At 41.0% G+C, this 72089-nt stretch overlaps 1 protein-coding gene across 1 annotated transcript; it reads right to left on the bottom strand.

Annotated features, from left to right (window-relative positions):
* Positions 1–25352: 25352 nt before the first annotated feature.
* twist2 lies at positions 25353–28109 on the bottom strand. The gene is made up of 2 exons (XM_030124426.1): positions 27326–28109; positions 25353–25659 (listed from the first exon to the last, which is right to left on the bottom strand). The coding sequence occupies exon 1, from the start codon at positions 27859–27861 to the stop codon at positions 27358–27360; it is 504 nt and encodes a 167-aa protein (XP_029980286.1). The 5' UTR covers positions 27862–28109; the 3' UTR covers positions 25353–25659; positions 27326–27357.
* Between the last annotated feature and the right edge of the window lie 43980 nt (positions 28110–72089).

Below are 72089 nucleotides of genomic sequence, written 5' to 3'. Positions count from 1 at the left end.
GAGCACGGGGGCAGCAGGGACAGCAGGGGACACAATGGACTCGATTGTGTCAAAGATTACTTTGGGGTTTTACTTGTTTGTAGCAATAAGTTTGTGGAAATAGCTGAATCTTGCCTCCTTAATCATTTTATTTAAGGAGGTTATGAGATCCTTAAGATGTAACCTGTGTACTTCCAACTGGGTTGATTTCCAAAGACGCTCAGTTTTGCGACAAATTGTCCTTAAGTTTAAAATGTTTTCATTCATCCAAGGACAAGACCACTCGTGAGTGACATTAGTTTTCAGGGGAGCCACCTGGTCAAGAATAGAGCTGCAGTGTGTCGCAAAGGACTGTATAAACTCATCAACATCGGAACACTCATTAAAAAGACAAGGGTTAAACAGGGCACGGAAATGCTGGGCTGTGGACTCTGTAATAATCCTCCTCTTGGCCTTTCTAGGTGCAGGCTTGGGCTCAAGAGGCACACACAAATCAAAAAAACACACCACAATGATCACATCCTCAACACACACATTTGTGACGTGTAAGCCCAACGAGAATACAAGGTCCAGGGTATGCCCTTCCCTGTGGGTGGGGCCAGATACATGTTGCTTAAGGTTAAAAGTGTCAGTCATAGCTAAAAGTTCCATTGCTGGGCTGGATGAGTCATTGTCGATGTGCAGATTAAAATCCCCAAGAATTAAAACCTTCTCCAGTTTTATTATTGATGCTAAGAAATCACTAAAATTGTTTAAAAAGGCACCAGCGGGGCCACGGGGACGGTAGATTAAAAAACAATAAAACACATTGGAGGAGCCAATCTTGATCATTTGTGACTCAAATGAGGGAAAGTCATTGGTGCTCATCCTTCTGCATGTGTACTTGTCCTGGTACACTGCAGCAAGGCCACCACCCCGGCGACGGGGGCAGGGCTGACCAACAGCAGAGCAGCCAGGAGGGCACAGCTCATTTAAACGAATGAACTCCCCATCCCTCTGCCACGTCTCTGTCAGGAATAATGCATCCAAGTTCCTCTTAGTATATTTATGTTTATGTTTACGCATTTGGCAGACGCTTTTTTCCAAAGCGACTTACAGGGGAAAACCAATTAAATCACTCAATCAATCAAAATTTTATTTATATAGCGCCAGATCACAAAAAAAAGTTATCTCTTGACATTTTATATATAGAGTTGGTCAAAACCAGACTCTAAGTCAATTTACAGAAACCCAACAGAATCCTCCAGGAGCAAACACTTGTGACTGGTGACAGTGGTGAGGAAAAACTTCCCTTTAACAGGCAGAAACCTCGAGCAGACCCAGACTCCTGGAGGATGGCCATCTGCCTTGACCAGTTGGGGTTAAAGAGAGAGGGTAGAGAAAGGGAAAAAGAGAGAGCGATAGCGATAGAGACTGGGGGAGAGGGGGAGAAGGGGGGAGTAGGGGGAGACACATGGAGGCGGTTGAGGATAAGTGAGTGGAGATGATGAGGGCAGGGAAGAGGCCGGACCACCGCAGCAGGTCCAGAGATAATCCTGGAAGAATCTGTGGTTATCCTGGGAAAAACCTTATTAGAATATTTAAAATGGAATGTTTGAAAGTGCTAGGACAGGAGGTGCTCTCGGAAGAGCTGGGTCCTCAGGAGCTTCTTGAAGATAGGCAGGGATGACTCTGTTCTTGTAGCACTTGGTAGAGCGTTCCACCAACGTGGAACGACCCATGAAAAGAGCCTGGATTGTCTTGTACAAGATCTGGGGACCACCAGACTACGTTCCCCAGACGAGCGGAGTGGTCGTGGGGCGACATAAGCTTTTATTAGTGCACCTAAGTAGGTAGGAGCAGACCCACTGAGAATTTTGTAGGCAAGGATTAAAGATTTGAATTTGATGCGGGCAGCTATGGGTAGCCAGTGTAACTCAACGAGTAAGGGGGTGACATGTGCCCTTTTAGGCTGATTGAAGACCAGACGCGCTGCTGCATTCTGGACCATCTGTAGTGGTTTGACAACACAAGCTGGGAGGCCCGTTAGAAGAGCATTGCTGTAGTCAAGACGGGAGATAACCATAGTCTGCACCAGGAGCTGGGTGGCCTGTTCGGTTAGGTATGGCCTGATCTTTCTTAGGTTGAACAGAGTGAAATGTCATGATCGGGTGACAGAGGCAACGTGATCCGTGAAGGTCAACTGATTATCAATCATGACTCCCAAGTTACGTACTACACTGGTAGGAGCCAGAGGTATGGAGTCAATAGTGATGGAGATGTCCTGCTGTATGGTTGGCTTAGCTGGGAAGACCAGCAGTTCAGTTTTGGACAGGTTCAGCTGAAGGTGATGGGCTTTCATCCATGCAGATATGTCAGAGAGACAATCTGAGATCCGCGCTGAGACTGTGGAGTCATCAGGTGGGAATGACAGATAGAGCTGGGTATCATCAGCATAGCAATGATATGAGAAGCCGTGTGAGTGGATGATCTGACCGAGTGAGGTGGTGTATATGGCAAAAAGGAGGGGGCCCAACACAGAGCCTTGGGGAACCCCCGTGGTGAGGCGGTGAACTGCTGATGTGTGCCCTAGCCAGGACACACTGAAGGACCGACCAGTAAGGTAAGATTGAAACCAGGAGTGTGCGTGGCCTGTGATGCCCATGTTCCAGAGTATGGATAACAGGATATCATGATTGACAGTGTCAAATGCTGCTGATAAGTCCAGTAGAATGAGTACTGAAGACTTGGCTGCTGCTCTAGCCTCTTTCAAGGCTTCTGTCACAGACAACAGAGCCGTTTCAGTGGAGTGGCCGATTTTGAAGCCAGATTGGTTGATGTCAAGGAGGTTATTTTGGGAGAGGAATTCTGTGACCTGTTTGAAAACCGCCCTTTCGATGGTCTTAGAAAGGTATGGGAGGAGTGAGACTGGTCGATAATTCTCCACTTGAGTGGGGGTGAGGGAAGGTTTTTTGAGTAGTGGTGTTACCTGCGCTTGTTTAAATACTGTAGGAAATGTTCCTGATGTCAGTGAAGCATTAATCACATGTGTGATTGGTGCTGTGATAGTAGGGGCAACAGACTGTAAGAGGTTGGATGGAATAGGGTCCAACAGGCATGTTGTAGGACGGCTAGAGGAAAGGAGTTTAGACACCTCATTCTCTGTGAGGGGAGTAAATGAGGGGAATGACGCAGTTGGGTTTTTGTCAGTTGAGTTAGTAGTACCCATAGTCAGGGGAGAGGAAGCAGTGTGTGATGATGATGATGTTGAAGAAGGAGGCGTGCAGTCTATGGGTGGATCAGTGAACTGACTGCTGATAATAGACACTTTATTTGTGAAAAATGAAGCAAAATTGTCTGCTGTCAGATTAGTAGTGGGCGGTGGAGGCGGAGGGTTGAGTAGTGGTTTAAAGGTTGAGAATAGTTTCTTGGTGTCGGTGGCAGAATGAATTTTGTTATTATAGTAAGCCTTCTTCGCAGCAGTGACACTGGATGAGAAGGATACCAATAGTGACTGGAATGTGATCAGGTCAGAAGAGCTTTTTTTTTGTGCCATTTTCTCTCTGCAGCTCTGAGGTTGGTACGCAGCGACCGGAGGTTATCATTGAGCCATGGGTGGGACTGGGAGGATCGAGTGGGTCTAGTAGATAGAGGGCAAAGATTATCCAGACAGGAGCTAAGTGTAGAGCACAGAGACTCAGTGGCATCATTAACCTCTAAGGAGGAAAAAGTGCTGGGGGGAGGGAGAGCAGAGGCTACGACAGTGGAGAAGTGGGTGGGGGACAAATTGCGGAGGTTGCGGCGGAAAGAAACCATGGGGGAGTGAGCAGAGTGTTTTTCAGGGAGAGACACACTGAACTGAATGAAATAATGGTCAGACAGGTGTAAAGGTGTGACTGTGAGGGCATCTGTGATGCAGTTTCTGGTGAAAATGAGATCGAACTCTTTACCAGCTTTGTGGGTTGGAGGACTGCAAACCCACTGTAGCTCAAAAGAGAGTATTAGTGACATGAAATCTGAGAAGCTGGGATTGTCTAAGTGGATGTTCATGTCACCGAGGACTAGCATGGGGCAGTCATGCTCTGGGATGGAGGAAAGCAGAGTGTCAAGCTCATCAGGAAAATCACCCAGTTGCCCTGGTGGACGATAAATGACAATTATGTAAAGTTTGACTGGTGCTGTCACTAGGATGGCATGGTATTCAAAGGAGTTGTATTTGACTGAAGGTAGTAGTTGATTGTATTTCCATTTGTTGGAAATTAACAGACCCACGCCACCTCCTCGTCCAGACGGACGAGAGGTGTGAGAGAATGTGTGGCTGATAGAAAGTGCAGCTGGGGCTGCATTGTTTTCAGGCGTAATCCAGGTTTCAGTGAGAGCCAGGATGTCCAGTGTGTGATGGTTGGCATAGGCAGCAATAAAAACTGCTTTGTTCACTGCAGACTGGCAATTCCATAACCCTACAGAGAAGGATGCACCAATGACTGAGGTGTATATTAATGGGCGGAGATTAGTGATATTACGATGCCTTTTAGCAGTGTGAAACCCCATACGCGAACCGAAAATAACAGGAATGGGATGGTGACCAGTAGAGAGATTGTTCCTCAGAGGTGAGCTGGTGTGAGTGAGGGGTGTAACTGTCATTAGTGAGGGCCTAGGAGAGGAGGAGAGAACAGCTGGGGTGGTATTCAGACTGACTACAGACTGTACAGGAGACTCTGAACGTGGTGATGTTTGATGTGACCAGCAGGGGGAGCAGGTGACTGCAGCAGAAGACGGGGAGCGTAGTCACATAGGTGTGGGAGTGGTTTTAGTCTGGACAGCGTGTTGAATGTTTTGAGCCAGGACGCTGCTGCCTAGTCTAGAGGGGTGGACGCCATCGGACTTGTAAAAGGAGGAGCGGTTCCAGAACAGATTAAAGTTATCAATAAAACTGAAGCCGTTCAGAGCAGAGGCGGACTGGAGCCAAGTGTTCAGGCTGAGGAGTCGGCTGAAACGGCCCACACCACGGGCAAAGGAGGGGAGGGGCCCAGAAATGAAAACAGCCTTCTCAGATCCTCTCAGTTTATCAACAAGGTTTTTAAAATGAACCTTTGTCACTTCGGACTGTTGAAGAGAAGTGTCATTGAATCCCACATGATCTATGATATGGATAATGGTGGACGGCAGTGAGACCAGCAGCTGTGGCAGTTCATGGAGAATGGAGGTGACGGTTGAACCGGGGAAACACTTGGTTATGGCATTAAAGAATCGGACGTTACGGATGATGGAGTCCCCAAGGATAGCTATGGTCGGAGGGAAAAGTGGTTGAGGAGACAGTGTTGAGGGTGAACGGTTACTGGTCTCTCCAGGTGGACATTCTACGGGTGGACTGTCGGGAGTGATGGCGAACAGCTTCTCGGAGAAGGTGGCGCTGGGCAGAGGAGTGGGGACCCTGGATCGGAGGCTTCACAGGGGGACCGGCGTCACAACCGGCGCCAGTAACCAGCTCAGTGGCAGCCACGGTGTCAGCAGAAGCCGGTTCCCGGACAGAGCCAGGTGGAATGGGGAGCACACTAGCCACGGTGGGGGGAGCCGGAGCGTCCTCCACTGACAGGATGCCGAAGCGGTTTGATGTGCTGATGCTCGGCGGTGATGAGACTTTGCTTATGTTCTTTTTGCGGCCACGAATCACCACTTCAGACCAGGGGGTTGAACACGGGGGACGAAGACAGGCAGAGGATGGATCCCATAACACTGTATCATCACAAGGGACTTTGGGCTTCTCTGCGCTTTTCAGAAAGAGACTGGACAGTGTGGGAAGGCGGCTGGAGAAACCAGAGAGCTGGGCATTTTTCTCTGCTAGTTCTGTGGAGAGGCACAGTATTTCCTCTTTAAGATTCGTGATCTTAAAGAGGAAAGGCCAAGCCAACAAAGGCCTGGCAAAGGCCTTTGTTGGCTTGGACAAGTGGACTATCTCCGGGTGATGTGGATGACGCCATGGAGTTAGCAGTGAGATACCAGGGGCAGAGCACAGGAAGTGGTCGGTGACAGCCACAGGTAAGGCTCCACTTACATTACTTACCTGCCTTGATGGCAGTTTGGGTCGATGGAGACTACTTACATGCCTTGATGGCGGTTTGGGGTGATGGCGAATACTTACCTGCCTTGATGGCGGTTTGGGTCAATGGCGAACACTCACCTGCCTTGATGGCTGTTTGGGTCAATGGCGAATACTTACCTGCCTTGCGAATACTTACCTACCTTGTCTGGTCACTTGTGGTTTACAGTCGTCTTCTGGTCCCAACTCTACCTGCAACATGCAGACTAAAAATGGGACAAAGCAGCAAAGTCCTGTATGGGTTTTACTTTAGTGATGCATGGGTTTTTGTTTTTGTTTTTTTTTGCTCACTGTGTGTGCGTGAGTGACAGAGACAGAGCGGAGCTAAATGACAGCGTCAGACACGTGTAAGCATCCAGGTAAAGACTGGAGAGCTTATCACCATGAAAAGGCCCTCCAAGCCCTTAACTGCGCAGTTTAGAAGAGGAGAAAAAAGGAGGATGAAAACTAATCCAATTACAGAGGTATGTAACCTGTTATAATGTTAAAAAATGTTTGATGTTACTAGCTACAGCTAGCTGAATTGAAATGAAGCAAAGTTGGCTAATAATGGAACTGTAGATGATTAAGATATGAGATATCTGCTAAGGTGTCTGGTTTACTGCTGCTGAACTGGGTTATTTATATTTATAAGTGGTTTATATATGTTTCTATATGGTTTATATGTTTGTATACAGTTTACTGCTGGTTAGCTGGTTTATATACATTTGTATGCAGTTTACTGCTGGTTAGCTGGTTTATATATGTTTGTATGCGGTTTACTGCTGGTTGGCCGGTTTATATATGTTTCTATCTGGTTTACTGCTGGCTGCTTTGTGCATCTCCTCTCACGCTTTGCACATCTTTGCATTGTTTACTGTTGGTTAGCTGGTTTATATATGTTTGTATGCGGTTCACTACTGGTTAGCTGGTTTATATACGTTTCTATGTGGTTTACTGCTGGTTGGCCAGTTTATATATGTTTCTATCTGGTTTACTGCTGGCTGCTTTGTGCATCTCCTCTCACACTTTACACATCTTTGCATTGTTTTCACGTAAGTGATGTTGTGTGTGGATTGCACCCCCCCCAACCAGCTATTGGGAATTTATACATTGTACTGTACATGTGTTTGTGTCTCTGCTCAGTCAATGAGCTGCCCTAACCCAACCCACAACTGAAGTGTCCAGGGTAACCCATATCCGCACCTCACTAATTTCTTTGAATAGGATGGTGAAGAAGGTAAAATATATGAAATAACTAAAACTAATACTAACACTGAATTAAAATTAAGCATTTAGAAAAAACAATAACTAATAAAAAACTAGCAAACATGCTCTAAAAACTAATTAAAACTAACTGAATTAGAGAAAAAAAGTCAAAACTAATTAAAACTAAACTAGAATTAAAAATCCAACACTATTATAACCTTGGTAGCGAGTCATTCAAGCTCTGACCTCTGTACTGATAGGAGCAACTGAATACGATTCGGTTCTTACCGTTGTGGCCAACCATATGGTGAGAAATGTACCATGATTCTCCCTCTTGGTTGGCTTCCTCAGAGCTTAGCTTGGTGACTGAACCAGCGTCAACCAGCTTCTGGATCTCTAGGCTGTAAGCTTTGGCTCGCTCAGGATCTTTAGCCAGTTGTCGTGTTGTGCTTCATAGACTTGGCATGACGGCTTCCTTGGTGGCATGGAGCAGGGGCATTTCACCTTTGCGCAGCAGAGGTGTGGCATAGTGAAGTACCCCTGCTACTTCCACACGGATTGTTTTCTCCTCCAGCAAGGCAATAGCTGCTTGATCCTCCCTTATAACAACTCTCTCAGGCCTATATTGAAGCGTGTCTAACTGCCAAAACCTCTCAACATGCTTGAGCAGTTCTGACGTTTATGGGGACACCGACGTCATCAAACACTGCTGTGGCCAGAAAGGCTGCTGGTGGAACCTCACCGGGCCCTGCAGGATCCAACCCAGTCTAGTCTGAACAGCAGCGGGTCTACCTTGGGGACCAAATCTGACTGGTTCGATAGCAGCAATCAGGTGGGGGTGATCAGAACCGATAAACACTAGAGGTCGGAGATTGTGAAAGGGCTTAATTGGCAGGCCAGTTAGGTGCTTGTACCTCTTCTGGAGTCAATCCATTGGGTAGGACTGATCAGCTAGACCAAGGTGAGCTGGGGTAAAGGCTTTAGACATTAAGAAGCTGGTCTTTGGCTGATCTACTGGGGAGATGTGGAAGGCCACTGTAGAGCCATGGAGGGTCTGAACATCTTGCCTGATGGTTCACAGGGGCAGGTCCTCACGTGCTCCTTGGAGACCGAGTTCTTGGGCAGCTGCCGACAGGAGCGTAGTTCTTTCAGATCCATCATCCAGGATGGCATAGGTGGTGATTGTCAGATTTCCATGACGGAGGAGTACTCTGATGATCTTTACTAACACCCGACTGCCCTCTGGTGGTTGGTCTACATAAAGGACCTCAGAGGCGGAGCTCACCAAGCAGCTCTCCTCCGTGGTCATTCGTCTGGCTGGCCTCTCGTTGACCTCCTGCAGGACCAGCAGATGTTTCCTATGGCACTGGCCACAGAGCGTCTTTAAATCACACTGGGCTGCTTGGTGAGGCCTTGCCAGTGCCAGCACCTTTTGTTGGCCTTAATCCATTTTGCAAGTTCGTCTTTGGACAGTTTCGTGACTTCTGTACACTTTCTGAGGAAATGTTTCTCATTCTCACAGAAGGGACAATAGGACTTGGTTCTCACTTTGGGCCCACCCACTGGTGCATTGTGTTTCTAAGGGTCTTTCGATCCCTGTAGGACAGTGACAGAGCGTTGTCCCTGGCAGCCCTCTGACCTGAACCCTTGCTTTTCTCTTACTCCTTTGGAAGTGGTCTGCCCGTCAAAGTCCTGGCACCAGGATTCATACTGTAGCCACTGTACGAGGTCAGTCAAGGTGGGAACAGTCCCTGGTTTCCTGAATGTGTATCGATGAAAGTCAGCTCGTTGGTCTGGAGGTAGCTTGCTGAGCAGCCTCACTACATGAGATCCACAACGAAGTTCCACATCACCCTCATTACCCAAGGTCTTCAATAGACCGACCAGCAACTGCACTGGGAGGGCAAACCGCTCGAAGGCTGCAGTGTCACCATGGCGATCATCAGGTGAGTCAAGGACACTGGCTATTTTCTTCAGAGCTATTTGGTGTGGCTAACCAAATTTCTCATTGAGTGCTAACATTGTGTCAGTGTAGGGTGTGTAGGAGTTGAGGTAGGAATCTGCGATCAACTTTGCCTCCTCGAACTTCAAGTGGTTGACCAGAATCTGGTACTTGAACAGTTCTGTCCCTTCTACGGGCAGGAGGTTCTCTCAAGGTATCTTCAGATTTGCAAACTCACATGGGTCATGGTGACTGAAGTTGGGTATGGATGGGCGTGGTCCCCTGTAGGGCTGCTCAGTGGTGGGCATGGTTCATAGTGCAGTGGAATAGGGGTCTGCTGGGTGTGTCGCTGCATCCATGTTGTTTGTTGGATGGGGACTGGAAACTGCCCAGGTTGATACTGTGTGTAAGATGCTGCATAAGACGGGGCTCCACGAGGCAGGGGCTGAGAGTACACCAGCTGGTGGTGACATATAGGCTGTTGAGGTGCGTGAGCTGCTGCGTAGGGCACAGCCCTGAGTGGGGAAGACTGAGCCACAGGCTGGTACTGATAGGGAGACTGTGGAGGCATAGAGGCTGTGGCATAGGGCGGAGCTCTCAGGGGTGGAGGTGGTAGTTGATGAGGAGAGCGACTGCTGACCTTTACTGGTGACTGTCTGTGGTGGTGATCTGACAGGGCTTGGCTCTTCATCACCTGTAGCTCCACTATCAGCTGATCTAGTCGCTCCACCATTGGTTGATCTGAAGGCTCTTCATAACCCTCAGTGTCTGGCCATGGAGGGGGGCCAGGCCAGTCCTCTTCATCCTCACTGTGGACAGGTGGGGCGTCACAGTGGTTAACTGACTGTGGTATAACTTGTTGGAGACCAGTGATGTTGCTGGTTAGCCTCCTCATTTCACCCCGAACGTCATGAAGTCTGGCCACATCAGCGTGTATGACCTGCTGTGACTGACGTAGTAATGTGTCCTGCCTTTGTATCTCCCTGATTTCATCTCTCAATGTATGTTCCTGGGGTGCATGGTGGAGTGAAAGTGGTTGTGTCTCACCAGACACACGCTCTGGATACCGCAAGGGGGTCTAGCTGGGTTTCGGAACTGTCTGTCTGCCACTCTCAGTAAAACTGGTCCGTCTCATATAGAGCAGCATCCCGCCTGTGGTGATCAATGTAGGGAGTGTGGGGCAAGGTGAGGGGGGTCATCGTGGCCATTCCTTCTTTGTGAGATGGCCACTCCTCTTGATGCCCATGCCAGTACTTTGCCTGTGCCCTAAGTAGGTGACCTCATAATCATCAAAACAGGTTGGTGGGCGTTTCTGATGCTTAGGCCAAGCTCCATAGTACTGGTCTTCAAATTCCATGTTGTCCAGGGGTAAATGGAGCATCTGGCTCAAAGGACCAAAATATGGGTGAGAGTTACTGATGGACTGTATAGGGCTAGTTCGATGTATGTATGCTTCATTTGCCCCTGGGGCGTCGGTCAGGACACAAGAAGCAGGAGGTTTAAGTACAGTTTAAATAGTTTACTGAATGAGGCTGGGCACAGTACAGACATGGGTTAACTTATACAGCGTGTGCTTTAACACTGACAGAGTGTAAACGTGTGTGTGGTTCTGTAAACATAACAGAGATAAAATGAGTATTAGTATTTCCCAAATACTAGCATCTCACATTACTGCAATAACAGAATTAGAATACTATACAATACTCATGTTATAACAGCATTGATGAACAATATCAAATGAATGCATATCTTAAACGTTACTAAGTGAATAATATCCTCTTTATTCTAATGGCACAGTCACTAATAAGATTAAACAATGACTGCAGTTGTAAACGGCACTGAATGAGTTAACCAAACATCAGAGAACAGACCGCTATTGCCGAACATACAGTAATGTCGGCACCCATAAACTACACATGGTCGGACTGACTAGACTTGTAGAACTACTTGTAGTAAACATGTATCAGTCTCAAACACATTCAGACACTGATTTTATACCACAGAAATAGTTAAAGTACGCTTAAGACACGGGATGAACGAAACCAAAACTAAACTAGTTAGCGGCAGCATATTCAATCAATGTCAATCAAACGGCGACACAGCAATAGCACACAGGTAAACCTCAGCACTCAGACATCATAAAACAAGCACACAGAAGGAACAATACAGAAATATTAATGTACTCACGTTATTCAGAGACGCACACTAACACTTCTATGTGACACGACAAAAAGTTAGAAGATGAGACGACAACGATCTCTGTACGCTTTTGTCATTACTACGTTACCCATAACGCACTGCGCCTTAAAGCGACAGGGAATTATTCCAACATACAGGAAAGGATAATGCTGCGTTCCAGGTAACCCATAACTCGTGTTTTTCCAACCTTCTACCAGTGAAAATGCACTGGAATGGCAGTCAAACCTGTAACTTCCCACACGTGAACTCGTACTAGATCGATGTACTCCCAGTTCCGAGTTCTGACGTCACGTAGCAATGGCAGCCCCCGTGGATGCGGTGTTTATGCAGATTGTTTATTAAAACAAGGTATTGCTCTAACGTTATTTATCTGCAAATGTTCTGCATAATCAGCAGCTACTCTAGCGTTAGCTAGTTTTCAGTCCATTTAGTGCAAGAATAAATTTAAACAGCTTCTCTTGCCTGATGTACCGTGTTTACTCCTCTGTTTCCCTCAAATAACCAAGGGGCAAGCACCTTTGGCGATAGAAATGATTGTAAATGAACATAACGTATGATCCACCATGCTGGTTTGTTTACATATAGCTACCACAATTCCTTGCACTCAGGCAGTTTGGTGTGACTTGCTTGCTACAAAGTCGTGGTTTGAAGTCGTGACTTACGGGCTCAATAAACGGCCTGGAACGCAGCATCAACATAAATAATTGGAACCTTTCTAACACTAATGCTGTAATGAGGTGAAATTAATTTTATAAGCCCCACAGGGTTTTCTGATCTCACCTGCACAATTTGTTTCTTTGCTAATGCTTGATTTGTTGTAGTGTACAAAATAATTTTTTTTAAAAAATTTTATAAATACTGTAAGTCATGCGACTGGATGTGAAAGGTCAACTAGACGGGTCTAGTCTCAGAGGTGTGTATTCGAACCATACGCCACTGTAACATCAGCAGAGCTGATGGATGGTGGATGTGTCAGTCTGAGGACCCAGTGCTTCACTCCCACTGTTTGGAGATGCTCTGATGACTGTTTTACACATCCAGACTGCCCGTCTCCCTTACGCCTACCTTTACTGTCCTCGTCCAATCATAACCCCGGTGACCTGTTGCCCAAGGGTAGGTCAGGAAGAGGGCGGAGCCCTGCTGTTGAACTTTGTCCCCTTCCTGAAGCTCAGCCCATAGCTTCTCCCCACAACAAAGTCCTGAAATGTCACTCAGGATTAAAATCTTTGGAAAACCCCCTTATCTATTTTTCTCCTGGTTTCCCCACAGTGACATTCTGGTCTGTGGCGACTCCCTTTGCCTTCTTGCTCATCTTCAGGCAGCGTCCGCTGTTGTCAGTTCACTCTATCATTATCCGGCCACCCATATGCATAAAAAGGCCTCATCGTCCCAGCTGCGCTCATCACTGCGCTTTTAATTGCATGTTGGATATAACCCTAAATGGCGATGAGGCTTCAGCCAGCTGCTCAGATGACAAATAAAACTTATTACAGAACCAGGTCATTACAATAACTTTTGGATCATCAACACATGCAAAAACATTAGTTAAGGTTGAGGAGCTGTAACCAAACTGATACAAATGTGTATTTAGGAGGATCAGTCCTGAATATAGACCAATGGTCCATGAGACGTCTCAGACTGCAAAATCCTTTAACGAGTTCCTCACACAGGTCATTTTTTTTACCAAAGAATTTCAAACAAATTCACAGTGTAACCCTCCAGTTTCCCTCAAGTTGTGTTTTTTCCAAGTGTGGATTGGGAAACTTTGGAACACAGTTGGGCCTTTGCTGTTCTTTCCATGAGATGAACCGCCACCAGAACCTGTCCCAGTTTGGGATTTGTGATCCGTAGTGTATTTGAAAAGCTGCACAGTGTTTGCTTGTATTGCTACTGTATGTGTTTAGTCTAGTGTTGAGATTGTACAGATGTCAAAATACAACAAAGAGACTTAACGTTGAAGAAAGCAGCTGCAAAAAAACAACACTGAGGCAATTGTAGGTGACCAGAGGTGAAAGATCACTGACTGTAATGTAAACTATGTCTGTGGAGCTCATTCACATAGACATGTAAGACATAAGCAAGGCTATTACAACTAAGAAACTTAAGTTAACAATTAACTGTCACACAAATGATTGCAAAAAAGACTACAATTCTATTGTCTCACTGCACAGCTTCACCAAAGGAAAAACACCAACCATATTTCATTGGACTGCCTTTAGCTTTGAAAACAGCACACCGTCACCACATTTCTGCCGATCATTTTTTTAGACACATAACGTTACTGACCCCAGACCATAACATTGACTCCACAGTGACTTTTATACTATGAGGATATTTCAGTACCTGGAATTTACTTTTCTTTTTCTTTTGCAGTGAAAAAGGTGAATTGGCTTTACCACAAACTGTTTTTACACATAATATCCATAGATCTAGTGGAGGAAACACTGTGGAGTCCTTTGATATCTCTAGCTGGTTAACATTTAATGTTACTTTCAACAAACTGCTGCAGCAGAGTTAATTGTTTCAAACCCTGATGTTAAAGTCAGTTCCATTAAACTTAGCTTTTCTGTTTGTAAATGCAAATTACATGTAAACATGTCATGGTCTTGTGGAAGAGTCACAATGACTTTTTGTCACAGTATTTATTTGTTTTAACTTTTATCTGCGCAAACATAATCATTCTGGTAATAATCACTGATCTTTTTTTTTATCTTTTCACAATAAAGATAACAAAAGATTTTTTTAAATATATTTTCACAATAAAATAGCGGTTGGTCTACTTCAGACACATAAAACATTTAAACAGAAGATTAAAGAGAAATATAAAGGTTTTTGCCCCCAAATGGTTAGGACGTTACCGACAGGAAAAAAGAAATTTGACACATTTCCATTGTTCCTCTGACGGTCTCTGATTGGGAGTGAACGATGAATGAAAACCGAGTTGGGTGATTGAGAGACAACCCCCCGACCCCTGAGTTCATCACTGGTGCTTAAGTGTAAAGGAGGGTGATAGTGTTGACGTGCAACCTCTACAAACACTTGGAGTTGCCCCCATCCCCATAACCCCAGACTAAAGACTATCACACAGTCATTTTGTATCATAGAACTGGTATGCATAGAAAAGACAACGTGACAGAAGTGATTATTTCATGTTTGCTCTAATGTCTCTGAATGTTATGGCAAAATAAGTTGTGAGCATCTGAAAGGCAACTGTGAAAATGTGCTTGTTTGTGAACATGGTAACGGTGACGCTTGAACATATTTGTGTGTTGAGAAGATCTTCCAGCTGCCTGTCGTCTGCTGAGCACAGCTGTAATTACCATTTGGCTATCATCCCTCATGCTATAGTTAGATATGTTCTAACTATGAGGACACAGAGATGGAATAATCGGCATCACTCTTCTTGGACATGTTAATGAAAATCCAATAGCGTGAACACAGATTTATTCAGATTAACTGTTAAAGGTAGGGTAGGAGATGTTTTCCTGGAGCATTTGTTACTATATTGCTTAAAATTCCCTTCAGACCCCGATTGCAACCAATTAATTAAATGCTCTAACACAAAAATTTAAAAAAAAAAATTAAGTTACCTGTGGAATGGACAGGACTGAAAAAACACCATCCAATCCTTTTAACAGGCCCATTGAAATGATTGAATGGTGATATGTTTATCAAATTCAGCTGCCATTTGTCCCTCCCTCCTCTGCACGTACCCCTCTTTGTGCACAAATCACATGTTCTCAGAGGCTTGGAGCACTTGTACAAAAAACGAAGCCAGAGCCAGAGCTTGGCTCACTGTATTACTAAATTACTTACTATACTAAATTAAAATACAGTAGACACGTATACATTAGGAACATTATGGCAAAAAAGGTGCCAACAATGGGTCACAAACAAAAACTGTATTTGAGAATGCGACTGCCAAGAAAAAGGAACATAAAGGGCTGAAAATGATGCCATGGTGGTCCTATTTCTACTTGATAGGTAAGATACCATTATGTCTTTATGATAAATAATTGGTGTAAAATACAGTTTGTCATCTTTTCATGGTCATCAGATATGACCTATTTGGGCATTCAGTGGCTCTGTAGTGAACATGGAAACACCACCATCTTCAACAACATTGATTCACCAGTAAAACCCCTGCAGTTTTAGGAATGACAGTGGTTGGAGACACTTTTTTATATGTTCAGTTAATGATATCTTTGTTGAAAAAGTTACTTTTTCTGCAGCTTTCTCCATTTCTGATATATATTGAACAAAAATATAAATGCACGACTTTTGTTTTTGCTCCCATTTTTCATGAGCTGAACTGAAAGATCTAAAACTTTTTCTGTGTACACACAAGGTTTATTTCTCTCAAATATTGTTCACAAATCTGTCTAAATTTGTGTTAGTGAACACTTCTCCTTTGCTGAGATAATCCATCCACCTCACAGGTGTGGCATATCAAGATGCTGAGTAGACAGCATGATTTTTGCACAGGTGTGCCTTAGGCTGGCCACAGTAAAAAACCACTCTAAAATGTGCAGTTTTATCACACAGCACAACACCACAGATGTCACAAGTTTTGAGGGAATATGCAATTGGCATGCTGACTTCAGGAATCTCCACCAGAGCTTTTGCCTGTGAATTGAATATTCATTTCTCTGCCATAAGCCATCTCCAAAGGTGTTTCAGAGAATTCATGAAGAAGACTGTGCGAGGAAAATGGTGGTCACACCAAATACTGACTGGTTTTCTGACCCCCCTGGACCACCCAATACAGTAAAAGTGCACATTTTAGAGTGGCCTTTTATTGTGGCCAGCCTAAGTCACACCTGTGCAATAATCATGCTGTCTTAATCAGCATCTTGATATGCCACACCTGTGAGGTGGATGGATTATCTCAGCAAAGGACAAAGGAGAAGTGCTCACTAACACAGATTTAGACAAAGTTATGAACAATATTTGAGAGAATAGGCCTTTTGTGTACATGGAAAAAGTTTTAGATCTTTGCGTTCAGCTCATGAAAAATGGGAGAAAAAACAAAAGTCGTGCATTTATATTTTTTTTCAGTGTAATAACCCTCAACTATACTCTGAGCTTTTATGAACATCTACATGATCAGTAAATTAAACGCTGGAAAATACCTGATTTTCACTGAAAACATTCTACAATAAGATATTACAATAAATGGTGATAAATCACTTAAGAAAGGTTAAATATAAAGAATAATTCATTTGGGAACTGCTACAAAAGTAGCACTGGGTCTTACAGGCTAATCTAGAACTAGTCTAAAAACACACTCACTCATCTCCTGAGTTTGGTAGATCCTTGGTAGGTCAGGATTCCAAAGTGCTCGCCCTCCATCAGCATCATACTCCCATTGGATGCAACAGTATTTAGGTGTGAATGAGTGTGAATGTATGTGCCTGTCCTCAAATAAAAAGGATACCGCCCTGAGGCCTAAGGATCTTTCAGCAAAATCTTCTGCACACGATCAAAGTCTGATGGAGCCTGATTAAATAATGAAATGAAGGAAACACTGCGAGGAGCTGCAGAAAAAGGCCAGAACCTCTGCTAATTCCTTTTCATCCAGGCAGCTTTGACAGTTGAGACTGTGCCAGGTCCATCTAAAATGCTCCCTGTCCACAATTCAGTCCCCTTAGAAAACACATCAACATACAGTAGATCGGTCTGGTTAGAGAACATGTGTCTGTTTACGTCCAAGCAAGTCATGATTGTGCAGATTGCTGAATATCTGACTTACCTTTATCAAACAAGCTGTAACAACTTCAAAACATATGTAGACATGAGTGCCTGAGTTAGTATAATGGAAGTATAAGTTTCCACTCACAGTAATGGAACAAATGAGTGAAACAGATTTAAAACCCATAATGTTTTTATTTCATGCATTATTGCATCCGAAGAAAGTTCTTTAATAAAAACTGGGTAACATTTTCACTCACAATAACAGAACAAGTACAACTAAGCAACATCCATCCATCCATCCATCCATCATCTGCCGCTTATCCGGGGACGGGTTGTGGGGGCAACAGTCTAAGTAGGGATGCCCAGACTTCCCTCTCCTCAGACACCTCCTCCAGCTCTTCCGGGGGGACCTCGAGGCATTCCAAGGTCAGCTGAGAGACAGTCTCTCCAACGTGTCCTAGGTCTTCCCGAGGCCTCCTCCTGGCGGGACATGCCCGGAACACCTCCCAAGGAGGCGTCCAGGAGGCATCCGAAACAGATGCCCGAGCCACCTAAGCTGGCTCGATGTGGAGGAGCAGGCGGCTCTACTCCGAGCTCCTCCCTGGTGGCTGAGCTCCTCACCCTATCCCTAAGGTACGCCCACCCACCCTACAGAGGAAACTCATTTCGACCACTTGTATCTGGGATCTTGTCCTTTCGGTCATGACCCAAAGCTCATGACTATAGGTGCAGGTAGGAACGTAGACTGACCGGTAAATCGAGAGCTTCGACTCTCAGCTCAGCTCCTTCTTCACCACAACCGACCGATACAGCGACTGCATCACTGCAGACACTACACCAATCCATATGTCAATCTCACGCTCCATCCTTCCCTCACTTGTGAACAAGATCCCAAGATACTTGAACTCCTCCACTTGGGGCAAAGACTCTAAGCAAAAAACTAAGCAACAATCAACATAAAAAAAATCTGATTTTTTTTTTTAAATTTCCGTATCATGTCCTATTAGTACATGGTTGTTATATGAATAGCTAATGCTAGACATTAGAAGGCAAACACCAAATTTGGAAATCCTGGACTGTCTGTGAATCATTTTTTGATTAATCACTGAAACAATCTATCCATTTTCTGTATCACTTAGTCCTTGTGAGGGTCGGAGGGGTGGAGCCTATTGCAGCTACCAGCGAGTAAAGGCAGGGGTCACCCTGGACATAAACAGACAAAACAACAATTCACTGGACATTATCCACAGCTGCTGTCACAAAAAACAAAGAAAACAAACAGAAGATGGAAATTAAACTGTAAATGAATTAAGCATATATAAACATATGCTAGGCTAATTCTCCTACCAGTGCCTATGACCATGACCATCAATCAGGAGTCGATCTAATGACAGATGTTGATAGAAGAAGAAAAGTTTATGTCAAGTTAGTTTTGTGATTGAAAACACATCTTTAAGGGATGCCAAGTGGTAACAGCACATGATTTAAAAAGACCACGGAAACTAGCTCAGCCAATAAAAGGCCAAAAACATGCTGTTCTCAAAATGAATGTGTGATAGCATTTTAACAATGTCCTCTTGAGCATGAAACTCCAAAAAAAATGTAATTTAAGAACAGTAAAGGTCTTGAATAATTTCTGGAGGCTACATTGTGCTGATAAAGGAGGGCTGAAATATGGAGAGCTTTCTATCAACTGTAAAAATTGTGGATTATTTCTTGTATAACCTACAAGGTGAGCATATTATGCACACTTTATACTTTATGTTATAAAAAGGTCTTTTTTTTTTTTTTTTTTTTTTTACAATTTGTATTAGGTTAGAATTTAAAAGTTGTTCATTTTTGCGTGAATTTTAATATTCCAACCAAGCATCTAAAATCAGCAGGATAAATCAGTAAGTAAAAAATGTGTATTGACACATTTTAGAACATTTGACCCAGCACAAAAAATAATAATAATGCATATTAACCAATGTTGCTGTTAATGATTGACATATGAAAGGTTGCAAAAATCCAAAAATAAGTAATCCAATTGTTTTGTAGTATATTGACATTTTTTGTATCAAAAAACATGCTATGTTTACATTACAAACACGGCATTTGAAAGGTTAAGAAAGGATGACAATTATTGAGTACCTGGTATTTTTCTTTATGGCTCAAGTTGAAGATGTTTTTTAAGTTATAAACAAACCATATGAAAACAAATGACATTGCTACTGTACTGTGCAGATTATGTGCGTTCAGTGGTTATGAAGGGCAGGACTTCTAGGCAAGATACAGGAGGGTTTAATGTGGTATGAACAGTTCAATATAGGCCTCTACAATAACACAACAGATTCATGTGTACAATTGTTGAAGAAATGAATCAAATACATACATACAGGATGTGTAACACATATGGATTAAGAGGGAAAATCCCAGCTGCATGTTCATTCTGCTGTTTGGACCATGTTTAGTTAATGTTAGATGCCAGATGGCATCATATTTACTAGTCTATGGACAAGGTGTTAAAGTTCATCACAGAGGTTGTCTGATCATTGCAGAACCAAAAGTTCTTACAAAATAGCTGTTTATTCAGTGAACTGAACCACTCCCTTAGGACTCCACTGGGGCAGATCCGACTCTGGTTTCACTGAACTGAATCCTGGCCCTGGTCTGGTTCCACCTAAAGACTGGCACGTCATGTCTTCAGCTAGAAAATTATTGGAATTAATGATGGAGTGAGGGCTAGATGATAAATGAAGACAGTAAAAAAAGCCATGAGATCAAAATCAAAATGAAATAAAACATTATCTACTGTTTTGTATCTATGGGGTCAGCAGGTCATGATGGAACAGACAGTATTAATTATAGAGGTAAGTCTCTTTGTGGGTGGGAAATGATTTAGGATTCATTTATTGATTGGTTTGCAAAATTAAAGGTTCAGTGTGTGACATTTACTGACATCTAGTGGTGCAGCTGTAATTTCAAAAAACAAACAAAAACACAAAAAACAGAATAGTTAAGAAAAGTCAGTTTGTTGTAACCTTAATATCAGGCTGAAAATATTTAAAAAGAAATACTGAAGCTGTTCACTATCCATGATCAGTGATCTGAGTCTGAAAATGTCTCTGCAGCTTCAACATGACCTGACAGGAAGTGATTTTCACATCTTAATCTTTCTCAAGACGAATAGGGTGGAATGTGCTGAGTATGCTCTTTTGGTGTTAATGTGTGTGACGGTCAGAATGGAGATGCAGTCCACTGAGCTGATTAACACCAAAGTAGATACAGATGAACTTTATTGATTCCTGGGGGGGGGTTCCCTACCATGATATGGTGTTACTTTTACTATCTTTACCACAAACTGTGACTTTGGAAAGAAAAAAAAAAAACTTGAATTACCTTTAAAATAGACAAACATCACATGTGTAAATGACGATGCAATTCAAATGGGATCAAAACACGATTTATCTTTCACCATTGACCACTGTTCACATCCTCTCTGAAGTTGAGTTCTCAGCAGAAGGAATGAAAAGAGAGGAGCAAAATCCACAAAACAAATGAAAAGAAGTCCATTCTGAGCTACTGTGGAAACATGTTAGACTGTGGAGGAACCTGCACCTCCTGGTGGTATGGAGGTGTGCACCACCCACTTCGAATTCACCAAAGTACTTAGTTTCATTTGTTGTGATTTTACATGAATGTGAATAGAAATGTGACTATTGTTTTCCATTCATTCAGGTAGATACTCTTGAATCCTCCTACACTGTGGAACCCAGATCAGTGGACCTTTTATTGTTTAATGAATCTCCAGTCTGAATATAAAAGCTGATACCACTGCGACCCGGACCCAGATAAGCGGACAAAGATGGAAGGATGGATGAATATGAAAAATAACCACTTAATATAATGCATTTACAAAAACTGAAATAATAAAATTTCAAATCTGGATTAAACTAATTCCTGATACTTGATGTTTGCTCTCATGTACAGGAGGCCCTGAATGACGAGGCCTTGCACAGGTTTGGACATGAAAGTTGAATGAATGAATGAAAGCTTTTTTAGAAATAGTAGACAAGAAGTCTGACATAATAAGTACACTGTTTCCCAAAAAGTTGTAATAAATGATTTTACCTCTTTGCTTCTACGGAGGTGGCTGTGGTTTATCATTGATAAAGTATAACTGGATGTGATCTGTCATGATCCACATCATCCCTGCTCACCCTCCCTCAGCTCACCTGCACCTGTTTCACACCTGCAGCTCATCAGCCATTTATCAAACCCTTATAAACAGCTCAGTCTCTCCACCTGTGTCTGATTGTGGCTTGCACTAAGGAGGGAAACTTCAAGCCTGTTCACCTGCCCCATCAAGTCAGCTTGAGGTTTTGTAAGTGAAGATGCCTGTGTTTCAAGCCTACATTAATGTTTCTGAGAAGGTGACTCCTGAGATCTGGTACTGAGTTTAAAGCTGAAGATTTCTGGTTTTTGAGCCTAAGTTAAAATTCCTGGAGAAGAAGATTTCTGAGTTCTGTTTCAAAGTTTAAGCCCTTTAATAAAGAATGTAAACCTGTTACACTGAGCGTTTGAGTCACACCCCCCCCCCCCCATCACAGAAATCAGTGAACCAGGTCAAAGGTCACTACTGATGTGTAGAAATAGGAATAAAAAGATGAATATGTCTGAAAACATTATGGACAACAGTGTACAAAGTATTTAAAGAGCTGTGCAGACTATAATTTCATAATGAAAGAATCCTTGATGCATAATCAGTATGTTAGATCCCAACTTCACAATGAGAGAAAAAGGGGAAAAAAATCAAACAAAGCGTGAGTGTTGAGGAATGTTTAAGTGTGACTAATGCTTGGCGTCTGACGCATTGTGGGTCTTCTTGGTGGCGGCGTACACAGCTGACTTTAAGCTTTGCCAACAGAGGAAGTTGAGTGAAGCCGACATCAGCCTCCAACGTGGTCTGGGATAACCTTAGGCTTTTTTACTCAACCAGACCAACACAGAATACTGTTAGAGGCACACAAGAGTGTAAACCTTTACTTTATTCCCTTTTTACTGCAAATTAAAGTTTTGTAGCTTTTTCCGTCTGATTTACGGAAACATCTGGATCTCTGGCAGCGCCGGAGCTGTGGCCCCGGGTGGTTCTGCACTGCTCAGCTGTGAGGGCTCGAGATAATGAGCAGGTATCAAACGGGCTCCAACGGATAAACGGGCTGAGGTAGGAAGGGCCGTCCAACAGCATTGCAGACCACCATGACAAAAGGGACGGCACAAGGTGACCCTATTTCATCTATAGCAAGTCATTACCAGAGGTAGAAACAGTCCACATGCTCTTTACTCCAGCACAAGCACTGATATTTGTGCACAACAACAATGGCTTCACTACAGTAAAAGTGAAAAAGTCCAGCTTCTGAAATGTCCATAAGGTATAAAAGTCCAAAACCAGCCCTGAAGGATGTTTCTTGTGACTATTTATGCAAAGGGAAAGAAGGTCATGTCATATTAATATAATGTGAAGACCATTAAACCATCCAATTACATCCAACCAACCAAAAATAATGAACATAAATGCCACAATATTCAACACTCAATATTCTGCGTTTGGTCCGGTTCCATCTGTTACACTGATCTTGTGTCTTTCACTTTGTTTTTGTCTTGGTACATTGCCATGTGTGATATCCACTGATGGATTGACTAAGGGAATGTTATTTCCAAGTGTATTGTTCCATCAATTGAGGATGAAATCAGTCTTGATGTTGTAAAGTTTGCAATGATACAATTAAAAATGATAAATGGTTCCCCTCAAATACATCAAAACTAAGCCTTGAAAATGTAAATACACAAATATTTACACTTCTTACTTTTAGTTATTATGAAGATTTACTTATGAAGCCATTCACCTCATGAGTTGTTAAAATATGCCTAAAGTAGGTGAATTAGATCATATAGGAACACAGACTTCAATCACTATATCCCATCATCACATTTCCACTGATCCACTGATGATTATGAGTCATGTTGGTCCTCTGACTTAAAGTTTAAGGTATAAATCATGCAGGTTTTTACTAAACTGAGTCCTGAAAAATCGCTCCTTGTAATCACCAATCAACACTGACATTTAAACCAGTGACAAACATATTTACGTGTGGATGAGAGGACACAGGAGTACAGTGACCACTGTGGCTTCTATTTATGTTCTGGAATGGAAATATTCCTACAGAGGTGAAGGTTCGTCTGGAAAAAACCCAGTCATGTCTTTCTGTTTTTGTGCACTGTCTCCCACAGATAAGATGTTTGTTCTATTACAGTTTTCCTACCTATTACCTGCAGAATTCATGACCAAAGTGAGACATTTCATCTATTTCAACCAATTTTAAATAATAAATGATACTTGAGTTAAGATGGAAGGCTCCTGGTAGTTTTTCTTGTGCTAATATATATTGGTTGGGCTTTCTGAGGTGTAATGTCAGAGTGAAACGGTGGAGGAGCCACGGCGCCACCGAGCTGAAAACAGCCTCACAATCAGTTGAGCATTTCCACTCGTAGCTCCAGTTAACAATGAGCTCTTTCACTGTTTAGATTCTATCGAACCATGTCTGGGAAAACGACATGTAAACACTTTCATGTTTTAAGAGAAAGAGGGAACCAGTCAAAGGAAACCCAGGCCTGCGTTAATGCCTGTTGTCCTTATCTGGGGCTCCTGCTCATTAAAGAGCCCAAGGCATCGCCATTTCACAGGATTTCTGCTTATTTAAGCCGACAAGCATTTTATATGCCTGAATTTGGCACTGATTCTCTGCTCTGTTAATGAAGCCATATTTTTAATGGTCGTTTTCTTTCCATAACAGAGCAGCAGAGGTGAAAACACAGCTCATTCTCACACCCAGCAGTAAAAAATACGTTTCCTCTCCCTAACGCAGACAGTCAGACATATTGTTTTAACATAAGCACAGGGTCCCTCATATTATCTGATAACATATCAACTTCCAAAGAGTTGGGAAAAAATTATAATAATCAATGTAGTGAAACTTTAGGAACATGTACTGCCCAAAATGTAAAATTATGAATAAATAAAAAGATAGACATGATAGCAGAAGGAAAAAATCCATTTGTGATCCAGCCTATTAAAATTATTCCTATGAATTCCATTAAAATCTCACCCTGTTAGGCCTAGGATCTGAAGAAGAGTAATAAATATTTTAGGTGATTGAGTGAATGAACTGTCTTAAAATAAAAATAACTTTTACCTTGAGATATGTTTTAAAACATTTTACACCTGAAAAGCACAACTGATAAACTGGACTAAATGGGGTTGAACCTCATGACAAGTATCCCAAGATTAAAACAAGACGTAGACAGCTGAAAACTTACTTTTCACTGTTCATACCTGAATTTATAAATAAATAATAATAATTAAAAACAAAACAAAATAAATAAATAAATGGTCACACCTACAAAAGGTCTAGTTCTAATTGTAGTTATTTTTGAAGGTGAGGAGTGAAAATTAATAGAAAAAGTACAAGTATCCTATATATATATATATATATATATATATGTGTGTGTGTATATATATAGATATATATATATATATATATGTTCTCCAGAAAAAAAATGGAACTCCATGATAAAACCAGCAAGATTAGTGTGTGTATATACATATATATATATATATATATATATATATATATATATATATATATATATATATATAAACCTGTAAAAAAAAACAAAAAAAAAACAGTAGGAGTTGATGCTTCTGTTTCAGTTTGCACCAGAAATCCAGAAAAATAACCTGTGTCCTGACCCTGGTCTCAGTGGAATTACAGGCTTTTGAGGAAGGTGCGAAAGTTCATGTCATATGACTAATTTTAGAAAAAAAAAATATGAGTAAATAAATCGCAAAAGTTACTGTGTAAGAGGAATGGATTTGTAAATTACCCATAAATCTGACCTGAGCACTGCTGGTAAAACGCTATACACAATAAATGTTCTAAAAATCAAACTTTAGTTAAAAAATACGTTTTTTAATTAATAAATAAGCCAAAAAATGTACAATGGACGGAGTTTGGAGACTTGATAAACAAAGTCGGTGAAAATAAATCCATGCAGCGAATGAGTCTAAATTGCATTGGTCCCTCTCAGGCTATAGACGTACTTACACATGTATGTACAATATGCATTCATTTAGAACATTTATACTTTTCTATAAAGTCTTTGGAAACAACATATATATATATATATATATATATATATATATATATATATATATATATATATATATATATATATATATTTGTACATTTACATATATCTCCCCTGTAAAGGGTAGAAGATGGCTTTAATACACATATGCACCTTTGGCCTGTACATGGCAGGACTCTCCGTGGGGTTTATTTCCTCTTTCCTCTGCCTCAGACACACAGTCAGTGAAAAAACAGAGCTTGATGAATCTGAATCCACGCGCACACACTCTCCCCGACGGTCTGTGTGAGACGTGGGGTGGCGTGCCTTTGTGTCTCCGTGGCGCCCAGTGATTGAGGTCGGTGGGTTTAGTCCCTTTGGTTCTTCATACTTGGTAGAAGTAAACAGTCTGGAACGGAAAGCGAAGAGGTGAATTAAATGGATGCATTTTACACACACAAATAGAAAATGAGCGGGTTTTAGACATGACGGACGGCGAGTTTGGCCTTTTGAAGTGAAAGGCTTCTGATTTTTCTTTCTTTCTTTCTTTCTTTCTTTCTTTCTTTCTTTCTTTCTCTCTTCACACGTGGGAAGTCATTAATGAATCAATTATTATCCGCTGAGCTGAGTAAAACCATATGGCAACAGAACAGTATTGTATTTGAATGTAGCTCTGGAGAAATGCTGAAAAACACCTGCGTTTTCTTTTCATTTCGCTGCAGTCCTTACAGCAGTGTGGTATTTTTTTCTTATTTAATTCACACACAGGGTCATTATTTATTCCTCGTGCACTGACTGTTTAACGTCTCGAAATGTTGTATTTCTAAATCCGAAAGAGGCGAATGTGAGGCCACAGAAGCGCATTAAAGTCTGTCTTAACACTACTTAGTTATTTTCCTTCCATTCCACGGTGGACAATCAAAAGCTCCTAATTAAAAGGGCTCTTTAGAAGAAGTGAAAATGCAACCTTCAAATTTGTTGTGTTTCTTTAAAGCACGCTACAATAAGACCGGGCCGTCTGTAAATGTCAGAGCCGTGAAAACCAAATCAAAAACAGCTCCTATTCATTTTTAGATGAAGCCTCCGTCTTCAATAGAGTCATTAAAACACCCAAACCAGCTTTTTGTTCCTGTAAGTTTTGTCGTTTGAGTTTTTAATGTGACATATTCACATTGAAGGTCACACAGAGTCCATCACTAAGTTGTTATGTCATTTATGGGAACGATGCCCGAGATAGAAAGAAACAGAAACCTGCAAACACGTGTGTTAATACAGGCTCCAGCTTTGTCATGTCCACCCGAGCTTCCCCCATTCCATTTCTGCGGTGTGCGCACAGGAAACAGCTCTGATGTGGATAGAAATTACACACGCGGTGGCACACACTACACTACACTACACTACAGTACACAACAGACGTACACTGCAGACTTCCACCACTCTACAGCTGTCCTTTGGATGGAATGGAAAGGGTCGAGTGCAACCCTTTTAATTTGTTAGTAAACCTGTGCCTATGTGTGAAACTGTTAAAAGACTATCATTTGTTTTACTATTAGCTGATAGTTTTAATATTACTATTAACTTTAACTACTGTTTGTCCCAATTTCCCTGAAATAAAACCCCTCTTTTCTCTTTTCTTTTCTTTTCTTTACAAATCCAGGTTTACATTAATAAATGGTTAATAATTAAGTTTCGGAGGTTTTAGGCAGGTCCTGTGTGCGTAAGCTGTTGTTCTGGTGGATGTCCTCGTGCCTCTGCGTCTCTGACTGAGGACTCTGATCCTGACGCGTCCGGACACGCGCACAGTCCGGCGCTCAAACACGCGACAGACGCACACGCTTGAGGAACTCGACGCTTCTGTGTGTTTTCATTCCAGACTTTTTGGATTTTCTGTGTAAGCCCAAAGATCCAACTGCTTGAAATAATGTCATCATTATTATCTAAGGGGAAACTCCGCACATTTCCTGTCATTCTGTCGTGTACGTGATGACGTAAACCGCCAGTGTAAGACAAATGTTTGGCTTTAATGACGACTTCTGTGCGTCTGAATCGGTGTGTGTGTGTTTTGTGGTACCCACCGCGTCGGCATCGGAAGTGCATCTCTCCGCTGCTAGTGAGATGCTGACATGGACCACGCGCCCTCCATCCTCCACACGGAGAAGGCGTAACTCAGTCTTTCGTGCGCTACGTAGCTGCAGCTGGACATCTTATTGTCCATCTCGTCGCTCTGCAGCACCTGACAAAGAAAGTCTATGTACCTGGAGGCCAGTTTCAGCGTCTGGATCTTGCTGAGTTTGTCTGACGGCAGCGTGGGAATGATTTTGCGCAGCGATGCAAAGGCCTCGTTGAGGCTCTGCGTCCGCTGCCGCTCCCGGACGTTGGCCAGGACCCGCTGGTTCTGCAGCTCCTCGTAGGACTGGTTGCTGCTTGGGCTCGGCTTTTTGGCCCGTTTGACGCCGGGCCCCGGGCTACCGCTGCTGCTGCTGTTGTCTTCGCTGGACTTTTTACTGACTCTCCTCTTCCTGGAGAAGCGTTTGTGCTGCCGGTCCAGCTCCTCCTCGCTGGTCACCAGACTATCCACAGGGGACACCGGCGAACCGGAGCCCTCTTCCATTTCTTTCTTGAAGAAATGTAGGGACAGGGAGGAAAGAACGCTGTCCACCTTTGAAGCCGTGGTTATAAAATTAAAAAGAAAAAAGGTTAAATATCCGACGGAGGATGAGAGAGTAAAACCAGAAGGATGTCACTGTTGGACCGTTCGGTTCGAAGAGGCTGCGTTCAACCCAGAGCCCGGTGGTTGGCACGATTTTCCTCTGAGAGGAAGTTTTTTCCTGAAGTTTTTTTGGAAACGTTACCCAAGTTTCAGATGCTAAATAGTTTTGGGAGTGTGATGGGAGGGGTTTGTGGAGCGGAGGGGGGAGCCAGATCCGAGCGGGTCCAGTAATGGGCAGGACGGACCCGTCGTCGGAGTCACAGCTGAAACAAGGCCGCGTTTTCCCCAAAAGCAACGGAAACTCATCTGTTTTGGAGAATTTCAGTGTCTCCAGAAGGTTTTTCATTGGATGACACAGTCAAACCACAATTCATTCAATTATTTTTTGCGTTATTTTATCTAATTACGCTTGTGTTCTCGCGTAAAATGCTTTTAAATCCTTTAAATCACATGTGACAGTGGAACTAAATTAGTTCTTAACGTACTTTTGAAGAACTACTGGTGAATATTTTCAATAAAATGGCTGTGATAAAAAAAAAAAAAAAAAACTGCCTGTTGTTAGTCTTCGTAAAAACATTAAATTATGTTATGCAATATATTTTCTTTTTTATGATATCAAATTAAGAAGATAATACCAATGATGTCACATTGATATCAAATTACGAATTAATGAGATTATTTCAGAGAACTGAAAATGTATTTATTTTTATTTATTTACCAGGAGAAAACGACATAATTGTACATTTCCATACATCTTTGCCAGTTTGCTTTAATGAGTTATGTACATTACATGTGATAGTTTTATATACAGTATTATAGTTTAAATGGAAAGTAAACTGTGAATACAGAGTTAAACCTCTATGACTTCCCTATTGATTCGAATTCAAAATATACTTCATTAAAAAATAATTTTACCAAATCATGACTCATGGAGTGTTAACCTGTCACATAACATACTATTATGTAATATGTAGTTTCATCAATGCAATGTCATCTTCTAAGAAATGTTTTAAACTGGTCATTAAATCAGAAAATAATGTTTGAGATGTTTTCTCACGTTACAAGGAAAACACTGTTAAATGAATACTTATTTAATTTCTTTTTGCTGGTATATTATATTCAATTTATTTTGAATATAATATACCCTGGATATCATACCTTTACATGAAAATGAACAAAGTAGGTGCAACCTTCATCGTCATCAAACTGTCTTTAATTTTCAGAATGAGAAAATGTCAAGTCATGTAATGCAGATGTGAGGAGAAAAAATACACTTGTGTTTCTGGTTAATATACCGTATATTGCTTTGAAATTTTAACTTTTTTTGTAAATCAGTAAGTAAACACAAGGACAAACATTGTTGTTGTCTTGTATTTATTTGTCATATTTGAGTCTGAGCCTCTGCTGTAATTAAAACTGAATTCATGGAGTACTGTTTGTAGTCCTGGTCTAGACTGTAAGTCAAATGGACCAAGACACATAAATCTGACATCATGTCATTTCATATAGGTTTAGTCCTGGAATATTTGTCTCAAACTGTTCATTTTCAATGTAGTTTGGCAGTGGTCACAGTTGTAGATGCTTTTTTCATGTTCAACCAATGACAAAGCCATTTCTGCTTCAGTTTTCTCTGTTCTAATATGATAACCTTTGAATTTACTCTGAGCTTTTATTAACAGCTACACAGTCAGTTTAATAAAAGAAAATACCTGCTTTCAATCTTGTCAACCTGCAACATCACAGCTTGATGTCACTAAATATCACACACTGAACTTACAGCTGCAGGGCTGATGGTTTTTAGTTTCATTGGGCAAAAAATTCTGTGATGACCATTCAGTGTATTTAGACATCTACCTTTTTCCATTGTTTTTAAGTCCAAGCACAGATGTTTTCAGACAGGTACAAGGTTACATATGTGATTGACAGCTTTAATCTCCAATCCTTGACCTGGACGTGACTATTGCTTTATTCTGTGTCAAGATGGAAGCGTGAAAAAGAGAAACCACTTTTCCATAACAGCATGAAAAAACATCATGTTTCAGTTTGGACTGAGACAAGAGAACTGCAGAGGGAAGGTGTATTGTCCAATTCTTGTGTTTTTCCCTCAGATTTTGCTCTTGCAGCCCTATGATTAAAAAAATAATAATTTTGTGATAATAATGTGAGTCTATCTCTGTCTCTATAATTGTTATGTGCAAAAGTGTGTCATCAGGAAGCAGGTTTTTTTTTTTTTTTCATTTAAATTGAGGCTTCACATCACTTTAACAACACAGATGTGGAACCAGCCAAAGCATCAAAGCACATGAATCTTACAACAAATCAAATCAAATTTTATTTATATAAAGTCACATCATAACAAAAGTTATCTCATAACACTTTACATTTAGAGCTGGTCCAAACCAGACTCTTAAGCCAATTAACAGACACCCGACAGAATCTTCCAGGAGCAAACACTTGGTGACAGCGGGGAGGGAGAACTTACTTTTAATAAACAGAAACCTCGAGCAGACCCCAATTCTGTAGGATGGTCATCTGTCTTGACCTGTTGGGGTTAAAGAGAGAGGGTTAAAGGAAGAGAGAGAGAGAGAGAGAGAGAGAGAGAGAGAGAGAGAGAGAGAGAGAGAGAGGAGAGAGAGAGAGAGAGGAGAGAGAGAGAGAGAGAGAGAGAGAGAGAGAGAGAGAGAGAGAGAGAGAGAGAGAGAGAGAGAGATGAGAGAGAGAGAGGAGAGAGAGAGAGAGAGAGAGAGAGAGAGAGAGAGAGAGAGACGGGGGGAGGGGGAAGAAGGGGAGAAATAGGGGGAGACACATGGATGCACAGCAAACTGCACTACAGCTGTTGAAAATAGGACCAATGGCCCTGTAGCTTACCGGCCAAATTAAAAGCTTTGGGAAATGTATCCAAATGCCATTTATTATCACCTAGTTCTGTGTATTTATTATATTACAGAAATAGCCCATGTTTTGGTCATATTCCAATCAGAGCTGTAAAAATTCTAATTCCAACTTGATATCATTGATACTGATTTATTGTATCAATCCACTTCCTATCTGTTATAATGGGAAAATTTGTCAAAGTCACACCAAATCCAAAATCAGATCTGGATCGAAATAATTTTAATACCTTGTGTTGACATCATCATAAAGAAGCTGTATACCAAGTTTGAAGTCAATCAGAACTGTAGTTTCGGAGAAGAAGATGATTGAAATTTTTTCCTCATAAGGCCCCATGTTAAATTTTCCGTAAATTCCTGGACCCAGAAGAAGATCCTGATCAGCATGTGGCCATTATGTTTTGGTCATCTCCCCATCAGGGCTGTACTGTAGAAATTTCAACTTGATATCAGTTATATTTACTGAGTTATTGCATCGATCCACTTCCTATCTCTTATAATGGAGAAATTTTTCAAAGTCGCACCAAATCCAGAATCAGATCTGGATCCAAATAATTTCACTAACTTTTGTTGACATCATCATAAAGAAACTGTATACCAAGTTTGAAGTCAATAGGAATTGTAGTTTTGGAGAAGAAGACGATTGAAATTTTTGTAACAGACGAAGGACAACAGATGTCAGACGACGATGACGGACGCCGCATGACGACAATAGCTTATGGCCTGTCAGCCGGTAAGCTAAAAACTAGAACAGCTGTTGCTATATAACTACCAATAACTAGAACAAAGCTCCATAACTGCTAATACTACTACTCTAAATACAAGTGCTAAGAGTGGATATACTACTACTGCAGCTGTTATGTGTGATGTGTGATGACGAGGAAGGCAGGAGAGAGGCAGAATCATAGTAGCAGATCCAAAGACGATCCAGGGAAAACCTGTGAGGCGATAAAACACAGAGACTCTGGGGAAGAAGTCAAGTCAGTAACATGTATTTGGCATAGAAACACATAAAATTATATTAAAATCATAGAGAATAAAACATTAATCAAAAGTAAAGTGTAGAAAGGATAAAAATAAATAAAGAAATTAAAACAAGAATAAGAAACAGTTAAAATAAAAGCTAAAAACAGTTGATTAAAATTAATTCAAACTGTTAACATTGTGAGTTGCAGTGCAGGTATTAGAACTGAAAAAAGAAGAGGAGAGAGGAGGTCAGAGAAAAGGAGGAGCAGAGGGGAGGTCAGTGTATCTTTATGTTGTCATGTTGTGTGTCCTAACATGGATGGACATGCCAGCTGTAAATGGAGCAGGACCAGGTCCTCCAGGAACCCCAGTATACGGCTGCCCTGGTACCAGGACACATGCCGGGTTCCCAGAGGAAACCTGCTCTGCTTTGTGTTTTAGGCTGATCTGGTAATAGATATGGTCACCATGCTTTTAGTCAGTGCCGGAGTTCTTCATTCCTCCACACAGGTCACAGGGTGGTTATATTTTACTACCGTACTTCGCACAACCCTTTTACAGTTTGGGTAGGCGGGTAGGTGGGTAATGTTTAACATCTTATGAAAGTCATTCTCAAATCTGCATGGGTTCATTACATGAAAGAATTCAGAATATGAAAACATAGCTCATGCAATCACACAGACTTTCCCTGATTCAAGCTGCTGACCTTGCTCCACATTAGCCTCAGAGGCGTTGATACTGGACAGTATACTGTCAGGGTGCACAACAAAAACACCAATAGGGTCACAAATTATATGTGTTTGTGCCAAGCAATAATAAACTAGTTTTGACTCAAAAAGCAATAAATGAGGTTGGCATATTGTCCCAGTTTCCCAACAGAAAAAAAGTAATAAGATTTCAAGGAAGACACCAAGAATGTGTCTTTTACAGAAGAATTAATGTATATTAGAGTTCTAACAGTTCTGGCACATTAAAGGTCCAGTGTGTAGCTTTAGGGGATCTTATTTCATAAATGGAACATAATATTCAGCATATTTTAAATGTGTGAATAATACAAGTGATATGTATTTTATATTTGTGCATGAATAATATGTTGTGTTGTTTAGGCTCACCAGCCATGGGCAACTGTAAAGGCACTGTGTCCATTGTCTTTGTCTTGTCTTATCTTCACTTTTGTCTTTGCCGTCTTTGTTGTCGTTGTAGTTTTCGTTAGCAATTTCTTCAAACATCTTCTCTGACAAATCTACTGGTTGGATTAAATTCAAATATTTTATGTAGCTTCCTTTGGACAATGCCAACAAAGTTTGTTACCAATTTTGGAATATTTTGATATTGAATTTTTGACCAGTTTTTTTTAAAATATAAAAAATCTGCCTTTACTAATGGTCCGTATTTTGATGGCTTACAACACGGAAATGGTTAGAGATATCAATATAGTTACTATTGACCACTGACAAGAAGTTATATATGGACTTTCATTTACTTTTTTGAGTTTTCCTCCAGTGAAAGTACTGGAAAATAAAACACAACACTGAAAAAAAAACCCAAAAACCTAAAAACCAGTGCAAAAAGGCTGCCTGTCAGTGAGAAGTAGGGTGTAGAGTGCTTACGATGGCACTGCATGTTTCTATTGGGAAAGTGATCTCCTGCATCAAGACCACAGGACTCTAACATAACACCAGAACCTGACAACCTCACAAATTCAAGTTGTTATTGATTCTTGATAAAACATGAAATGCAGGGCCATTGGTCCTATTTGTTTACCTTACAGTGAGTGGTTTGTGACTGTAAGAAAGTGAGGCTCCTCTTCCCTGCCTCAGTGGACTCATTTTATACCTCCACATTCCCATGGTTGACTAAAACTCCACTGTTATACTATTGTATGGATGCATTTTCCACAGCCACTGAGGGACAGGTGAGGTTAAGGGTATTCAGGTGGTTGCAATTTGCTATACTCCACCCAATGCTACTAAAATCCACACACAGAACCCTTCACTGTTCATTTATGCTGACAGTATTGTTCATTTGAAGGTAATTGTCAAACATTTATTTGTTCATCCCTCCAATCAGTGACTTCATCAGTGACACTGATTAATTAACAATATGTTACATATCCCATTTCCAATACATGAACTTGTTCATTAACCAGGTCCTGGTTCTGGTTCTGGTTCTAATGCTGGTTCCTATTATAGTGTCAGCACAGAGCCTACATCATCAGGTCATAATATAAGTCTACACTGGTGAGAACATTCACATGTCACTCCAACATTAGGTATTGTACTAACTCTGAACAGAATGTACACGACTAAGCAGTTGTTGAGATCAAACCAAAAAATCAAATCAAGTTTTACTTTATAGAGCACCAAATCATGACAAAAGTTATCTCATGACACCCAACACAATCCTCCAGGAGCAAACACTTGGGACACAGTGGGAAGGAAAACTCTGGGAGGATTGTCATCTGCTTTGACCAGTTGAGGTTAAGGGGTGGGGTGGGTGCTCATGGTGCTCATGGTTTTGTAATGAGAATGGCCCTACTGAGTCCTCAGTTTGTTCACAGGGGTAAGAGAGCGGTTTAAATCCTCCATGGTACCGTCTTTTTTTAAGCACCATCTTCGGACCAACCTGGAACTACCTTATTGGGGAATGGGTTGAAGTTACATTAATAAATGGTTAATAATGATTATATATGTGTGTTCTGCTTCCTTATGTGACTTGGGGACATGATCAATTATGTTAAGTAATATTTATAGTGCATAAAGGCACAATAATTTACAGACTTAAATGAAATAAAGAACAAACAAACCCATACGTCAGGTTATGAGGTGTTGTCTACTGGTCTCTTGCTTGTTACCAGAAATAATACATAAGTTTGAAGAATGGACAAGGAACATGTTACATGATATCTCCCATCAAATGTATAAATATTAGTCAGGAACATATACTTTAACTAGTACTAATTATTGAAATAAACACTTAGCCATTGTTTGTTACTGAATTAACGAATGTACTTAATGTAAATAATGCATTAATAATATCAGTAAATATGTTGATATGAACACCAGTGGTAAACAACGACTAAGCTCATTATTGTTAATGAACTTCAAGTTAATTATTGAGTCAGTGATAACCACATTAGTTGACTGTTAACTGTAAGTTAACGCTAGTTACTGAATAAAAGATTACACAAACATTAACTATCAGTTAAATACTAATTAATCCTAACTATTGAGGAAATAAACAACATGTTAGTAAAGCCCTCAGTCAGTCGTTTTTTGTTTTTTTAAAAAGAAATTATTAATTCATTCATTTTCTGAACCACTTTATCCTCGAGAGGGTCGTAAGGGTACAAACTATCCAGGTATGTTTTGGGTGAAGGCGGGGTTCACCCTGGACATGTCAGCACTTCATTAAAAGGTGACATATAGAGACGACTAAACAGTCACTGTCACATTACCCTAATTTAGATGAACAAATTAACCTATTACAGTGGGAGTAATCCGGAAAACCCCGAGAGAACATGCAAACTCCACACAGACATTGGCTGGTGTTGGAATTGAACCCAGGACCGTCTTGCTGTGACAACTCTGACTTGTTCCACTGTTTAAAAATTTAGTATGAGCCAATAAAACAATTTCAGTAGACTTTATAATTCTAATGTTTGTTAAGAGAAGTGAAATTGAAGGCACTGGAATGGTCGTTGTCTGCTGATGAAACAGATGAACCAGCAGAATGAAGTGGAGGTGAGAGACAGAATGAGCAGGACTGGTGGAACAGGTGGAACAGGGATTGTCTGGGCCTCACATCAAAGATGAGCTGAACTCATAACTCAGCGATCAGGGTCAGGGTTGGGACCGACGTTCCTTGGTCTCATCTGACACCTTTAAAGCAGCTCCACATGGGCCAGGCCACGGCCTTCATCGGCCCAGAGCCTCTCTGCTGTCACACCCCTGGAAACATGGCCTTCGCATGGGCATTGTAAACAGAAAAGAGCCTAGAAGTGAGACATGGAGGTGCTGAGAGATATAAAACAGGTTGAGAGCCAAAGAGAGGAAGGACATGGAGCTGAGCAAAAGAGCGAGGGAAGAGGCCAAACGTATGGATGCGTGATGATGATTCACTGGAGTCTTTGATCTGACAGCGATGGTTATGGACGTGTGAGGGAACTTATGGAGGAGATGATTTGTTAGAGGCTCTGATGAGTGGAATTTTACTGTCCATGTGCCTGCCAGGATCACTTACCTTTGACTTCAAGCCCCCAAACACTGGAGAGGCTCAGCCCACATCACTTTGGCCAGGAGGATCTGAAGCCGGGGCTTGTGTACATGCATGTGCTCCCTCATGTGCAAGGTATACATTAACACCAACCAGTGCATCTGCATCTGCTGCTTCTGCATGTGCCTCATGTGTTTCTGTAAAGTGATTCAAGATGATCCAAAGATGTTCAGTGGAGGAAAGGCCAGCTGGTTCTCATTGTTCACGATACAGTGTCTATTAGCAGCAGTGCTATTGCTTTTAAAGCTACTAGTAGCTGTAGCAGTTTGTATTAGATGAACCACTGACATATGAACTTCATACCCAAATCAGCTCCCAACCAGTTTAGTCCAATCACTGAATAACTTCACACATCAGTTTCTGTAAAAACAGTAAGATTAGTTTGGAGTGGAGTTCAATAATTTCCTTTACACAGACACAGGAAATAAAGGTTATACAATTCTTTCTGTAGTTAAGTTTTCTGTCTATATTTAACACACCCAGCTTGTTCATTTATTGTTTTTTTTTTTTCAAAACTTTTTTTTTATTTGGTTTTGCAGGTGTATACAAATGTCTCAGAAAAATTACAGAGATAATTATACATTTTACATTTTCCTTAAGAAAAACAAAAGACCAAGATAGTGATTACTGAAATATTAATATATACCCAAACAGCTCTTATAATACTAGAACCACAATAAAATAAATAAATAAATAAAATAAAATAAAATAAATAGTATAAATGAATAAGTAAACAAACAAAGGTAGGACTAGGACAGAATCAGCAACAAAAAACAAACAAACAAACAAAAAGGAAACACCATCACATCAGAGCTTGTTCATTTATTGTTGAAGCATTTGAAGTTCCAAATAATTGGTCATTATCCCTTTTTTATGATTATTTTATGCATGTAGCAAGATGAAAATAAATTTTTTGAATAAACTGTTGCTGTGATTTTTATTGTTATTTGTTTGTTATTTATTTTTCGATGTTGGGCGGAGAGAGAGCTAGGGCACACTGTGGGCAATTACGCATACAAACATTTGTACCTCCCTTTGAGACATGTGAAATATAGATGCAGTTTCTATGAGCAAAATTGCTTTCGGGTTTGATAAATCACTTTGCGTGTGCTAAATTAATATATTTACATTTTATCCTCCCAGCACACGCACAACTGTGTGTAAACGCCCCATATTGCATATCCGTTGTAGCAAATGTACTAACTGGATGCAGACGCGCTATTTCACACCTTTGAAAGACGCAACCCTTAGCGTGCACTGTTAGTAAATCAGTTTTTACATTTTTTTTCCATGTGCAATGACTTTGCACACGTTTTTATACACACAAACCAGCCCAATGTTTTATATTCTGTTGCAGAAACAGAAACCTGATATGCACACTGGAGTGGAGTTAAGGATTATTATTTTCAGTTCAACTGGTTTAACAGTTTTCACATTCTATTAATATTCTGTCAGATCTCAAAGGCCAACTTTGGACTTTTATAGAGAGTAAAAGTAATGCAATGAAATGTTGAAGTTGGTTAAAGTCTGATGCAACGGGTTAAAAAACAATAGTAGGAAATACAGGGTCCTTTATGTGTGTTACTGGTTGAGACCCCTCAGTGATGCCAGACACCCTCACTCATAATGCCATGTAAATAAACCACCACTGTCATAAATATGAAGAGGAAAGCAAAATCAGAATTGTGGATTCCACCATCTCAGACATCCTTAGCATTGTCTGACAATTGGTTTTCTTTTGCATTTGACTCTGTCCTTCTTCATGAATATACAGATGTGTATTCTTTCCACGTAAAACCTGACCTTTGCTGTGAAGAAGGCTGTCTCCCAGCTGGAGGAAAACTATAGCTATGTCTGTTTATTGCACATTTCTTTTACAGTAAGTTGTGAAAGCAATGTGACTCATAAGTTTGGTCTGGAGAGAAACACACTGGTCAAACAAGTATTAAACTGTAAAAACATTTCTGCTATTGTAGACAACAGTCATATCTATTACAGATGATAGATGATATCACAGTGTCTGAGAGGGTACAAGAAAACAGAAAAAAGAAAGAAAATGCAAATTGAAAGAGAAGGCAGTGATATAAAAATGTCCTTTGGCTAAATGAACACAACATACATTTGTAAATATACATTCACTCCTTTTATTCAGGCTGCAGCACATTCGAACAAGAGTTGGAACAGGAGCAATTTAGGACAAAGAATTAGTTAAAATAATGAATTAAATGTGATTTGAAACAGGTGATGTGAATAATCCAGGAAAGGTCAAGGCAAAGGAAACTTGAATCTCAAAGCATTCATATTTAAGTAGCAGCTGCTAAATTGTTCTTATTGGGGTTGTATAGGTGAGCACTAATCTAAAAAAAAATGTCTTCAAATGGAGGAAAAGTTCACTTAGGCTCAATGGTGAACTGAAAAGATTTTGGTGTTCAAAGGTCAAAGGTCAAGGGTAAAGGCTGGTAGTTGAGCTTGTTCCCGCTGTTTTGTTTCCTTCCTTTAGTTTCTGTGGTTCTTTGGGGTCATTTCATCTGTAACCGTGGACTCTACACACTGTTGTTCATGTTGTGTATCAGAGGTGTTCAAGAATCAGCTTGGCACATCATTTCCCTGGAAATATGCACCTATTTTTCAGATACACAAAAAGCTTAAAGGTTCTGGACCATTTTCCAAATAGAACACCCTGTGCAGTCTCCCAGTTGTACAAAATCAATTAGTCAACATCTAGAACCACCACAACATCAAAATACTGACGTGAAACCATTATAAGGATGAATTTGTCTTAAACAGCTTAAATACAGCCATTCAAAAATCACCCATTAATTGATCCATTCAACTGAATTGACTTTGTATGTTATAACAGAATTAAAACAAAAAAAAACTAAAACACTGAAATTGTATCTATGGTAAATATGATTATAAAGGACAGCTCCTGCAGGAACATTCAGGTATGAACATGGCCGGTGCAGTGAATGAAACAATAACAACCCCCCCCCCCCCCCCCCCCCCACCTCCAGTGACGCCCAAGTGTTCATTCATATGTACACAGTGGTGTGATGTGGTGCCCTGGGGTTGATGACAAGGTGTTTCTGAAATCGCATTAGGGGCCCTTTCATAAGGTTTCATTGGCGAGTGTGTAACAGCTTGAAGTATTTAGGTTTGTTTAATACGATGCAGACTCTCAGCTCCATGCTTTGTCTCCTGTGGAAAAGGGGGACCGGGATGCCAGAGACCCCCACGGTCACAGTTTGCTTTGATATGTGGAGGTGGAAGGCGAAATAGGGCAGAATGACCCCCCCCCCCCCCCCCATCTCCTAATCATATACATACACAGCTCCATACCTGCCTCTGCCATAGAGTTATAGCATCCACTGTGCAAGTGAAGCTTTGAAGTGCAGCTCTGTGAGGCTTTTACACCCTCTGGAGACGAGCACCAACAACAGAAACTGTCATATACACTATCGGCTCCATTTCTGTTAGGATTAGGGCAGTGATTCCCAACCTTTTTTGGCCCATGACCCCATTTTAACATCACAAATTTCTGGCGACCCTGGACATTCAAAATGGAGACTTTTTTTTTTTTTTTTGCTAAAATTAATTTGTTTTTGATCATGTAATAGTTTGCTATACTACGTTGCAAATAAACGTTAATTTTAGATGACATTTAGTCTATATAATGTGGATCTGATGGACAGATGCAGAAAAGCCAGGTGTAGATTCCTGCACAAAGAGAGAATTTGATTTTCTATGGTCAGGATATGTACAGTCAGTCCAGCTTGTATTTACAAGGCTGACAATTAATACTGAACAAACAATAACTCAAACTATGAATTATGAAAGAGCTGCAGCATCTGAAACCAACCACAATGAACATTTGACAGATAACAGTACCACAATGCTTCAGTTTCAGACTCACAGTTTGTCATGTCTTTTATGTTTGTGATTGTCTCTCTCAACTCACCATATATTTTTTATTGGTAAGTTTTGAGGTTTTTTTATCAATAACTAGAAATTTCAGGGGACCCCATTTGAATTTAGGGCGACCCCACGTGGGGTCCCAACCCCAAGGTTGAAAAACACTGGGTTAGGATCACCAGGCCGGAAAACACAGGCTCTGAAAGTTTACCAGGGCAAGACAATATGCTGCTTACTCCATCATCTGAACATTTATCTAATGCTGCCTTCAAGTAGTCAGGACTGGGAAGGTGATTCTTTCCACTTGTGGATTCAAAATTACAAGTGCATTGTGTTCAAGTGCTTTTGTTGTCATAGTGAAATGAAAAATGGCTGACACACAATTTATCGTGGCCTGTTACTTGGGAAAACAGTTTTGGACATGTATAGCTTTTTTTCTTTTTTTTGTTAATTGTGCATACCATAAATGTGCAAAATCATCAGCTAACAGCAGCAGAATGTTAATAAAAGCATTGTTTATCATTCGCAATGAGTGGATCAAAACTTTTTTCCTAGTTCTCCAGTGGACAATACAACGAGAGGGGGCATTCATGTACAATTTTTAAGTCCATAACTAGCATTTACCATAAGTCCCACAGGCAGGATAAGATCATATACAAACATATTCACAACATTCCTTCAAAAACTAAAACAAGTTTTAATGGACAACTGTAAAAACTATGTGAATGAATTCTTAGATTCTCTAAATTCTCTAAATGCAGCATTTACACGACAAAATAGCCTAAAAGTAGTTTAAACATTAATGTTACGTAACATTGAGTTTATTAAACATATTTATTCATTTTATAATGACATTTTATAACTATAATATTGACTTGAGTTTAATAATGACAGAAAAAGGAAATTAATTTAGTTACTCATTTCAAAGATAATAATTTTAGCTATTTTTAAAAAATTACATCTTATTTCATCTGTTGTGAAGTAATATTTCACATATTAATTTATGCTTCAATGATTAGAATGTCGTTCCTTTAAAAAAATGTCCCTGACTATGAGTAATTTATTCTATTTTTATACATATTGTGAGCTGACATAAATGTTATTGGGTTGTGTGGAAATAAACTGTACTGAATAGAAAATATTATGCATGCCTTTGTTTTGTCAGTGTAACAGCGTCATATCTCATTGCCTGATCATCTGCAATAATTAATGCGGAAAGTACATGTGAAATATATGTGGTTGTATGATATATGCACAATATATGCAGAGTAATTCAAGAAGTGAAACTTTTTTTCTTTTTTTTGTGTCATCAAATACTGAAACTACAGATATTGGTGATTGTTTGTGCTTATTTTATTTCTGTTGTGATTAAATTCCATTTCCCACATGTTGTTCAATTACATACACATCATTTTTGTACAAAGTAACTTGAACTGCTTTTTCTATGTAGTTTTTAACCAAACTGCATTTCTCCCGAGGGTAGTTTTGTTGCAGCTCACATCCTTCCACCTAGTTTCCCCAAACTTTACAATGATCTTCTATCATCCAGAGAATTTTCTCATTGAATGTAAGTGATGTTTACTTTTTTGTCCAGTAAGAGAAAGCTTTCAGCACAAAGTAACAAGTGAAAGTCAACAGACTCTCAACTCAAAAGCACTTCATTGACTTGACAGTTACAAAAAACAGTGTCACCAGAGCAATTATGTTGGTTATAACACAATTATATTCATTATGCTTCTAGAATGTGAACTTTAACCAAACAAACGGGGGTGAGGTGAGGCTGCTTGTGTTGATAGGTCTGAGTAAATTTACCAAACAAATGACAGAGAGACTGTGCACTCGGTGCTGATGGGTCCACCTCCTGCACAAATAATGCAGCCTAATTGGTGCTGCACTCATGACCCTGGTGCCAAGGTTAGGATGGCGGTCAGTCAGATTCACACAGCGATGTGTTAACCAGGTGGCCTGACCAGGCTTCAGCTACATTTGCCTCAACTCAAACAAAATGGGTGGTGGTGGTGGTGTGTGTGTGTGTGTGTGTGGAGCGGGGGGGTCAGTGGAAGAGGACTGGGCAAACAGTAGTGGCGTTTATTCTGCTGATTGGGCTTGAACAGGAAGAGTGAAGATGAGCAGACGTCAACAGACGGAGGCATTTACACTCCACTGTTACTGTATCACTATCACCTGTGTCACTAACACACAGATCTGCAAACTACAGCACAATAAACCTCAGCTCACTGACACCTGGGTCAATAGCACAGCGCTCTGATTGGCTGAAGTTCACAGCTGAAGGTTAAACCAGGTAAACCAAAGATGTTTCATTTTTCAGGTCTGAGGAAATGATGAATCACTTTATCACAAAAAGAGCTTATGGTTTTACCGCAACAAGTGTTTAATTCAATTTATACATTAATTGCCTTAATTGTTGCTATTGGTTCTGTTGCTTTAATTAAATTACTTCCAATAGTTTACTTATTCACACCTATGAATAAGTAAACTATGTGAATAAGTAAACAATTGGAAGTAATTAAATTAAAAAAAAAAAAGATGTTAATGTGAGAGTGATTGTCTCTATATGTCAGCCCTGTGATAAGCATGTCCAGGGTGTACCCTGCCTTCGCCCATAAGTAGCTGGGATAGGTTCCAGCAACCCCAACCACCCTAGTGAGGATAAAGCGGGTTCAGAAAATGAATGAATGAATGAGTTTACATCCTGTGAGTTACTTTCCACACAAGTTTAACAAACATCAACTTAAGTACGCCACCATTGAAAAGGAAACTCTTGTGCTGTTGTTTGCCCTGCAACATTTTGAGGTATACCTTGGATCCAGTGCTACGCCTGTTAAGGTGTTCACAGATCATAACCCTCTTGTGTTCCTTCAAGGATGTTCAACAGCAATCAACGTCTTATGCAGTGGGCCTTGATCATTCAAAACTTCAATCTAGAGGTCATTTATAAGAAGGGGTCAGACAATGTTCTCGCTGATGCTTTGTCTCGTGCTATGTTGTTTGTTGTAAGTATGTATCGTATGTACTTTTTTATGGAGAGATTAATGGTAAGTGGTAGTTCCAAACATTATGTTTGGACTTATATGGGTGGGGGTGTTACATGCCAGACAGTAATCCAGTGCAGGGGTGTTTGTGAGTTTTTCCCTCCTCCTTTCTCTCCTCCCATCTGTCTGCTCTCCAGGTGCCGTCAGACTAATTGGACTGCACCTGTGGGAAGTGGGGGTGGCCAGTCACGTCCCAGGGCCCTCCTATAAAAGGACCACACCTGCAGTGATCATCCTCTCTTTCCTCGGTCTGCCTGTGGGAGCTGCTGGTCATGGTCTTCTGCCTGTGTTACTCTGAGTTATGGTTAAGCATTTGTGGAGTAAGGTTGTGGACTTAGGTAAGTCGGGGTACCCTATACATTTTGCTACATGTAGATCACTTTTGTATAGATGCATTAGGTTATAGGGTTGGTGCCACTTTTGTATTTATCTTTTGGTTAAGTTTTTTTTTTTTAGATAGGAGTCAGGTTTTTGTTTAAGTTCTGTTTTAAGGATAGAAATCAGTTTAGGCACAGTTTTATTGTATTTTTCTGATTTTGGTTGGCACAACCCCCTTGTCCCTTCCTTCCTCCACATTATTGATCCTTTGTTAGTTTCCTTTGTTCAATACATCTTTGTCACTTGTTTCTACCTACACTGACTCATCCTCATTTTGATTGTCGGGTTAACGTCTCTCTTACACACCACAAAAGGGGTCGTAACAATTATCATTGTTCATCGATGATTCTGTTGGTGACTGAATTGGGTTATTAAGAACCTGGTTTAAACTGGCTCTAAATGTACAGTGTCATTAACTTGTTCCACTGGCAGATTTTTTTTTGTTGCTTGAATTAAGCAAAAAAAATCTGAATTAAGCAAAAAATCTGCCAATGGAACAGGTGAAAATGATCTTGGTAAGATTTCTTGAAATAAGATTTTCAGATGTATAGTCCAAAAATAAATTCTTATATCTCACTGAAGTTAGTCTTTAGGTGATTATGTCTTATTTTAAGTGTGATGAGACTAGAATTGAGAAAAAATACACTTGGTAAGATTTTGATTTTTCAATCAACCAGTCAAATTTTATTTATATAGCGCCAAATCATAACAAGTTATCTCATGACACTTTACATATCGAGGTGGTTGAAACCAGACTCTAAGCCAATTTACAGAAACTCAGCAGAATCCTCCAGGAGCAAACACTTGTGACTGGTGACAGTGGAAGAAAAAACATCCTTTTAACAGGCAGAAACCTCAAGCAGACTCTGACTCCTGGAGGATGGCTGTCTGCCTTGGCAGTGTTGGGCCACGTTGTGAACTGAATTAAAATCAGGAGTTTACATGAACACTCATTTGACAAATCATGAAATACAACAGTGATAATAACAGCCAATGATGCTACTGGTCCACATGTCATATTTAACATATATGTGACATGTCAAATCCTCTGTTTTTGTGTCTTCTCCATTTCACATCTAAGACTAATGCCTTGTCCACACCAGTTTGAATAATATGATCATTTTCTTCTATGTTTGGGCCTCTTGTCTATGCTTTAACAGTATTATAAGTCACTTAAAATGAAGTTAATATATTAAAAATTCAGTTTTGCATATCTGTGAGACTGCAGTACACTGAGTTAAACACACATTTGGATACAGAAACATGAGCCAGTGTTGAGTGAAATCTATCATGTACTTTTAGCAGCAGTAGTAGTAGCTTTCACTTAACTAACCAGTTGTAATGATCTGAGTACAGAAACTGAACCCAATTGCAAGACCTCGAGACAGATGTAAAAGTTTACTGTGTTTATTAAACACAATAATAAATGACAATTCACAGACAGAATTAATAAGCAGATCCTTGAAGACAATGGGTCCCGGACTCTTCACTGGATCCAGAGACAGGAACGGAGATTGGGCTTCACCGCCCAGACCGGTAACACATGTCGGTAATCCGACTAGGAAAGAACAAAGAATTGTCAGAGTCCAAACCAGGTCATACACGGGAAAGCAAACGGATGGGCAACAGGACATTAGGAACAGGCAGGCTCACGTACTGGTAAATCAGGCTGAAGGTCGAACACACGTAGAATCAGTTGGAGGCAGAGGCACAGACAAGGGTTGGGCAAAAAGGAAGGAGTAAAAAAGGCAATCCGGGTCAAAAACAGGCGAACAGGATCCAAAAACGCTGGTAAGTATCACACAGAGGTAGAATATGAACTGGCACAGGACAAAGGGAAACACAGGGCTTAAATACACACAAGGGAGGGGAGAAAACGAGACACAGGTGTAGCAAATGAGGGTGGGGAAAGGTAATCACACAGGTGGGAGTAATGGGGAACAGGAAGCAAAGACACCAGACATGACACACGAGGAGGACTTAACAAAATAAAATGGGAAATGACAGACAAGACAGACAAACCCAGACTAAAGTCTGGAGGCTGATGTGACAGTACTCTAGGGGTGGCACCGGACGGCCCAGGGACCTCAGGGTGGCGCTGGTGGAAGTCCCGGATCAGGTCAGGGTCTAGAATGTAAGAGGCGGGCACCCATGAATGTTCTTCGGGGCCATAGCCCTCCCAGTCGACGAGTTACTGGAAACCCCTCCCCCGACGATGGGCCGCTATGAGCCGACGGACAGTGTAGGCTGGGTCACCATCGATGAGCCGGGGAGGCGGCGGTGGCTGGGTGGGCGGGACTAACTGGCTCTCCTTAGCCAGTTTCACTTGGCTTACATGAAACGTAGGGTGAATCCTCATAGTCCTTGGCAACTTCAAATGAACAGAAACAGGATTAATAACTTTGGAAATAGGAAATGGGCCCACAAACCTGGGTGCCAGCTTATGGCTCTCCACCCTCAAGGGAAGATGGCACGTCAATAGCCACACTCTCTGGTCACACTGGTACAGAGGGTTCTGTGACGATCCACAGCTGTCTTGTAATGTCCAGAGGACTTCAACAGGGCATGTCTGGCCCGAATCCAGGTCCTCTTGCACCGCCGAATGAGAGCCAGGGCTGGGGGAACGCTGACCTCCTTCTCCAAGGAGGGGAACAGGGGAGGCTGATACCCACACACAACATGGAAGGGGGACAAACCAGAAGAAGCACATGGTAATGAGTTATGGGCAAATTCTATCCATATCACCTGGCGACTCCATGAAGCTGGGTTTATGGGAGGCCAACACACCAAAGACCGGCTTCCAACACCTGATTAACCCGCTCCGTCTGTCCGTTGGTCTGTGGATGATAGCCAGAAGAGAGACTGACAGATGCCCCTATGAGGGCACAGAAAGCACGCCAGAAGCGTGCAACAAACTGAGGTCCCCTATCGGACACAATGTCCTTAGGGAAACCGTGCAGTCTACAATCATTGTGCAGAACTGCCTCTGCCATCTCCTTGGCAGAGGGGAGTTTAGGTAGGGCTACAAAGTGAGCCATTTTAGAAAATCTATCCACAATAGTAAGAACTGTGGTGTTACTGTCAGAAGGAGGCAGGCCCGTCACAAAATCCAAAGAGAGACCAGGGTCTTCTGGGAATCAGTAGGGGGCGTAGCTGACCGGCAGGAGCTCTGTTAGACGACTTGCATGCTGCAGAGGTGGGACAAGCAGCCACGTACTCTGCCACCTCCTTCTCCATACCGGTCCACCAAAACTGTTGTTTGGTCACCAACAAGGTTCGTTGAACCCCCGGGTGACATGCCATCCTGGAAGTGTGGGCCCAGTGGATAACCTGCGGACGGAGGCTGACAGGGACAAATAACCGGTCTGGTGGTACACCATCCGGGACATCACAATCTCTGAGAGCATCAATGACAGACTTCTCAATGGCCCACTGAAAGGCACACACCACACATGACCCCGGTAAAATGGATTCAGGCTCCTTGTCAGGCTTATCAGGCATGAAAATTCTGGACAGGGCATCTGGCTTACCATTCTTGGAACCGGGCCGATAGGACAGGGAGAAGTTGAAACGGGTGAAGAGAACCCACCTGGCCTGACAAGAGTTGAGCTGCTTGGCGGACCGCAGATATTCAAGGTTCTTATGGTCGGTCCAGATCAGGAACGGGATTTCAGTCTCTTTGAGCCAATGCCGCCACTCCTCTAGAGCCACCTTGATGGCTAATAATTCACGGTTGCTGATGTCGTAGTTTCTCTCGGCCTTGGACAGTTTCCTTGAGAGGAAGGCACAAGGGTGGAGTTTGTTATCCCTCGGAGAATGCTGAGAGATGACTGCTCCCACCCCCAAATCCAAGGCGTCGACATCCACCACGAACTGCAGAGCAGGATCAGGGACAGACAGGATGGGAGCTGATGTGAAGGCTCCCTTAAGGCGTTTAAACGCCGCCTCGGCTTCCGGACCCCACCTGAACACAGACTTAGGAGACGTGAGGCAGTGCAAAGGGGCAGCCACACTGTTGAACCCCCGAATGAACTTTCTATGAAAACTAGCAAAGCCCAAAAATCTTTGAACCTCCTTACGGGAGGTGGGAGTGGGCCAGTCCCTAACCGCACTGACCTTTTCAGGGTCCATCTGGAGACTCCCCTCGGCGATGATGAAGCCGAGGAAGGAGACAGACGAGCGGTGAAATTCACACTTTTCGGCCTTCATGTAAAGTTGGTTCTGGAGGAGTCTTTGGAGAACTTGATGAACATGCTGGACTTGAGAAGCTTCATCGGGTGAAAAGATCAGAATATCATCAAGATAGACAAACACAAATACATTAAGCATGTCCTGCAGGACATCATTAACCAGCGTTTGGAACACTGCAGGAGCATTAGTCAGTCCAAACGGCATTACCAAATACTCATAATGGCCACTGGGGGTGTTAAACACCGTCTTCCACTCATCACCCTCTCTGATCCTTACTAAGTGGTAGGCATTCCGGAGGTCCAACTTAGTGAGTATCTTAGCACCATGCAACAACTCAAATGCGGATGACATCAGAGGCAATGGGTACCTGTTAGAGACTGTAATCTCATTAAGTCCCCGGTAATTGATGCACGGCCTCAGTGTCTTGTCTTTCTTATCCACGAAGAAGAACCCCGCGCCAGCAGGAGATGGAGACGGACGGATAAGTCCTGACGCCAGCGACTCCTCGATGTATTTTTTCATGGCCGCTATTTTGGGGCCGGACAGGGAATACAACCTCCCCTTGGGAGGGCAGGTTCCCAGACGAAGGTCAGTGGCACAGTCGTAGGGTCTATGTGGAGGTAAAGCTGTGGCACGTGATTTGTTAAACACTTGTTTCAGGTCATGATACCTGAATGTTAATTCAGGTACCTTGTTCAGGGCAGGAAAATCCGTTTCATGCTCCTCCGGAGTGTTGACGGGTGCCACTGTTGCCTGGTTAGGCTCAGATGAAGGAACAGGGCCTTTCATCATCCCACAATGGGAAACACACCCCTCCCCAGGACTGGACCTCCCTTGTGTTCCAGTCAATATGAGGGTTATGGAGCTGAAGCCAGGGGTGACCTAGTATGAGGGGATGAGAGTCAGACTGGTAGACATGAAAACACAGTTCTTCGGCATGGCCATCCAAGAACTGGACGGTCACAGGTCAGGTACGGTGGGTTACTCGACATATTATGCGATTATCCAGAGCACGCGCCTCCAATGGACACTGAATAGGGCTTAGGTTCAGTTTCTGGGCGAGATTAACATCCATCAGGTTGGTGTCCAAACCAGAGTCTATCAGGACGGGATGCTGTAATGACATGGGTTCAGAACAGAGATAGACAAGAGATTGCAGACGGGAAGGATTTGACACTCAGTAATGTGCCCTCACCCGACACTGTCTTGGTCTTGAGCAGGCAGTTAACTACTCTATGTCCCTCCTGCCCACAGTACAGGCAGAGTCCCGCTGATAGACGGCGCCAGTGCTCCTCCGCAGACAGACGAGTTCTGCCCAACTGCATGGGCTCCTCCTTAGAGGTATTACCAGATTCGACTACTGGAAGGGAAAGTTTAACATGTGGATTACTCACAGCAGATGAAGCAGATGGGCGGACCCATGGTGATTCTGGTTGCCACACTGACATTTGATCTGAGACCTGGATAGCAGCCGCGATGACATCCTCCATCGACTTGAGCTCCTGTCGGAGCGCCATCTCTCACCTGATGGTGCGGCTGAGACTGTTCTGGAACGCAGCCTGGTTGGTCCAACCCGACTCCACTGCCAAAGACTGAAATTCACATACGTACAGTCTTACGGGGCGTCCCCCCGTTTCAGCCTCATTAATTGTTGGCCAGCCTGTTGACCCCAAACAGGATGGTCATAAACTCTCTTAAGTTCGGTCACCAGGCTGTCAAATGAACGGATGACAGGCGACTCCTTTTCATACAGGGTGTTGAAATAACTCAATGGGGGTCCCTCCAACAAACTAGCCACGTAAGCTATCTTAGCTGACTCACAAGAAAAGCGCTGTGGCTGAGCGTCAAAAATCAGCTGAACTTGAGTGAAAAAATTTCTGCAGGTGTCCGGGTTACCTGAGTACTTAGAGGGAGGTGGAATGTTTGGCTCCTCCAGGACCCTCCCAGGCGGGCCTGCAGCCACGGGTTCGACCGCTGTGGAGGTAGCGGTAGCCTGGGTACTGTTGAGCTGTGAGACCTGAGTAGACAGCTGATTCATTTTATCCAACAGGGGGTGTAAAACCTGTTTATGTCCTCCCAGGAGCTGCCTTTGGGACCGAATGGCTTCCCGGACTTGGTCTAGGTCTGCTGGGTTCATTGCCAGGCCAGTTCGTACTGTAATGATCTGAGTACGGAAGCTGAACCCAATTGCAAGACCCGGAAACAGACGTAAAAGTTCACTGTGTTTATTAAACACAATAATAAATGACAATTCACAGACAGAATTAATAAGCAGATCCTTGAAGACAATGGGTCCCAGACTCTTCACTGGATCCAGAGACAGGAACGGAGATTGGGCTTCACCGCCCAGACCGCTAACACATGTCGGTAATCCGACTAGGAAAGAACAAAGAATTGTCAGAGTCCAAACCAGGTCATACACGGGAAAGCAAACGGATGGGCAACAGGACATTAGGAACAGGCAGGCTCACGTAAATCAGGCTGAAGGTCGAACACACGTAGAATCAGTTGGAGGCAGAGGCACAGACAAGGGTTGGGCAAAAAGGCAGGAGTCAAAAAGGAAATCCGGGTCAAAAACAGGCAAAGAGACAAACAGGATCCAAAAACGCTGGTAACGCTGGTAAGAGGTAGAATACGAACTGGCACAGGACAAAGGGAAACACAGGGCTTAAATACACAAGAGGGAGGGGAGAAAACGAGACACAGGTGTAGCAAATCAGGGCGGGGAAAGGTAATCACACAGGTGGGAGTAATGGGGAACAGGAAGCAAAGACACCAGACATGACACACGAGGACTTAACAAAATAAAACAGGAAATGACAGACAAGACAGACAAACCCAGACTAAAGTCTGGAGGCTGATGTGACACCAGTAGGTCTAAAACTGATTTAGTCGCTACTGCTACACCTCATGACAGACTAAAGCCTCTGTGTCTGCTGTGTCCGATGTTATCTGATTATAGTGTCATTTTTCTGTTGCAGTTTGTACACAGATAATTCATAAAATACTTGGGTGAACCGATATGTTTTTAAGACAGGGTAAAATGAGGTTGAGAAGAGAACTTGAAGACTGATTCATACCTAAATATGGTGTTGCATTCAGGGTCATTCATGGTGAATCTAAGTTACACTAGTGTTGGTAGAGCCATTCAGGTCATAACTGAAATGAACTGGCTGTGTCTGTCTTCATAATTTTGGAAATTGTCAGTAAAAACTTAGTCCCTCCCTTTGACGCTTCTGTGGATTGTGACACTGTCTTAGTAAATTTGACCCAACATCTCTGTGTCTGGGTTTAACTAACAAACATTAATTGTTTAAACCCAGCTGTTTACTCGGCTCGCTTCATTAACTTAGCTAAGACATTTACTACATAAATGTCTTAGCTAAGTAGCAAACAATGTAGTATTTAGTTTTGGAATTTAGAGCAGGTTTCACATTGTGGAAACTCAGTTTTGATTAATTCCAAGAGACTTTTTGATGAAATTAAACCTGGCTGTGTCTTACTGCAACCTTTTCCTCATTTATTTTAGTTTGGTTTTGTTCTAGACCACCTCGGGGTCTGAAAGTTGACATTGTTTACTGGTGTCTGTTGTGTGTTTGCTGTGGCTGACAGGAGGTCTGTGTTTCTAATCCAAGGAGGAAATGATTGACTGTTCCATTTCTCATTGAAGAGGCCTTCAGACGGTCAGCCCCCCACTGTTCAGGCCCTTTAGCAGGGGCCCCTGGAACACATTGTAAAGATGACACCGCATTTTTCCTTCACACACTCTGATTTGCATTATTAGCCCGGTGGCTAAAAGCCTGGTCCTGTGAAGAGGAGCTGTAATGAGGAAAGCAGGTGAGCTGTTTAACTAGAATTTCACAGCTATTAAAGCACCAACACATGGGGTTACCATGACGACAGTCGTTCAGGCCATCTCAGGAGTCAGGGTTTGTGTTTTTTGTGAGATGTACAGGGTGGGGAAGCAAAATTTACAATGAACATTTAGTTGTTTTTTCTCAGCAGGCACTACATCAATTGTTTTGAAACCAAACATATATTGATGTCATAATCATACCTAACACTATTATCCGTACCTTTTCAGAAACTTTTGCCCAATCAGGAAAGCAAACGTCAAAGAGTGTGTGATTTGCTGAATGCACTTGTCACACCAAAGGAGATTTCAAAAATAGTTGGAGTGTCCATAAAGACTGTTTATAATGTAAAGAAGAGAATGACTATGAGCAAAACTATTAGGAGAAAGTCTGGAAGATACTATTAAAGAAGAATGGGAGAAGTTGTCACCCGAATATTTGAGGAACACTTGCGCAAGTTTCAGGAAGCGTGTGAAGGCAGTTATTGAGAAAGAAGGAGGACACATAGAATAAAAACATTTTCTATTATGTAAATTTTCTTGTGGCAAATAAATTCTCATGACTTTCAATAAACTAATTGGTCATACACTGTCTTTCAATCCCTGCCTCAAAATATTGTAAATTTTGCTTCCCCACCCTGTAGGTATTTGTTTTTGAGTCCACCCATAGAGGTTTCGATGGCCCCCTGGTAAACCTGGTAAATGATGGGTTTCCACTGTAAATGGCACTGATTACACATATATGGTTTATCCTTTTGAACATAGCAGCATCCTATAACTTTTACATACTGTTCAGTTTTACACCTCCAGAGTATGAAGAACCCCCTCAAAACAGGAAATCATTTACTGTCGAACAATATCATGTCTAATTTTGTCTAAGACATGAGCACATAAGAGCCATGAATGATTTTATATTTAAGTATACATATCTGAAAATGACAATAACATTCTGAAACTGTGCAGTTTATTGTATGAACATTTATTATTATAACATTTATTTCTCTCTCTCGCTCCAGCTTTTGTTTTACCCCTCTACTATGTTGGGGTCAATTTAACCCCTGGTTTAATATCACTACATAAATGATTGAGTGAAAATTCTCTAAAACTTTTCCTCTGGAAGAAAAACATCTAATCTTGACTAAGTCAGACAAGTTGATTCCAAATCTGAAATCGAATTTCCTCTGCACATCAGGATTTTGAGTTTTGTTAACATGTAAAAATACTGTATTTCCAGTTACCAACACCATTTATTGTGTCTTATTTACATATATAGAAATGAAACATCAGATCCTTCAGCTCTACTCACAGTTATTCTATACTGTTTCAGATTCTATCTCCTGTTTTTGTGGGTTGGGACAATTTCACCATCATGTTTGGACTGAAGGTTTTTAGTAACTGGTTTCCTTTTCAGAAATACTCAGATGAAATCGTTCCCCATTCTCATCATCTCATCATGCCCATCCATTCATACATTTTACGTATGTTCCTTAACCTGTTAATCAGTTTCTGCAGTCGTGTGGTTGCACAGAAATATTGCATGATGGAAACATGACACAAATGAATCCAACTTGTTAATTCTAGAGCTCAACTTTGAGGGGAATCACCAATAAGTTCCTCAGTCTGGGCTCCACATGCATCACCCTTAACATTATCTGTTCCTCTGATGCGCTCACTTTCACTGTCCAGTCCCTCCTCACCGGTCTGGGGTTTAGGTGGATAATGACTGCAAAGCCATCAGGGAGTGGTGGTCAATACCTCCCCTAGTGGCCTCACTTGGGGCCACTTTCCATGACTATTGTTAAAGTTAGGCATGTCCCTGACAAGTGTCTTTTCCACTGATTGTATGGCCAATGCGTTTAGACCAGGGGTGAAGGTAGTGCGGGTAGATCACATGGCATTAAAAAAATAGAAATTAGTCTATGGGCTAAATGACAAAGATGTTACCAATCAGGCCAGGATTTGGAACCCCAGTCTCCCACATTATAGTTTTTCATGTTACCCACTGAGCTATTCAGCGACTAACACAATTGTTAGTACTGACAACTATTGAGCTATCTGCAATGTGTAGCGGCTGTACATCACTTTATCTTAGTCATTTTAAAAGTAGCTCACAAGCCAAAAAAGTATGTTCACCCCTGGTTTAGATGATCCTGTGTCACATTACATTACTGAGAAAGGTCCTGATTGTTTTCGTGATGTGACATTTACTCCTGTGGATGATGCTTAAAGTGCTCGACTCTTGTATTGGAGGGTTATCTAGTGTGCACACACCATTTATAGCGAGAGTCTGTTATGGTAAAGTCTGTTATGAGTCTGTTATGGTAATGGTCTTGGGCACAGATTTTTGTGCCCCAAACAGGAAACACATCCCTTGACTGCTCACTACACTTGAATGCAGATTATACATGGTACTCACAAGCTATAATTTTATGTAATGCCTATCATCTTCTTCATGTGAGACAGGTAGGGTTAAGGTTTGGGTCCCTAACCCTGCCTGGCCCTAGTGCCCTCTGCTGACGAGCCGCTACTGGTGGTGACACATAAATTTTGGAACCAGAGGACCAGAAAAACGTTGCCTTTTTTTCATAAATTCAGTTGGAGGAGTTATTTTAACCTGAATACAGCTACAGTCACCAACAGCTGCACCAACAAACTCACACTGTGATAAAAAAAAAAAAAAAAAAAAAAAAAAATAGTAGTAATAATACAGGAACCAGCTGCAAAAGAATAATCTGATTGTGCTTTTCCACTGACACACGACAGGTTTTTATGTAGACAGCCATATTTATTTTTACATGTCGCTAGAAAAAAATAAAAAAGGAATGCCATAAGCTGTTATATGTATCCTCATACAGATTCTATTAACATTACATGGACATCACATACAGGTGAAAAAAATCATTGCCTAAATCTTTTTCACTTTTATGCACATTTACCTTCAATCATTACACCGACTTTCTTCACTCTCATATGTATAAAGACTTTTTTTTTTTTTTTTTGATAATTCAAGAGTTTTTCTAAATTTCTGCGATTTCCAATTCATTTTTTTAAAATTATTTTTTATATGCAAAGTGAAAATTAACATAAAATGCTGGATGGAAATACACCTAATGACCTCTATCTGATCCCCTGTGAATTGAATATTGCTGTTACAGGACTACCGGGGACTAATAGGTTAACGTATTGGGTGACAGAAGACTTGGGTGTTAATCAGTGGGCCTAAAACCCAGACCTTCTTAAAAACCTCCAAATGTAACACAGGCTTTAGTGTTCATAATGTACCAGCGTTGTTTGGATTTGTCAGACTAAACACTGCTTTAGATCTTGTCCATCCAGTCCCACCATATTACAACAGGATATAATTCTATTTACAAAGAGCAAGGCCTAGACTCTGGTATCGAACCAGCGTGATAAACACACCTGTTGGCCAATAGCAGAAACGCCTCACAGTGTTTGTCTCTGCTCATCTGGCGGATGTTAAATCAATAAACTACTTCCATGTAAAAAAAAAAAAAAAACCTTGATGCAGTCCACAGACAGGAAGAATCTTACTCATTTTGGCCACAAGTTTTTCCCCCTCAGCTGAATCATATTTCATCTGAATGGTATTCAGAGCTGTTTTTGATGGGTCAAGATCCCTCGATGAAGGCCATAAATGGGTAAAGTGGGTCAAGTGAGGCTTAAAATGAGATGTGAAAACTGTGTTCGCATATACAATATATCATATCGTATATGCAATGAATTACCTTGACAAACAATAAAATTAAAGGTCTATTTGTAAGCAATCAGTGCTGGTCTAAACCAGTACACTGGGTTTACACTGAGTTTTGATACATGTGCTAATAATCAATGAAAAAGTAAGGCTTAAAGTTCAAATTACAAGTGAAAAAATCATTTTAACTGAAGGAACAACAATGTAATATATAACTGAAGATATGACCTGCTTCTTTTATTTTTTTCTCTAATGTTACTGGTTCACTATGTAAAAAAAGGCTTCATACAATGCAGTGAATTTTAACAGTTCAATATTCTTTATTCACATATTGTGAGCTTCCATGAACTTTGTGCTGGAGTCTATATTGTGCTGTGAGTCAGTTTGTTGGTGTTAGCTGATAGTAACTGATGTTACCATGTTGCTTTTATTGTTTTTGCTGCTTTTACCATTTTTGCTGCTTTTGCTGTACAGGACCACAAGAAAAAGAAGACAGCAGTCAACAACCAGAGTTGTCTACGTAGTAATCAGTTTACAGGTTGTTATCATGGATACAGATAACTGAGATCATTCATTACCATTGGAATAGCCAAATGACCTGTAGGTGGTGAAAATGGACTCAAATTCTTTGCAATTTTTGTCACTGTTACAGGAAAAATGAAAATTAGTTTAGCAGCTCTGTTTCTTCTTCTAGGAGCAAACAGTAAAAGTGTAAAAAGACTGTATGACAATATCACATGAAATTATACTGAAAATTAGTGTGAATACACAAAAACTACAAAGAAATATTAAAATATACAAAAAGCCAACTCTATACTACAGATAAAAGAAATATATACAACATATAGGGATATATACAGGAAGTACAGAATATGTACAGGGTTAAATTTAATTATTAAATTAAAATGTTATTAAAATCAAAATTATTGAACTGACTGAATTCTCTCATGCTATTAGTCATAAACTGAGTCACAGCCCTGCTGTGAAGAAGAAGACTAGGGTTAGGGTTAATCTTTTGGATGATCTTTCACCTGTTTCCAATGAACCTGAGTACATTGGAGACTCAACACTATTACTTGTAGATTCTATCAAACTTTCAGTCTTATATTGTTTCTGTCCTAACTTGTTTTGAGGATTGCATCAAAGTCTTTCATCTAAATTTGTAGACTGATAGATCGATAGACAGGCAGACAGACAGACAGGCAGGTAGACAGACAGGAAGACTTTATTGTGGCTGAAACATATTCATTAGTGCAGTAACTGAACTATTTACTGAGTTAAATCCAAGTGAGGACTTTCTATGCATTCCATGTAGTCAGTGTAGATCGATATCTAAGAGCTAGTAGATAACAATAGGTACTTTTACAGCATGTAGAATCCCTGCATTCAATGTAGTGGTCTGTGCCATTTGGTTTCTTGCATATGCATATGCATATGCATTGCATATGCAACAGCATATGCTGTTTACTCAATTAACTCATTAAATGGACTAATATTTGTTTAATAAATGTTAAATGACTTCATTAATTCCATCATGAATTAAACATGCAGTTTAAAGTTCTGCTATTACCACTAATGCAGCTGGAAAGTCACATGATAAAATCATCTCAAGTTTCCCTCCTGAACACATGGGCACATTCTTAATCATTTAAATCATCTAGTGCCACCAGGGGGACCCAGGGGTCACAGTGTCACCAAGGTCTGTGCCATTAAAAGGCCAACTAGTCCACAGCTCCACTCCTGATGAGGAATGTTGGTACTGATGAAGGAACTTCATGATAAGGAACAATCTGAATAATGCAATCTGCAAACTGACCAGGGATTTGAAATAGGCTGTGCCCAAAGTCAGCTCTGTCTTCAGTGTAGATCTCATAACTTCTTAATGATTTCTTTTCTTTCGTTTTTTTTTTAACAGTTTGGTCTTTTATTCTCTCCCCAGACTTTTAAAAACACTTTGTAAGCCACAACCAGTTTATAGTGTTCATTAAATACAAACCATCTGCAAGTCAGACAGAGATATAAATAAATAAATAAATAAATAAATAAATAAATAAATGTGACAAAAAAACAGGGAAAGGAAGCACAAAACACTGGGCTCCATTAATGACATTACACTGACGTGACAGACAGAATGGGCACATTATTGAGTCCCACTGGCCTGTTTTACACATTTGACTGGTTCATCTGGGGAAGTAACTGCTCCAAGACTGTAGAGAGCAAGTCTCCAATTCTGACAAGAAGAAGGAAATCCCACAATAGGTTCACCTTTGTACAATGTCGGATATGAGGCCATGACAACACCACACATGATGTTTTAGTGTAGTTGATAACATGCTCTACTGGCATGTGAGAAAAAAATTATACTTAATTTTTGTTGTAAAACAAATTAGTTTGGTATATTTTTTGGTAATGGCTACTGCCACAGCACCATGGCACTGGCACAAAATATTGGTTTATGTATTGTCACAGAACCAATCAGATGTTAGCGTTTGTACTGTGACAACAAGCAGTAATGACATTTTGTTTCCGCAGAGCCAGTCATGGATACTATTCTATGAACTCATTGCCCTCTTGTTGCTACAGTACTGTGGTGATATATGACATCTGTACACATGACAACAAAATTATGTCAATCTGCAAAAGTTTAATATAGTTTCAGCCTTTCGTCCACATGACATCGGCATTGTTTGTGCCTTGAAACAGTATTTTTGGAGAATGGGTCCCAGAGCAGAAAAATCTCACAACGCTACCCTTGCATTGCCAGATGGATAGGCAAAACACCACTTTTTGGAAATGATGCCATAGTGTCACATGACCAGAAGAAGAAAACCGCAGATGTAACGTCATGCGCATGCTCACTGCATTCTTCTGTGATTTTAGTGTATCCTGCGGCTCTGTCTGTGTTTGTGTACAGCACCAAATATAGGTGTGGTATATGTATTACACCGTTTTATCCCAGTTTTCCCATTTCCACCTGGACGCAGATATTTCTTGAAACGATATGTGTATGGACGCAAAACTTTTAGAGTCTGCAAAAGAAAAATACTACAAGTGTTGTTGTCTGGATGTAGCCTCCGGTAACTGGTACCCTAGCCTTTTCCTTTAACTGTATACTGTGGCAGCACGGTGACAAGTTACCAGTCTACATATGATATAACGAGGGCGCTGATTGGCTCTGTGGTAACAGACAAATGAGAAAGTTAGTCCCACAGTACTGTGGCAACAGCCACTTGGATTTTGGGCATTTTTATATCAGTGAATTAACAGTGACTGATTTTTACTACTTACCAGGCTGTAGAGGCTTTGACTTCAATAGTGGTGGCGTTGCATCCTGCCATTGTTGTCACAGCTCTGAGATGCAGATCCAGGACTGATGATGATGCTACGTACTGTGCAGCTTGCCCTTCTGCCATTGTACTACAGTGAAAAAATTAAGCAATACCCCTCCCTCAGCTGAGCAAGCATCCAACACAGCAGAGCAGTATAAGACAATAAGACACAAGGAAAAAAGAGAATATTCTGCTGTTGACTACTGCAGTCTGCATGATGATGCCTTCAGATATTCTTCGTAAAACTCAGCTCCCTCCAGTTAGGTTGGAATCCAATATGAATGACTAAGACAAATCCTTTTTTATTCCATTTGAATTGTGTAGCCATTTACACATATGATGTTTGTCAAATTTAAAGAGGAAAGTCTCAGTTTGTGGTAAAGATAATAAACAGACATCTAGTTCTGTGTGACGTGGCTCAGTGGAAGAAGGTGAAAAAGTATTAAAAGAGTCTGGAATCAGTCCAGTCTGATAATGTTGGAGCTGCAGAGAAATCTTCATGGACAGGTTGGTCTTTATAGTCATGTATTTTCTTGTAACTTAGTTTTCTTTAACTTGACAAACATATGTGTTGATGGCGCAATCCAAACAGGATTTAAAAAAATTGTCTTTTCCTATGATGGCACAAACCCTTGAATGATTACTATTGCTGTTTTCCCTGAGATTCCAGATTCCCTCCCTCACAGGTTGGAATCTGTAATTTTTATTGTACTGAATTTGTCAGTAGTGCCTTTTCACATTTTCAATTTTTCATCCCCTTCTTGTCCAGTATAAATCACGTATATCCTTATGTGAAACTGAAGGCTGAGTTGAGTTACACTTTATTAAGTGGAATAAACTTTTTAAAAGACCTGCTTTCCCAACCTTGTGAAAAGTTCACTTTGTAGCTCACTGGCCAATAGGAAATGAGCTATTGTGAAGGCGCTGTGTCCAGCGGTGTCTTCGTCATTGTCATCCTCATCTTCATCTTCATTAGGTCATTTTTTCAAACATCTTTTCTGATAAAACTACTGGTCAGATTCATTCAAATTTTTATATATTGCTTCCTCAGGACAATATCTACAAAGTTTGTTCACAGTTTTGATAAATTTAGATTTTTGTATTTTTTATGAACTATTGAAATGTTAAAAGTTCGCATTTACTCATAATGGTCCATATTTTGATGGTTTATAACATGGAAAGGGTTAGAAATATCATTATAGTTACTATTGAGCACTGATTGGAAGTCATATATGGACTTTCATTTAATTTGTTGAGTTCTCCTCCAGTGAAAGTGCCACCCACTTCTAATGGGAGATTGATCTCCTGAATCAAGACCACAGGACTCTAACACAGCGCCAAACCCTGACAACCTCACATATTCCACTTGTTACTGATTCTTGATGGAACATGCCAGTGAGATACTGGGCCATTGGTCCCATTTTTGTAGACATACTTAGTGATACTGCAGTCCTTCCACAGAGTGATATCAGTTGTTAAATTAATGGTTCGGTTAAGTTTGTACTGGGGTATGTAAGCTGTACTGTGCTGCAGAGAAGCAGAAGACAAACAATGACCTTTACATTAAAACTAGAGAGCAGAATGTTATCATGTGTGTCAGTAACCAAGACACAAATGGAGTTGGGGAACAACAAGACATGAACAAAACGGAATCCAACACAAATGAAGTGCAAAATAATGTTACAAATGAAACCTTTAAGTTAGTGATCTAAATACTTCTTCCACCTCTGCTCATTCTAATCCAAAGTCCTTCTGATGTAGAGCATTGTACCAGTCTATCATTATACATGTTTCCAATCAATGTCAAGTGAATATGAAGACAATATTTGGAAATAAACTTGTCTGGATGAAACAAACTGAACTAAGTAATAGGTGGTGGAAGTTATGTCATGAGTGGCTCTAATAGGTGGAGAAGTACTGATAATTAATGTCTAATAGACAGAGTAGTACTGATAATAATGTCCAATAAACAGAGTAGTACTGATAATTAATCTCTAATAGACAGACTGATACTGATAATAATGTTGAATAAACTGAGTAGTTCTGATATTAATGCTCAATAAACAGAGTAGTACTGATATTAACGTCCAATAAAAAGAGTAGTACTGATATTAATGTCCAACAAACAGACCAGTACTGATATTAACACCCAATAAAAAGAGTAGTAACGATAATAATGTCCAATATACAGAGTAATATTGATAATAATGTCCAATAAACAGAGTAGTATTGATAATAATGTCCAATAAACAGAGCAGTACTGATAATAATGTCCAATAAACAGATAATAGATGATAATATGATAGTTTACGGATATGTGATACACACATACCAAACCTGTCTGATGTGTCTTTTGTATTTATATACCTTTTTATATATATATATATATATATATATATATATATATATATTACTATTTATTTATTTATTACAGACTTATTGCTCAGTTTTTGCTAATGTCTCTGCAGATGTTACACTCTTTCGTTGTTGATGATGATATCTTACATTTGACTTTGACTTGTACGACCACAGATGTTTCATCTCTTTCTATATCTGGGAAGATGCCACAATCACTTGAGTTAAATACTCAAAAAGGTAAAACCTGGGTGTTGCTTATCTTTTTTTCCCCCAAATTTCCATATTTTTTGTTCAGTTGAACAGAGCTACATGCATTTACAAAAACACACCTAATGACAGTAGGTAAAAAAATGAAGGATGTGACTGCCCCCCCATGCAAAAAAATGGAGGTCTCACATAAATGTAACGGGGAAACATTTTGTATTATGTAGAGATTGTTTTTTTAAATACACAAAACTTTGTATGATAACACGTGTTTTATAAAAAAGAACTTGTGGATACAGTAGTTGTGTACAGTAAGTAATTAAATACAGTATTCTCCCTGGATTTTAAAAAAAACAATCAATAACAAATGTGATTGTCATGGGGCGATAATTAAATAAGGATAAATTATTCAATAAATAAATTAATAAATAATACAACAGTGATAGAGCTTGAAGATGACACAAACAGCAGCTTGAGTGAGAACAGCTGACATGTTGAAGCACATAGCAGCAATCCACTTCTCACGCTCATCGGCTCATTTACATGATCAAGGTTCTTTTTAACACATCAGTTCGGACGCTAATGAGCCAGAATCCATGAAAACACTTGAGCAGTGCATGCAGAAGTATGAGCCCTCCGACGTCCATTCACTCTCATGCCAGTGTGCACCTCTCTCATGGCCCATAAGTGCCATCCATTTGGGCAACAATAACCAACCCCCTTTACATCCCCAGTCCCTGAAACAATGACTCTCAATTATCAGTTAACAATAAATTAGAATATTAAAAGCTGTGTGGGATGAGGGAGTGGATGGGGCCGCAGAAAGTCTGAGTAGTGTGACCTGGTGAGAAGTCTGCAGATGCCGTGTGGATCTGCCGGCTGCCTTTGACGTGGAACAAACCCAAACCACCTTCTGTCTGCAGCCTCCACACTCCGGGCGCCCCATGGTCCTCGCTTAATCCCACTTTATCCAAGAGAGGCGTGCTGTCAGATCTGCAGCACAAGGAGACAAAAGCAGGACACAAACATAAGTTCTGATACATTTAAATGACTGTTTACCAAGTCATGGATCTGCAGCAACCGACGGGGGAACACTTAGGCCTGAAAAGGCCCAGAGAGGGGCCTCAGAGAACCAGACTCCCCCTGAATGAGTTAAGAGCATGGACACAGTGTGGATACGTCAACTTGTGTTTTGGTAAATGAGGATTTAAGAGGGACACACCTAGGGATAACAGTGTGCAGCAACAACAAGCTCCTTAAAACCAAATCTTTATGTCACTGCATTAGTAGACTATGAATGATATCCATTTCTGTTGACTCTCTCAAGTGACTGGATTTTAATTAACTTATAAATGCTTCTAAGCAAAAGCTGCCGACTGAAAATGGACCATTTCACAGAGTTCATGTTCATAGTATTTAGTGTTCTGCTCATCATAAATGTTAGCTTTCTGCCTGTGATTACGATCTATTTTACAAACAGTCTGACAGAAACATGTGCAATAATGTTTAATTCTCTAATTCAGGGGTGTCAAACTCATTTGAGTTCAGGGGCCACATACAGCCCATTTTCTTTTCAAATGGGCTGAAACAGTTAAATAATAGCACTCCAAATTTTTGGCTTTCTTTAGTGCAAAAAAGGAAAATTGTTTACATTTACAAATTATCCCTTGACAGAAAATGTGAATAGCCTGAACAACCTAAAATTTCTTAAGAAAAATAAGTGCAATTTTACCCTAACCCTCAGCTTATACATGTGCATTACAGATCGCAGTGGATCTAAAAAGGCACAAAACATTAAGTAACAAGCATAATATTGTTAAATTGTTTGACTTTGAAATTTGGAGCTGTCATTATTTATAGGTTATTCTACAATTATTTTACTGGTCCGACCCACTTGAGATCAAATTGGGCTAAAATGAGTTTTACAACATTGACTGTTAATACCTTAAGTGTGATTTTTGCACTTAGCAAATCCATCCCACAGGCCGCATTGGAACCCCTGGTGGTCCAGTTTTGGCCCACGTGTTGTATGTTTGACGCTCTTGCTCCAATTTAATATTAAGCAGGTGTATCCTGTACATACATGACACTATAATTTTAATAATTTTGATTTTATTGTGTATTGTATAGACTATGGATGTGCAATAAATTCTCTACCTCGTGATCCATGTTGGTAAAATACATACTGTAAGACTGTTAAACACATGTTTCATGTTGGACTTAGGGATATATTATTTGCAAAATGAATATAATAAAGCAGCTTTGTGAAACTATTCATTCATTTTCAATATGTCATTTAGTTATTTTTACCTCCGCCAAGGAGGTTATGTTTTTGCCAGGGTTTGTCTGTCTGTCTGTCTGTCTGTCTGTCTGTTTGTTTGTCTGTCCGTTAGTGTGCAACATAACTCAAAAAGTTATGGACAGATTTTGATGAAATTTTCAGGGTTTGTTAGAAATGGGATAAGGAAGAAATGATTAAATTTTGGTGGTGATCGGGGGTGGGGGGGCCCACGGGGGGGGCCACTGATCAGCCTTGGCGGAGGTCTGCGCTCTCCGAGTGCTTCTAGTTCTTACTTCATTTCAAGTGTTTTATTTAACTGTGTAGATATGTTTCCATGTGATGCCATAAAAGGTTAAACTTAATATTAGCACAGTGTGTGTCTGTGAGGTTTGTATTGTGATTTGAATCAGTTTTGTGTTGATGTGGTCGTTAGTGTTGCAAACACAGTACAAACTTAACACAAGCTTAACATCAGCACAAACAAATGTTCCATATTGGACCTGAACCCTCAGAGGAAAAGAAGAAGGCCTGCAGCATCTAATTCTACAATGTATGGTAGAATTTGAAGCTGAACCCCTGCAGGCCGTCTTCACATTTCAGACCTAAATACATGTATTTAGGTCTGAAATGTTCTGTTTATCAGTTACACTTCAGACAATAAAGACCACTTTACATTCACAATTAACTGTCTGCTTAATTGACTTTGGTGCCAAAAAAATGACTTGGTTAATATATGGAGAGATTAATGTATGACCATATTTCCATAAGAAACTACGAGTGTGTGAGTCTGGCGGCATTTTCAGAAAATGTTCCTGTGTTATTATTGTTGATATTATTATTGATATTTGCATCCTTTACAGTTTTTCAGCTTAGATCAACTAAAATCATGGCCTTGTTAAAACAAATTTACACGTTGGGATTAGCTCAACAGATATGATGATAACATGAGATTCCAAAAGCTCTTGATGAATGACAGGTTGCTTCTAGATGAAACTTTGGATGTTGAGTTTAATGAACTGCTTCATTTGAAACATAATGTGGAGGAGCTTGGAACTATAATACACAAACTATGGACACAATAATTTACGAATACAGTTTAGTTTGATATTTATTATGAATGAAGACACGTCTAATGCGTATCTTTTACCACACAGTTTCTACTTTGAACAGTTTTGGGATCATCTCACCGCTCGTGTTCCAGATGGCGTTGGTCTGGTTCTTGTATCCGTTCTTCATGCACTCGTCCACATAGGACTTGGGGTCACATCCGGACATGAGGATCTCCCGGAGCAGGGCGATGTAGGCTATGGCCAGCCTCAGAGTGTCGATCTTGGACAGCCGTTTCTCGTAGGGAAACGTCGGGACGTGGCAGCGGAGCTCTTCAAAGGCAGAATTGATGCTCAGCATCCTCTTCCTCTCCCGGATGTTGGCCGCGTGCCGCTGCACCTTGTAAGGCTGATGTGTCACCAGGCGCCGCGCCCTGCGCTTGGTGGCCTCCAGAGGTTCGTCCACGGAGGAGTTCTCCGTTTCGGTGCAAACAGTCGCCCCCGGTGAGGGCACGTCGAGGTCGGTGAAGGTGAGCTGCGCGTCCGGGAACACGGACTGACACCCGAAAGACGACCAGGGCGACAGCTGGCCCGAGGCCGCGCTGCAGTCGAGCAGGAAGGTGTCCAACTGGGTCTGGAACTGGAAGTTTTGGTCAATCTGTCCCCAAAATGCAAAGTCAGTGGTGCCATCCTGATCAAAATCAAAAAGTATGTCCTCCATATTTGACCAATGAAAACTGACCAACTCTGTATTTGCTCTTCAGGAGGAGTTGAAGTGCGCAGAGGTTGATTTTTGCGCAGGAACTCTACGCGCTCTGGTGCGTCTTGAAAGTCCACGGCGGTGATGGACCTGCCTGTGCTTTACTGTGAGATGTGACAGACTGTCGGGTACATCTCCTGGGTTAAATACTTCCAGGGGCCTGTGTTTCTCGGCGGGTCGCTCTGGCCAATTCTAAAGGCTGAAAGGGGACACTTAATACCTCTTTACCCCTCCTTGTCCATCTCGTTCAGTGCTTTAAAACCAATTACAAAGGAATCAGTTGATCTCTAACGACAAAAAGCGGAGGGAACACGTGTCCAATTATAAACTTCTTTCCAAGTAGTCCCGCTAATATTGACAAAAACGCACTGAGTGTTTAGCAGTGATTGGAGGGTCTGCGCCGGGCAACCCGGTGGCCTCTGAATGGGACTGTTTCATCTATTAAAGCTCAGCTGACAAAAACACTGCCACAAACACATGAGAGCTCTTCATTCATACAGAATGGAAGAAGGAAACCGCGTTTTTAATGTCCTACGTTTGTGTTTATCCTGATGTATTTTTACGCATGAGCAGTCCTGCTGTGGTGATATTCCAACTGCATCACCACAGTTCGTCCCACATAATTTTGGTCTGGCGGCCACATTAATACACTCGTAATTTGCAAATGATATGAGTGACTAAATGGCAACCCCCGGAGAAGACGTACGCTGTAATTAAGCTGGGCTCCATCAAATACGGCAGAGTTCTCCCTCCCAGTTTGCACAGAGGGCAGCTTTGGGATGAACGTTAATTCAAGAAGTCTGTATATGTTTGCGAACACGTGGTTTTGGTTTGACGTTGTCCTCCGGGATGCTAATTTGAGGAGAATCTGTTTGTTGTAAACACTGGGCCGTATGAGGCTTATATGGCTGTAGAAAGAGTCTTCATCAGGAGTAGGCAGCTGAATTAACCAGACTTATCCAGACAGGGAGGCCTCTGACAGAGTCAAGTCAATTGCATTACAGTGTCCAAACACTGAAATGTCAAAGGTTTTTTAAATGGAAGAACCTCGGTGCATCCGACCATGTTTATCACATTCAGTAAACGTCACAAGATGAACGTAATAAGTAGAAGAAAAGACGAGGGGGAAGATCTAAACATTATTTTAAAAATCATAACAAGGCCAAAATGATGTAGAAAAAGACATAACACAATAAAGTTGCATAAAAATGAAAATGATGTTAAGTATTTGGCAAAACGACAACAAAGCGTGAAAAAAGTAAAAGATTAAATTAAATGTAACAAACAAAAGATAAGATTATGAAACAAACACTTTTTTTTTTTTTTTTTTTGCTTATTATCTCCAAATATGAAAAAAAAAAATCCTTTCTTAGGAAGATACAAACGATAAATTTGTCGCAAAAAAGTGTTTGAATTACACCAAAAATTAAATAAAAAGGTCATTTGAACCGGAATGTTGTTTGTATTTCATAGTTATTTCCTACATGAATTAGACGCATCCAAGGCGATGAAATGATTCATTCCGCCAATATCGTCAGATTTCTTTCCAATATGAATGAGATTTTTTAACACAATATCCAGACATGTTTTGAAGTACAATAAAGTCCTAATCCTATTGGCATTCTTCCCGAATGAGTCTGATTTCCCGCAGGGACAGTATTTGTTTCAGGACTGACATCAAAGTTCCTTTATTTTCCAAAGGCTTGAGTTACAGCCGTTAATGAAGCGGCAGTTTGGCTGTTTCCTTAACCTTCTCGATCCTCCAGTTCATTTAAAGCCCTGACTGTGATGACACACACACACACACACACACACACACACACACACACACACACACACACACACACACACACACACACACACACACACACACACGTCCGAAACGACAACAGCCCATAGAGGCGCACAGTGTTATCTGGTTTTAACTCAGCCAAAAAGTCAATAAAAGCGCTCTGAGCGTAAATGACGCACGGGACCAGCTTCATTTGGATGGAGTGTTTGAACATCATGTGTCGAGATTAACGCGTCATCAGGTCCGAGTTTCTTTATATTTAATAGCGGATGTCCCGCCAGCTGCTGAGGCTTTAAACGGACCAACAGGACTAACAAAGGTTACACTTTTAGTTTGAGTCGAATCCACTGTGTCAGGCTCACACACCGCACACTGCCCTCAGCGGCCAGGCCACAGTTGTAAAGAAGAATGTTTTCTTAACCTGTCTTGCCTGGTTAAATAAAGTAAAATAAAATAAAATAAAATAAAATAAATAGATGACATTAAATCACCGTCGGACAAACGGGCTGTGAATTCCATGGGCACTGACTCGACAGTTTCACTTTTTTTAAAAAAAATCTAAAATATGTTCCTAAGCGTTAAAAATGCAATGACCTAGAAAAGTGCAATGAATCAGAATCCAAACAGATTAGAACAGACTGGGCTTTACCGTCTCAGTGTGTTCACTTATCGGTAATGACAAAGAGCGAACAGGCTGCAGTGACAGGTACAGGAGCTGTCAGGACCTTCTGCCGTCCTGTCAGCCGCACCCCCCCACCCCCCACCCCCAACTCCCAGATGACGCACTGGGGGGTGCTTCTGTGTCTGAGCCTGTCACACTCAGATCCACCTTATTGTTCAGACAACGACTCAAGAGGTCTGAGGGCTTACAAATATGATAATACTACCGATAAACGCAGGACTCCTGATGTGGGTTTGAGGTCAGGCTTGTAACATCCTAGGCTCAGCTGTAGGGGAGACTGGGGCCAGCTGACACATTTCTTTTACTTACTGTTGGACTACAAAGGTTGGATTGACATTTATGTGTCTGTCTTTGCTGAGGACATCACCCTTTCCACTGTGTTCCATTGGACCTGTCTTTGGAAAATATCATGATGGCCTTCACAGAGAAACAAACCATTTTTTGGTCCATTGTGCCACCATTTAGATTTGATGTTTCTCAATTTGAAAGATAATTCTAAGAGACAACAAAGTTACAGTCTGTTGTCAAGATAGTAAAGAAGCATCTGAATTTGCGTTAAACAGCTGAATAGACTGCATCTGTGGTTGTATGTGATCTACATCACCAAACCGATCTTTGACAGTGATGCTAAAAAGTAGCTAGAGGAGTAGAAGTCACCACAGTCTAGTCATATCTACACACTCTGAATGAATCAGACAGAGAAGTAGGTTTGATGATGTCCCCTTGGCAGTTTTCAGGTGTGTATTCTTTCTATTTATGCATTTTCAGTCTGACACACAAACACTTTCTCTTTTATTTTGTTTATTTATTTGAGACTTTAGTGAAAATGACATTTTTCATTTCACATTTTTGTTAACTCTTCCAACATTTTAGTGGCCTTTTATGCAAATTCAAAATATTGGAATGCAAAGCAATGTAATGCTGTGTTTCTTTTAAATGTGGTGTCTGTGAATGGTTGTGTGTTGGGTGGTTTGACAATTTTATATATTTGAAATAATTATGTATTCTTTTATTGTCTCTACAATATTTTATGTATATATTAGAAAATAAATAAAAACATTTGGATAGGTAATACATTTGTCTTTGGTTGAAATAATCTTCTTTGTGTTTACTCACAATTACTTGCACCTTTGCATCTGCTCTTGTCAGTATCAACCTTGAACGTTAACCTATCACGTATCATCTGGTTCATGATAACCATGTCACAGAAATCACCAAAAACAATGATTCAAGTTTGGATTCATTTGTACAGAGGGTCAGGATGGTATTAAAAATGGCTGAAAACACTGTAAAAAAAAAAAATTAAAAAAAATTCCAATCTTTTGACTGTCATGTGTTGGAAACAAGTAAACTGTCAGATGTCAGCAGTGTCTTGTGTTTGCCTGCTGGAGGGTCTAGCAAAGTAAGTTCTGTGAGTGTCTTCACTGTATTAATGCCTCTGATTGGAGTAATCGGACTAGTTGCAGCAGTCCCCAGTCTCCCCTGTCTTATTTCTTTGTTCTGAATTACAGTTGCCTTCTTTAGTGTGTGAGGTGCATTTGTTCATTTCCATGTCCAGCCAGAATGTGCTGGTCCCGTGGCTGTGCTTGTGAAATGAGTCCTGGGCTTCAGGCCCAGAGGACGGACAGCCTGGAAAAGTCAAGTGTTTTGGACGCAGGACGAGGACACATGCTTGCATTTAAGTGTGTGGTTTTGAAGCTGTTTCCCACCTGGGGGTTTAAACCATGAAGAAAACAAAGAAGTTAATGAAAGTGCAAATCAAATATACGTCACAGTTGATCCACACCTGTTCTTTTATCTTCTTCACAATATTGTGTTTTTTTAATCAGTGACATATTTAAGGGAATTAGCACGGGCAGTGTTACCTCACATGGCGCTCATGTCATTTCCGACAAATTATTGAGTTTTGTTGCTAAAGTGTGATGAAGTTTATGAAAAACTGCCAAGATAAGTTTCTACGATGATGCTTTAACACTTTCACATTGTTCTCTGTTCTGTCTCAGACACTGGACATCCATTGATATAATGCATTTTCCAACACAGGCCTTCTCAAACTTTATCTTAATGCAACGCTGATCCCACATATTAACACAGATGATCAAATGTGCACTGCACTGTGTCCTTTTAGACGCTAATGGAACTATCTGTGCTGTAAAACCTTTTAGCCTAAATACTTCAGACCTGTTTCATGGTGATCAACTGTAAAATATTTCAGTTTGACTCATGTTAATCGATTATATACTTCGAAGCAATTGGTCATTTTATTCAAATTGCATCTGGACTTGACAGCATTTATACTGTGAAAGCAGATCTGAACATTACCAAGGCTCACAAACGAAAATGATCAGCTAAAGTCAAATCAAATAAAATTATTTTCATATAGTGCCAAATCATAACAAAAGTTATCTCATGACACTTTACATATAGAGCCAGTTGGAACCAGACTCTGAAGCCAATTTACAGAAACCCAACAGAATCCTCCAGGAGCAAACACTTATGACTGGTGTCAGTGGAAGGAAAAACTTCCTTTGAACAGGCAGAAACCTGGAGCAGACCCTGACTCCTGGAGGATAGCTGTCTACCTTGACCAGTTGGGGTTAAAGAGAAAAGGAAGGGTAAAGGAAGAGAAAAAGGGAGAGAGCGAGAGAGAGAGAGAGAGAGAGAGAGAGGGGGGGGGGTGGGGGGGTGGGGGGTGGGCTGGGGTGAGGGAAACACATGGATGCAATTGATGCACAGATAACTGAGCTAGAACTGTCAGCTGGTGTTAGTATAATTACCAATAACCAGAACAAAAGTTCATGACTGTTAATACTACTACTACATAAGTAAAACAGTGGATATACTGGATGTACTACTACTACAAATACAAGTATTAACAGTGGATGCACTAGTACTACAATAGTTAGTATAAAAAAAAATAGAAACCTCTACCATCTATTGAACTATATAATAAACATTATCATAACTATATGGGTGGTGTATAGTGGATGGCACACGTGCCGATGGGGGTGGGACCTTCCTGTGTGGGCTCTCTCTGGGTACTCCGGCTTCCTCCCACCATCCAAAGACATGCACTGATAGGTTAAATGGTTAATCTAAATTGTCCATAGGTGTGAATGTGAGAGTGATTGTTTGTCTCAACATGTCAGCCCTGCTGTCCAGGGTGTACCCCGCCTTCGCCCATAAGTAGCTGGGATAGGTTCCAGTGACCCCTGTGACCCTAGTGAGGATGAAGCTGGTTCAGAAAATGAATGAATATCCCAACTATATGGAGAAGTGAGTGATGGCGATGAACTCATTAGAGAGGAAGGACCACAGTAGCAGGTCCAGAGTTGATCCATGGACACCTGTGAGGCGATAAAGCACAGAAACTCTGGGGAAGAAGTTAAGTCAGTAACATGTATTCGCTAGGGTGTAAAATAGAAGAAAAAATTAGGGGAGAAAAGGTCAGAGAGGAGGAGGAGCAGAGCAGAGCTCAGTGTATCCAGGTGACTCTCCCAGCAGTCTAAGCCTATAGCAGCATAACTAAATGCAGCCTGAGCCACCCTAACTATGGGATTCATCAAAAAGGAAAGTTTTTATCCTACTCTTAAACATAGAGATGGTGTCTGCCTCCTGGACTGAGGCAGGGAGGTGGTTCCACAATCGTGGAGCTTGATAGCTGAATGCTCTGGCCCCTGTCCTACTTTTGGAGATTTTCAGGACTACCAGTAAGTCTGCATGTTCAGAGCGTAATGCTCTAGATGGATTGTATGGAACTAAAAGCTCTTTCAGATAAGTAGTTGCCTGGCCATGAAGGGCTTTGTAAGTGAGGAGGGGTATTTTAAAGTCTATCCTAGCTTTTACAGGGAGCCAGTGCAGAGAAGCCAACACAGGAGAAATATGGTTTCTGATACTGGTTTTAGTCAGTACACAAGCAGCAGCGTTCTGGATTAGCTGAAGGGTCTTTAAGGACTATTTGGGATAGCCTGAGAGAGGTGAGTTACAATAATCTAGTCTCGATGTAATAAAAGTGTGGACTATTTTTTCTGCATTGTTCTGTGTTAAAATATGCCTAATTTTAGCAGTATTATGCAGATTAAAAAAGGCAGTTCTAGAGATCTGTGTTATGTGCAAGTTAAATGATAGATGCTGATCGAAAATAGCGCCTAGATTCTTCACGGTGGTTTTGGGATCCAGGGTAACACCGTCCATGGTGACTACTTTGCTGGACACTGTATCCCTAACAGTTTTTGGGCCAAACACAATAACTTCAGTTTTGTCTGGGTTTAACAGCAGAAAGTTGCTGGACATCCAATCTTTAATCTCTTTTTAATGCACTCCTGTAGTTTAGGGTTAGGGTTACAGCTACTTTAAAGGACTGTGGTACGTAGCCTGTTGACAATAACTAGATAATCTTATCAAGGTAAAAGTAAAGCTCCCCCTTGAACTGCCACCTTACCGTGG

The sequence above is a fragment of the Sphaeramia orbicularis genome, chromosome 21 (assembly GCF_902148855.1).
Source record: "Sphaeramia orbicularis chromosome 21, fSphaOr1.1, whole genome shotgun sequence".
Classification (NCBI taxonomy): Eukaryota; Metazoa; Chordata; class Actinopteri; order Kurtiformes; family Apogonidae; genus Sphaeramia; species Sphaeramia orbicularis.
The sequence above is the reverse complement of the archived record's forward strand: the minus strand, read 5'-3'. Positions and strand labels throughout refer to the sequence as shown.

What these genes read in the sequence shown, in the direction of transcription:
- twist2 (XM_030124426.1), bottom strand. Translation starts at nt 27,861, where the DNA reads ATGGAAGAGGGCTCCGGTTCGCCGGTGTCCCCTGTGGATAGTCTGGTG.